The 51,953-nt window shown below is 39.4% G+C and overlaps 1 protein-coding gene across 1 annotated transcript; it reads right to left on the bottom strand.

Annotated features, from left to right (window-relative positions):
- Positions 1-6,380: 6,380 nt before the first annotated feature.
- On the bottom strand, positions 6,381-35,548 carry PSMA5 (proteasome 20S subunit alpha 5). The gene is made up of 9 exons (XM_037826459.1): positions 35,398-35,548; positions 25,082-25,148; positions 19,238-19,364; positions 17,259-17,326; positions 16,203-16,310; positions 16,005-16,063; positions 15,328-15,430; positions 14,321-14,407; positions 6,381-6,621 (listed from the first exon to the last, which is right to left on the bottom strand). The coding sequence occupies exons 1-9, from the start codon at positions 35,424-35,426 to the stop codon at positions 6,544-6,546; spliced, it is 726 nt and encodes a 241-aa protein (XP_037682387.1). The 5' UTR covers positions 35,427-35,548; the 3' UTR covers positions 6,381-6,543.
- Between the last annotated feature and the right edge of the window lie 16,405 nt (positions 35,549-51,953).

The following is a 51,953-nucleotide window of genomic DNA, read 5'->3' as shown; positions in this document are numbered from 1 at the left end:
CTCCATTTGAGATCTCTCAGTCACTGAAACTATTTTCTTTCATTTCTCTTCTCCTTTTTTGGTGAAAAAAGCTTTCTCAATCCCATGATACCAGGTCCAAGCTTATCCCTGGGAGTCATGTTCCATGTTGCCAGGGAGATTTACAGCCCTGGGAGTCATGTCCCACATAGAGGGAGGGCAGTAAGTCCACCTGCCGAGTTGGCTTAGAGAGAGAGGTCACATCTGAGCAACAGAAGTTCTCTGGGGGTGACTCTTAGGCACCATTAGCCTCTCCTTTGCAGTAATAAGCCTCTCCTTTGCAGTAAAAAGCTTCATAAGGACAAGCCCCAAGATCGAGGACTTGGCCTCCTACAATGGTAGTCCCCAGTGCTTGCAAGAATATCAGGAATTCCCCAGGTGGGGAAGTTTAATGTTTTCACATTTCCCCCCAGGCCCTCAAGGGGGACCTGCAAATACTCCTTACTCTTTGTCCAAATTACTCTGGGATGTATCAGGGTCTAATGCTAACCTGTACAAACCAACCAGCTCCCACCCCCATTCAAGTCTGCATGTATTTATGGTGTTTGAATAAACTGACCATACAAGTTAGATTATATATCATGCTACAGAAAATACAGATTTTCCACCACACAAACATCTCTTCTTTGGTCTCACACAGAAGTTGAAGTTTTAAAACACAGTCATATTATCCTTTACCCTTTAGTCTAGTTTACCTTAGTTCTAATCAACTCCATTTGGTTTGTATCTCTAATTGAAGTCCAATCTCTTTTTTCAGCTTTTTTGACATTTGCTAGGTGGGGTAATGCTGACATTGATAGCTGCTGAACTCTGGCTCTGAGTCTCACACAGATACCTGCCTGAAGTTCCAGGGACCGACCAGGGTATATACAAACAGCTCAGCATCTCAGAGTTTAGAGATAACCACTACAACTCATGAATAGATGTGACTGCTGTTAAGAGCTTACAATCTAGGAACCTTTACCATAAGCCTTCCCCTGATAACCTATGCTCTCAGATTCAATTCTCAGAGTTTGCACATTGTAGTTACTCCATATTAGTGAGGCGTTACAATGTTTGTCTTTTCGATTCTGGCTTATTTCACTCAATATACTATTCTCAAGGTGCACTCACCTAGGTGTATACCTCACAACTTCATTTCTTTTTGCCGCTGCTTGGTATTCCATTGTATGTATACACCACAGTTCACCATTCCATTTATCAGTCGATGTACCCTTAGGCCACCACCATCCATTGTGAATCGTGAATATGGCTGCCATAAACACCAGTGTGCAATGTCCACTCATGTCCCAAGTTCATGTTCTTCCAAGTATAGACCCAATAACAGGATTGCTGGACCATATAGCAACCCATGGTTAGCTTCCACAGAACCACCACACTGCCCTCCAGCTGGCTGTGCCATTTTACCCTCCTACCAACAGAGAACAGATACATCCCTCTCTCCACATTTTCTCCAGCACTTGTATCCCTCTGTTTATTTTTCTTAACAGTTTTATTTACACATCATACAATCCACCCTAAGTAAACAATCAATGATTCCTAGTATAATGACATAATTATGCATTCACCACCACAATCTATATGAGGACATTGCCATCTCTTCCCCAAAGAAAGAGGAAAAAGAAAAAAAAAAACAAAAGATAGAAGAAAAATAAAAATACAATGAAAAGGTCAGACAACATCACCACCACCAAGAATCCCATGTCATTCCCTTATATCACCCTCTTATAGACATTTAGCTTTGGTATATTGCCTTTGTTACAATTAATGGAAACATCTTACAATGTTACTGTTAACTATAGACTCTAGTTTGCATTGATTGTAATTTTTTCCCCATACCATCCAATATTCAGCACCTTGCAACGCTGACATTCGTTCTCCCTCAATTAAAAAACATTCTTACATTTGTACATTTAATCACCATCATTGACCTCTCTAGGTTTTGCTAAGTTACACATTCTGAGTCTTTATCTTCTATCTTTCCTTCTGGCGTCATACATGCCCCTAGCCTTCGTCTTTCAACTGCACTTACACGCATCTTTGTTCAGAGTACTTACAATATTGTGTTACTATCACACACTATTAACGCTATCCATTCCATTTCTGGATCTATACCATCAATCTAGTTGAACCTTCTGTACTCCTTCAGCATCAAATGCCTGATCTCTACCCAATTTCTATCTCCTGATAACCTGTGTTCTCAACTCTCAAATTTCGCTCATCAATGTTAGTCCATATTAGTGAGACCATAGAGTATCTGTCCTTTTCTGGCTAATTTCACTCAATGTAATGTCTACTGTCTACTACTTTGTTTTTTGGATTTTATATGTCATATTTTATTTTATTTTTATTTTTTCCTCTCTCTTTTTACCTTACTGATAGTCTTGATCTCTACACTATTCTCCAAACCTATCTGCCTGTAGTGCTCCTTTTAGTATTTCTTGTAGAACATGGATCTTGTTCACAAACTCTCTTAGTGTCTGTTTGTCTGAAAATATTTTAAACTCTCCCTTATTTTTGAAGGACAGTTTGGTCAGACATAGAATTCTTGGTTGGCAGTTTTCTCTTTCTGTGTCTTAAATATATCATACCATTGCCTTCTCGCCTCCATGGTTTCTACTGAGAAATCTGCACATTGTCTTATCAAGCCTCCTTTGTATGTGATGGATTGCTTTTCTCTTGCTGCTTTCAGAATTCTCTCTTAGACTTTGACACTTGATAATGTGATTATTAAGTGTCTTGGAGTTGGTCTACATGGATCTAGTCTGTTTGAGGTACACTGTGTATGCTGGTTTGGACATATTATTTCCCCCAGAAAAAGACATATTCTTTAATGCAATCTTGTGGGGGCAGATTAATCTTTTTGATTAGAGTATGGCCTCTTGATTGTTTCCATGGAGATGTGACTCACCCAGCTGTAGGTGATAACTTTGATTAGATTCTTTCCATGGAGGTACGGCCCCATTTATTCAGTGTGGGCCTTGATTAGTTTACTGGAGTCCTTTAAAAAGAGCCACACAGGCCCAGAAGCTTGCTGATGCTGATGCTTAGAAGTGCTTGGAGATGAAGACAGAAGGACATTTAGCTAAGAGATGAAGCCTAGAGTTTGCCCCAGGATATGCTAAGACAGGACCCCCAGGTGCTTAGAGAGAATGTCCTCGAGAAAGAACCAAGAATGTGCTGCCACTGAAATAGACATTTTGGAGATGGCCATTGAAAGCAGACTTTTGCTAATCCAGAGTATGCCTGGGAAAAACTAAGAGAACACCCCCAGACGCTTAGAAAAATTTCCTGGGAGAAAGCCATTTTGAAATCAGAACCCTGGAGCAGATGCCAGCCACGTGCCTTCCCAGCTGACAGAGGTTTTCCAGATACCATTGGTGTTCTTCAGTGAAGGTACCCTATTGATGCCTTTGCTTGGACACTTCTATGGCCTTAGAACTGTAACTCTGTAACCAAATAAACCCCCTTTATAAAAGCCAATTCATATCTGGTATTTTGCATAATGGCAACATTAGCATACCAGAACACTGTGCTTCTTGGATCCATAATTCTGTCTTTCATAATGGATGGGAAATTTTCAGTGATTATTTCCTTCATTATTCTTTGTCCCTTTTCCCTTCTCTTCTCCTTCTGTGACACCCATGACATTTATATTCATGCACTTCATATTGTCATTTAGTTCCCTGAAACCCTGCTCATATTTTTCCATTCTTTTCCCTATCTGTTCTTTTGTGTTTAGGAATCCAGATGTCCTGTCCTCCAGTTCATGAATTCTTTCTTCTGCATCTTCAAATCTGCTATTTTCATCTTTTGTATTGCGCCTTTCATTCCCATAAATTCTGCCAATTGTTTTCTCAAACTTTCAAGTTCTTCATGTTTGCCCAATGTCTTCTTTATATCCTTCATTCTTTTTCCATATCTTCCCTCAACTGATTGATTTGATGTTTGAATTGATCTAGCATATTTATTTGAAGATCTTTAATTAGTTATTTCAATTCTTTTATCTCTGTTGAAGTGTAAGTTTGTTCCTTTGACTGGGCCATATCTTCACTCTTCCTAGTGTGATCTGTAATTTTCTGCTTCTTGTTTACTCCAATAGATTTTCCCAGACCAGGCAGGCCCAAGTCTAAGGAGGAGGCTGTATTCAGTATCAGATTTCCCTGAGGGTGAGACCCAGCAGATTGCCAAGACTTTCCTGCGAGGCCTCTAGACTCTGTGCTTTTCCTATCCTGCCTAGCAGGTGGTGCTTGTCAGTCGGCAACTTCCCAGCAGCGTAAAAAGGTGCGGTCTATTTAATTCTCAGTGGACTCTTTCCCAGCCAGGGACCAAGTATGTCAGAAGCCAAGCTTAAGCTTTTTCTGCCCCCTTCTCCCTCAGGCCCTGGGGTCTGACTTCTCTGAGGGAGAACCACCACTTGAGCTGACCTCCCTATGCTGCCATCTTGCCTAGATTGATTCTTTAAATAATCTCAACTAATCATATGATGGCAGTTCTAATGGGGGAAGTTCATAATCCATTTCCAAGTCTAATGTAAGTTACTTCTGAATTATATAATTCTCTCTTACTGATATAGCTGAGATATGTAGTTGACTGCCAATGAGACCAACATCAATTTTTTTATAGTCCTTAACTTCATAAAAAGGAAAATCTCTTTTCAAATTATACCCTTTATCTAGATAGACATAACACAATGTGTATCAAAACGCAAGATAAGCTTTTCTTAGGGAAGATAAGCCCTTTAGAGAATTGTCTCCTACACTTGAGTTTTTCCTTTAACTATCTTAACCACCTTTGCCTGGGTCACTGCTGACAATTGAAAATGCCCGAGGCTTTCTCTAATGAGCTACTTAGAATGGGAGAAAAAAAAAAAAAAAAAAGGGAAAAAGAAAACCCCTTTTCATAGCTAGTCCCTAGCCCTCCAGTTTACCAGGCAAGAACCACAGTTGATACCTGGTTCTATGTGCCCTTTTTCTTGGGACACAGCCCTTTTCCAGTTCTCTGAGCTCACAGGACTCTAAAAGCTTCTGTTTTTATTTATTTATTTTTCTGTCAACCCTGCCTCCTCTCTGCCAGGATAAAGCTCTGGGTTCCTTTCTTGCTTGCTCTGGGTTTATCTGTGCTCATAGCATGTATTCAGTAGTCCAAATTTGTTAATTAAAACCGCAGTTGGAGCTTGGTTGAGTTACATTCCCTTGCTCCCAGCAGGGACTGCCGCTTTCTCCCACAGCAAAGTTTTGCAACTCAGCCTGCTGTGCCAGTGGGGAAGGGGAGCCAGCTCCACAGTTTGGGGAGTTTTACTTAGTTCTATGCTGTGATCTCAGCCATTCCACCCATTCCATGCTGGTATATGATGTGTCCAGTCATGGATGTCCCCCAGCAGCTATTCCAGACTATTTGCTGGTTGTTCCTGGCTATTTACTAGTTGCTCTAGAGGACTAACTAAATTCCACATCTCTCTATATGCCACCATCTTGCCCCACCTCTTGCAAATATTTTAAACAAAACTTTGTTATTGAGCTTAAAAAAAAATGTTTTTCAGTCCTACAGAAAACAGGCCCTAATCAGAATCAATCAATCAATCAAAAAAAAAAAAAAATACTTATCTTGAAAAGTTTTGGAAAATATATTTTTTTTTCTGGCTTTTCTAATTCCTCTGAAATACTCCCCTAATTTAACATTCTGGCTTTCACCAAAGACAGACCTCCTTATGCTGCCATCTTGCCTAGATTGATTCTTTAAATAATCTCAACTAACCATATGATGGCAGTTCTAATGGGGGAAGTTCATAATCCATTTCTAAGTCTAATGTAAGTTACTTCTGAATTATATAATTCTCTTACTGACATAGCTGAGATTTGTAGTTGACTGCCAATGAGACCAACATCATTGATTTTTTTATAGTCCTTAACCTCAAAAAAAGGAAAATCTCTTTTCAAATTATACCCTTTATCTAGATAGACATAACACAATGTGTATCAAAGTGCAAGATTTGGCACAACAGTGTAGATGGCTTACTATAACCCATCAGTGTTTTGGAGAGGACTATAAAACGAGTTCTTTCAATGCTCAATTAGTAGTATCTTTTCCATATAAGGAAAGCAGCAAAAATACATATTTACTCAAGAGAAGCTACAAGATTGAAATGGGTTTATGGTGGTATTAACATCTATAAACCACTGGGAGGAGCTAGACTAGTCTGTGTTCACTTGCCAATGCCAAGGGGTTCAGTATAGAGTCATTGAAAGAATTTTAGACTAGATATTCTCTTTAGAAGGGAAAATTAATAACACTACCCTTTTTGCTCCCTAACGTGAGTATTTCAAACAAAAGGCTGCATCATAAGACAGCCTTATAACAAATATTTTTAAATTCTTTTTATTTAAGAGTTGCCTTTATGTACAGATATCATTTTAAAAAATGCACATACACTGGAGATTTTCTAAGAAAAAGGAGCTGGAAATAAAACTTAAGGGCAATTGCGAAAACTGAAATTGTCCCAGAAGTTCTGAAGATCATGCTTCTTTAAATGTCCTTGATAACCTCTTCAAGTTCTTCCTTTGTGAACATGTGGAAATTCTGGCCAGGCTGCACTGTGGCTAGCTGGAAAGAAAACAGGGAAGGGTTAATGAGCTGGGCTCAAATACCCTGCTGATGGCCTTAGCATGGCCAGGAGAAGCTGTGTTGGTGATGCAGCTGTTCATTAGGAACTAAGGGATCTGCTGTCCCAGGGATCTCCTTTCCAGGCTTAGGTCCCTAAAATAGCTCTGACTCCAAAATAAAAATTCTTATTGACCAAATTTTCTATTTTGAGATTAACCACCCAGCACACAAGAGTTAACCAAATGCCTAGTGTCATTCTCACTTCTTGAAGTTATTTCAACAAAGTTCACACACACACAATAGCAAAGTACATGGGGTCAGTACTTTTTTCCTATTAAAAATTTCTGTAGAGATATATTTTACCCTCTTGCAAGTTGAGCTTGTGTGTGACCTTGGGTTACTTAGCCACTCTGTTTCACAATTTCCTTATCTGTAAAATGGAGATAATTGTACCTAACACATAGGAGTTGTTGTGAGAATTGAATGCACAAATATTTGTAAAGTACTTAGAACAGTGCTTAGAACATAGTAAAACTAAATGACTGTTAACTGTTATTGTTAGATATTATTTTCTCTAAAACTGTCCTTGTAGCAACTTAATAATAAAAGGATTTGTTTTTTAAAAAAGATTGGCCATGAAAAGATGCCATTAAACAATGACATAGGGAGTCAGTTGTGACTGAATATATCAGTAATAACTAGTAATCCATATTATAATCTATGTAAGCAACAAAAGATTAAGTTCAGAAGATGATTAGTTTTTAATTTAACTAAAAATACCAGGTTTTCCATCATCACTGCTAATCACACAGTCCCCCATTTAGGGGCAATACTAAGGAATAGGTGCTACTTCACACATAACTAAAGAACTTTGGTGTTTAATTATATTTTAAATGTCATTTCCTTATATTGTCATTTTTTTACCTTAAAATTAAGGAAACTGGTATTTCTCGAGTATTCTTTAGTACTGATAAACTGCCTGGCATAATTAGCATAAAGTTATATGTTTATTTTCTCTGCTTCATCATAAATTTTTTTTACAGATATAATTTAGAAAATGACTACCACACAACTTAAAACACCTGAAGATCTTGTCTAGGAACAAAAAAATTTAGAAAATGACTACCGCACAACTTAAAACACCTGAAGATCTGGTCTAGGAGTCAAAAAAACGTTCTCTTCTCAAAGCCTGCAGTCTTCACTACATTCTCCCAAAAGATATATCCAATTACATGAAATGTCAGAAGAGTCCCAAATATATTTGCAAAATATATGTAAAAATTTACTCAAGTCTATGGTCCCAAATATATTTGCAAAATATATGTAAAAATTTACTCACATCTATGGTCCCAAATATATTTGCAAAATATATGTAAAAATTTACTCAAGTCTATGGACCATGAGTTCTATTACAAGGAAATTAAAAAAAATATGTTACTACCACTTCTCCTGAAGTAAAATATCTTTATTTGATGGTCAAAGACATGAGGACAGAGAGAGAGAGATATAAGGTCAATAAAGTAGAGAGTGAGGGCCTCAAATTTTTTTATCAGGTCACTCGGCTCACAGGGACTAAACAAAAAGAAACTGGGCAAACTCTGAATAGAACAGAGTATTTCTATAGAATCAGGTGGCAAATCATTATTAATAGGCTTGAACCAAGTACTGCCTTCAAGAACTTATTCATCATGCAGGGGTATTCGCCTACCCCACCTCCATGGTTGCTAACATGACCACAGACATAGGGGACTGGTGGTTTGATGGGTTGAGCCCTCTACCATAAGTTTTACCCTTGGGAAGACGGTTGCTGCAAAGGAGAGGCTAGGCCTCCCTGTATTTGTGCCTAAGAGTCTCCTCCTGAATGCCTCTTTGTTGCTCAGATGTGGCCCTCTCTCTCTGGCTAAGCCAACTTGAAAGGTGAAATCACTGCCCTCCCCCTTACGTGGGATCAGACACCCAGGGAAGTGAATCTCCCTGGCAACGTGGAATATGACTCCCGGGGAGGAATGTAGACCCGGCATCGTGGGATGGAGAACATCTTCTTGACCAAAAGGGGGATGTGAAAGGAAATGAAATAAGCTTCAGTGGCAGAGAGATTTCAAAACGAGCCGAGAGATCACTCTGGTGGGCACTCTTACGCACACTTTAGACAACCCTTTTTAGGTTCTAAAGAATTGGGGTAGCTGGTGGTGGATACCTGAAACTATTAAACTACAACCCAGAACCCATGAATCTCGAAGACAGTTGTATAAAAATGTAGCTTATGAGGGGTGACAGTGGGATTGGGAATGCCATAAGGACCAAACTCTACTTTGTCTAGTTTATGGATGGATGTGTAGAAAAGTAGGGGAAGCAAACAAACAGACAAAGGTACCCAGTGTTCTTTTTTACTTCAATTGCTCTTTTTCACTCTAATTATTATTCTTGTTATTTTTGTGTGTGTGCTAATGAAGGTGTCAGGGATTGATTTAGGTGATGAATGTACAACTATGTAATGGTACTGTAAACAATCGAAAGTACAATTTGTTTTGTATGACTGCGTGGTATGTGAATATATCTCAATAAAATGATGATTAAAAAAAAAAGAACTTATTCATCACTAGATGAGTAAAAATAACCCTTGAATTTGCATAATGATGAATATATTTACATAATGAAATATGAAAGATACCTTTCTATTTATTATCCCACTTTACTTTCAAAAGAACCTATGAGGCAGGTAGAACAGATATTTTTCTTTCATTTATTCGATCAATAATTAATTACTAAAACCCTGTGCCTAATAAATTAAACACACAACTTAAAAGTAGCGAAATATCATGCCATGAAAGACATTTGGAATTTACCTTGTACACAGTAGGAGTCAAAAAAGGTTTATTAAGTGGAGAACAAACAAGATCAAACACGTAACTTAGAAAACCCACTTAAGTAGCACTATGGGGAAAAATGGACTGAACTGGAGGAAGGCACGGCTGAAGGCAGAAAGACTAGTTAGGAGACCTATGAAAATAGACATAGCAGTAGAAAAATGGTCTAAATAAAAGAAGGTACTGGGAGGGGCATTAATATGCTAGTTATTATAAAAGGGCAAAGACATGATTTACCGAAGGGAAAGAGAAGTCAAAGACTTCTAGGTTTCTGGTGGGGTTGACAGGAACACTGGTGGTCGTCAACCAGGATTAAACATGGGAAGAGAAAACGGTTTTCTGCAAAGATAATGAGTTTAGGTTTAGAATGGTCAAATTTGTGGTGTCTGCTTCAGAAAGTGTCAAATAAGATTAAAAAAGTGACCATGAAAATCTGATAAACAGGAGTTACCTTTAACAAGGAGCAATTTCAGGGAAATAAGAGCAGAAACAAATGGTAGTGACGGAGGAATAACTGAAAGGTAAAGCAGTGGAGATACTGAATACAATTTGTTTTGAAGAGATTTGAAAACAAAGGTTAAAAAAATAGGATGAACGGACTAGCCCTAAGCAATAAAAGTAGCAAACTACTAATACACAAAACAACACAGATGAATCTCAAAAACAATGTGCTGACTGAAAGAAGCAAGACAAAAAAGCGCACTTACTGTATGGCTCCATTTATATGAAATTCTACAATAGGCAAAATGATAGTGACAGAAAGATCAGTAGGGAGGAGGGGGTGACTAAAAAGGGGTATGAGAGAACTTTTTGGGATGATGGAAATGTTCTATATCTTGACTATGGTGATGGATACAGGAGTTATACATTTGTCAAAATTCACTGAACTGTATGTTTAAAATGGGTGCATCTTACTGTACATTAAGCTATATCTCAATAAAGTTGATTTTTTCAAAAAGACCGAATACTAGATAGGTTAACAAAGATGTTGTTGTGGTTTTTTCGAAGAAAGATGCAAGTTGGATATTTTCCTTTGCTAAGGGGAAGGAACTGGTATAGACAGAAAGGCTGGATATCTAAGGGACAACTGATAGGCAAGGACCCAAAGGAGAAGGAGCAGGATGGGACTAGAGCAGTGGCTCCCAAATGCCTTTCTTAAACTGACCATCAGAATCACCTGAGCAGCTTTCAAAAGTACAGATTTGAGAGCCTCATTTCTAAAGACTCTCTGATAGACACCCAGGTTTGGGAATTTTGAGTACTGGTGGCGTAATTAATCTTGGACAAGAAGAAATGCCCCTTTATTACTGTGAAGAAAACTATAATCAGGGAAGTTAACACCAAAGCCAAACATGTGGTTAGTGATAGAACCTGGATGAGACATAACCCAGGTATCCAGGCCCTTAATTTGGAGCTCTTTCAAAGCAACATTGTAGCTGCACTGACACTAAATGAGCTAGAAAATAAGTCTGCAGTTTCGGTTGAACCAAACAGGCCTTTAGAGCTTCACTGTGAAATCAACAGAGCTACCTATGAATTCCTCTGAGATGCAAGGAGAGTCTTAGCAGAAATGCCAAGATCCTATCTCATTCAGTACACCAAAGAAAGCAAAGTCCTAGAAAGGAATGGACAAAATCTGTCCTAGGAGTCAAGATAGGGGTATCATTGCATTTATTGTACCTCCTTGTCTCTGACGTAAGCAGAATCAACAAGGATAAACATAGAAGATGAAGCAATTTCAAATCTTTGCTAAGAAGTTGAAACACTACCATATTTATGAAGTAGGTTTTTCCATCGAAGAACCATGTAAAACTCCCCCTCCACCTACTACTGCTCATGCAGCAAACCAACAGCTCCTCCACCATCCTCTTTCAACCGCCTCTTCTCAGATGTTCCCACTTTTATGCCAACCCTTGTTTTAGAAACCAATTCTGCCCCATTCACAGTAGTCTCTGGAAACTGGCTCATTGGTGAGACATTCCAAAATGTTCCAGTACATTCTAGGGCTGTCTCCTTACCTTATCAGAAATCTAGATTTCCTTGATGCCTTTTGCTCACAACCCTCTCAGAAAAAGTTCATTCTCCGTTGTTCTCTAAAAGCTGGGGCTGGGAGGTGGTGGTATACTTCTGCCCCTACTACATTTCCTTACCAGATATGCAACTTAAATTAATAACCACACCTTCTTCCAAGTATCTACTTCCAGGTGAGGGCATTCTTCTAAACTCATCCTCTTCACATCCACTGAGGCCTTTCAACCTGGATTCCCAGTAGTACTCTCTAGCCAGTGAGGACCCAGTCAACTTCTAGCCTCGTATTTCCATGACCTCCTCTACTTCACCTCAGCAATCCACTTGCATAGCCACAATGGCTTCACCTCTAAAATACTGAATTCTGAAATTTTCCTCTCTGACCACATCAGCCCCATTTCCCAATTTTGCCATATCCTCATGATTTCTAATTCTGCTCTCCCAATTTACTGAGGACTCTAATACTTGATTCCTCCCCTTAGAGGTGCTTAAGAGTGCATTTTTGGAATCACACACCAGGGTTTAAATCTTGGCTCTATCATTTTTAGCTGAGTGAGTGACCTTGGACAAAGTACTTAATCAGTATGCCTGGGTTTCCTCATCCATAAAATCAGGATAATAATGACATATAAATCATGGGAGTACTGTGAGGATTAAATGAAATAATCCATGTAAAACAGCACAAAGCAGCGCACACTGTAAGTTGTCAAAGTGCAACCATTGTTCTATCACTCTTCTTTTTCCCTGCCCAGTCTGGACCCCATGATCGATCATCTCAATAGTCCTTTCCAGTACTCTCCTTTCTTCTGCCCTTAACCTGTCAATCCTGAGAGGGATTAACCATCCATTTTTTCAATCCATACTGACTATAGCTAACAACAGCTGAAAATATCCTAGTAAGTGCTGACCAGTTTAATTACTGACTTATGACTTCATCCTCATTTAGATTTTTTCTAAATTTTTAATTGAATTATAATATACCTACATGCTTTATACCTCCAAGGGTAACTAACCACTATCCTGACTTTTTACAACATTAATTTTATTTTGTGATTCCAGCCTCAGCTGGTATTTTAATGTGACCCAGCAGTCCTTTTATTCATCCCTGCCTTTCCTTTTCTGATTCACCATGACTTTTCCAAACATTTCTCATTCTCCTTAATATCATTGCTGCATTCACTTATCCTCAGGAGATGACCTAACAATCACCAGGGAAATATAGGACATCTCTCCCACTTCACCTCCAAACCCATCTCAACTTTACTCATCCGTGCTTCCTTCTCCTGTCTATTCTTAGCATCCCATGTGAGGACATTCAAAATCTGGTCCATGCCTCCCCAATCTCATCTACTGCCATTCTCCATTCTATGTACAATCCATACCCCAGCAATCAGACTAAACCCTCAAAATTCCCTTATATGCACAAGATTATTGTACATCTCTAAGCCTTTGCACATGCTGCTCCCCCTTCCTGGAATCCTTTCTCCTCCTTTCTCCAGACATCTCCCCCTTCCAGGAAGCTTTCCTAATGTTCCAGTCAGTTACTGCCAGTGTTCCTATGGCAATCTGTTCTTACTATTATAGAAGTGTCACTCCAAGCTAGGAATGTAGACCCGGCATCGTGGGATGGAGAACATCTTCTTGACCAAAAGGGAGAAATGAAAGGAAATTAAATAAGCTTCAGTGGCAGAGAGATTCCAAAATGAGCTGAGAGGTCACTCTGGTGGGCACTCTAACGCACAATATAGACAACCCTTTTTAGGTTCTAATGCACTGGGGTAACTGGTGGTAGATACCTGAAACTATCAAACTACAACCCAGAACCCATGAATCTTGAAGACGATTGTATAAAAATGTAGCTTATGAGGGGTGACAATGGGATTGGGAAAGCCATAAGGACCACACTCCCCTTTGTCTAGTTTATGGATGGATGAGTAGAAAAATGGGGGAAAGAAACAAACAAAGACAAAGGCACCCAGTGTCCTTTTTTCTTTAATTGCTCTTTTTCACTTTAATTATTATTCTTGTTATTTTTGTGTGTGTGGTAATGAAGGTGTCAGGGACTGATTTTGGTGATGAATGTACAACTAAGTAATGGTACTGTGAACAATCGAATGTACGATTTGTTTTGTATGACTGTTTGGTATGTGAATATATCTCAATAAAATGAACATAAAAAAGAAAAAAAAAAAAAAGAAATATCACTCCAAGCTGTTATTATCTATATGTCTCTTTCACTACACAGTATACTACTTGAATACGAACTGGATTTTCCATGTTTATATGCATGGCATCTGGCACTGAACCTGGCACATAATGGATACTAAATATAATGCTGAATGAATTCTAGTTTTTGATTCCAACGCCTTCATTTGTTTCATGCCTTCCTTCTTCTAGAGCTTTTCTATCACTTCACAACCCTCGCTTTTATTTCTTTCAACATTTTTATATCCACTGGTTTCTTCTCAGTTTACAAAAGTGTTTTCAAATCTTTCCCTAGCATTAAAATAAAAAAATCCTTTTCTCTAATTCTGCCTTCTGCTGACGCTAATAGAACTTCTTGAGAAAGAGCAGTGTACTCTTGTTTTCTCCATTTCATTAACTCTTCTTCACTCCTTAATTCATCAAATTCTAGCTTTGGCCACCACCATTTTACTAAAGTTCCATATTCAAAGGAGATTGATAACTTCTTAAAAACCAAGCATACAAAAACATAGTTATCTTGATCTATTCAATCTTCAACATTGGAAGCTATGATAACTGAATAAAAGCAAAAAAAAAAAAATAAAAAAAAGGAAAACTACCTCTATGTTAGTTGCGTTCAGTTTCTCCTCCATTACTTGTTTGAGAATGATGAGTGAAGATTTGATGGCTTCTTTCAGGGTCATAGACTTGAAACAAAGAGGGTGAGAAGATTAGCTACTAATTATGTATAACTCCTCCTTCCTTCAAAGATTTCCTTTATCTCCCTGAAAAAATGATTTAGCAATATTAATAAAGCATCTTAATTAGTACAGTGTATTACAAGTATCTCAAATTCAAGCAAATGGTAAATAAGTAGAATACATTTATTTAGAGAAAAAAATGCCTTATTTATATTTAGAGCCATAAAAAAAGTCATCAACTTTCATATGATAAATGATCTTTGAGGAAGGGGGAAGGGCTACACTTCTCTAATTATCTTCCTTTAAGATAATGTAATATTGGTGATACCCAATGAATAATAATTATCTTGTTTGTACCTAATTTCCTCCACATGTGAAATCAATACTATTAAGGGATGATGTGATCAGGCATCCCAGTGTGAGCCACCTGAATGGTAAGTATGGCAGCCTTCAACCACACCTATGAGTTATCCAAAACCAAATCTTCCCATCCCACAAAGAAAGGTACCAAATGCCCATTTGCTTCAAGAGCCAGACTAAGAAGTATAAACTGCTAAGTAAAGCTGTGAGGGTAAAAGATAAATAGAATTGCGGTACATTCGTATCATGGAATACTACTCAACAATAAAAAGGTACGGACTATTGATACATGCAACAACATGAACAGATCTCAAAAACATTCCACACACACAAAAAAAAACACACAAAAATACAAACTGTATGATTCCAAGTACAAGAACAGACAAAGCTAACCTATATTTAAGCACTTTCTGGGGGTATGGAAGAGTTCAGTATCTTGGTTTAGGTGGTGGTTACGAGGGTCAAAATTCACAGAATTGAACTCTTAAGGTATGTACATTTTATTGTTTGTAAATCATACCTTTACAATAGGAGAATTTATAAGAGTTGTGAGAATGCTTACTTACCTTGTGGTAAACTTCTTGCAAGGAACTCTGGGCACCCTCTGAAGCAGAGCCAATTGCTCGAGCATCACACTGTACAAAGGTCCCAGATGGGTCCATATGGAATCTACAAAAGCCCCCAAAAGAAGAGGTTAAAATATGTAAGGGTGGTGCCATTTTATGTAACAAGCTTCTCACTGAAAAAACATGTAATTTCTTAGCCCTGCAGCCAGGAAACGCCGCTGAAAAATTGGGGCACAGATCCAAAAAGATTTTCAATGTCTGGAGAAACTAGATTTTTTTTTTAAATGTTTAAGAAAACTAATAACTTCCCCAGGAGGTTAGTAGAGAAGTATAGTATATAAAATAGGCACTAGTGTATGACTTTTTAAAATAATATTTGAGGATGAGGATCAAATCAACATTCTTAAAAACAGCTTTAAACACATCCTGGCTATGGTAACAAAGTTACTTCTAATTCTCTCCAGAATTAGGACTGGTTACAATAGGGGAATTCATAGAATTCTCAAATTTGTCTTTGTATGAACAGCACAGAATCACTCAACTTTAAAGTTAGAAGCCCTTCTTTTTCACTACTATACAACAATCTTCTCAGTTGACTTAAATTACCAGACCCTACCCCAAATTAAAATAATTTTCCAGAAAAGGAAGCAGGAAAAAAAATGTTAAATGGTTCTTACAGCTGGGGTCCTTTCTCATCAACTCCTCCAAATAACAGCGCTACTCCAAAGGGACGAGACTAGAACCAAAGAGCAAAGGGCATTAAGAAATGGCTATGGAGTAAAGGGGATGGGGGGACTAGGAAAGATATAATCAGAGGATAAATGTTCTAAATACCATAAAATGGTAAGAAAACTTGACACAAGCATTATACTTACCATGGCACCTGGATCTGCATCTTCTTCTCCAAACTGTAGAGCCAGATTGGACACAGCCTGGGTCACACTCTCCACTGTCATTGTTTCATTGTACGTGAACCAATGGTTCTAGAAGAGCAAAGAATGGTCTACACTTCTAATAAGAAGGACATTAAAGCAGCACACCATCTCACAGCATGCATCTCTTTGAACTATGGTTGGAAACTGAAGGCTCAAGTATGTTTTCCTTCATTAAAAGGACCAGGATAGAAAGATCAGCCTAAATTTGCATGCTTGGAACTGGATGAGAGGATGAGAAATAGTTCTGGAAATAAACTTATATCAAAAGGATTCTAAACAATGACTGACTAGAGGATTACTCCTTGAGAAACAGGGTTAACTCTTCAAAGCACCAAGTTCAGTATTCTTACAAAGTGAATGCTGATAGCCAAGTGCCACTTTCCTGCAAAGATTCCATCTTACATTCTGTTGGTATTTAAGTTAAACTACTTATTCTGACAGAATACTGTACTGACAGCATACCTGCAAATAACTGCAAACAATTTTTACCAATCAGGTATTTTTTTTCCTTACTAGTTACTCTTCAGGCAGCAGGTGCTCAGTTTGGGGAAAAAAAAAAAAAAAAAGCATTCCTGACCAGTCAGCTTGGATAAATCATTACTCACACAGGAGAGATGTTACTTGCAAACCTGGCAACAAAGGCAATTGGAGAGAGAAAGTCCTTTAGCTATAACCACCTCCTGCTTTGGTGCTCCCACAGAAAGTCCTTCAGTGTACTGAATGCAGTACAAATTCATGCTTTATATTAAAACGAGGCAAATCAAACAGAAGCAAGCGAATGTCAGCACTAATGACCAGGGCTTTTAAGGCTACAATAGTTGGATGGCTAGACTCTAAGCCTCAGTAAATTAGAACTGAGAATTCTACCCAAAATCACTCCCAAGAGCTGCATCTGATACTGACACAGATACCTGCAATATAGCCCAGGCAGTTGTATCAACACTAAGCAAGGAACTCAAGCACCATGGTAAAAAGAAGAGATGATGCTCATTTTACCTGTGTCTCCACTCTGGCTTTATCAATTAAAGTCTTAGCATCAGCAATTAGCCCACTCATGGCACAACCTGTAATGTAAAAGCAACAGTGACTCAGCGGCCAAATCTTTGCAGAACTTTCGTCTACTTGCGAAATACTGAAATTCTGGAGGGAAACCATGGTGGCCAGTCAGCAATCTCATGGCAACACTCTCAATAGATTAGATGGGAACGATCTGTACTGAATCTGAGTATAATTATGTTACAAAGAAATGAAAAACCAACCACAATGACACAGTAGAAGTCCAGCTGTTACAACAGGAGACAGAGAAGGGCAGAAGATCAAATACAAAGAAATGAATTTCCACATTATTACACCCGTAAGCATCCCTTTAGCACTCTTTCTAGACCTTGATGCACTTTCAAACTAAGCAAACACTAATGTCCCAACCTGAGAAATAAAGAATAATAACTATCTCACTATGGGCTACAGTGGAAGACCCTAGAATAAAATCAAGCCTTTTTACCTACCTGTCCCAAATACAAACTAGCTAGTTACATTACAGAGAGATTCTGCCTGGTGGTCCAAGGTGACAAAATGATGGCCACAACTGTTACTTTATATGCTAATAACTCAAATCTAAATCTTCAGCCTAGGTCTTTATCCCAAATTTCAGACTCATGAAGCAAATGACACCCTTAATATGTCTATTTAGACAGAACACAGACTCCTCAACTCATCTTATTTTTCTCTTCTGGACTCTATCTTCTTCCTTGGCCCTGATGACCAATTGGATCCCAAATTCTATCAGTCTCTATCTAATTAACCTAACCTGTCTGTCATTAGTTCTCTCTATTCCCCGGCCATTGCCTTGCTTAAAGCCCTCATCACCTCTTTGTCTGGACTATTAAAAAAGTTTCTTAACTGGACTCCCTGCTTCCAGTCTCTGCTCCCATTGGTTTACCTATGACACTCTTTATCAGAGTAGTCTTTCTAAAATTCAAATCTGACCACATTACCTCATTGCTTAAAACCCTTCCCATCAATGCAAAAGAACTTCCATTGTCTGACCCCAGACCCATCTCTTGCCACTCTCCACCTCCCAGTCACACTGAACTGTTTGTGTCATGGTATTTTACATCACCGAGGTTTGCTCATTCTATTCCCTCTAAATAGAATGTTTTCCCCTGCTATATCCAGATATCTGTTCACCTGGTAAACAGTTTCTTACCTTTCAGAATTAGTCTCAGCTAAAACACTTTCTTTAACTCTTTTTCTGAAAGCCCCACCACCACTGACCTCAGGCAAAACTAATTATTTTCTGTAAAACTAATTATTTCCTGATTATATCTTATTCCTCTCCATATCCCAAGTGTCTAGCATAACATCTGATGTATAATAGGTTCTCAATTTGTTGAAGTGACACTGATCTACCAACAAAAGACAGGTGAACTTGAGATAAAGTAGACATAACATTCTTAAGACTTAAGTCTCAGTTTCTACATCTGTGGAAGAGATAATGTCAAGTTCCTAGATTCACCATGGCATTTGGTTCTGATACCTTCAAACAACTATTTAACCAATGTTTCATTAATCAGATGACTAGATAGGTTAAGAAAATTTGCATGGCCAACTAAAATGCCACACTATAAATAAGTAGAACTACTCATCCTATAGTGCTACAGTGATGCCAGAAGTTAAGACAAGGGAATTATAACTCTGAAGATGACTTTCAGAATCCTGTTTTCTCAGTGGACACCTCTAGTTTCCCACATATGATTCTCTGCTCCTACAGCAGGTGGCACCCCACCAAGGCTAACATTATGCATCAATGAAGATCAACCATTATAGGGAGCCAGCCTATGATCCAACCTTTACATATTCCAACAGCTCTCATATATGTAAAGTCTAAATTTGAGGGAGAAGGGAACTTCTGGGACTTCAAGGAAGACTAATTAACCCAGGCCTGATGCTACAGAATAACTTTCCCCACTCCTTACCTATGTGAGCATCAATCTCTACGATTTTCTCAATGCTGCTGGGCTCCATAAGTGGGGAGGTAATTCTCTTCTCCACAGCTAGGCACACACCCTCAGATGTCTGGATCCCAATGGCTGTAGAACCAAGCTAAAGAGAAGCATACTATGATTACCAAATATAGATCAAATAATAGTCTAATATACTCACCAGGAATCTCTGAATATCTTCACAAGATAGAAGCTTTAATCAGCCACATCTAGTATGCAGAGAGAACAAGGAGCACCCTAAGAAGTAATATACTATTCCTGTCAGTGGCAAGACCACTGATTTACAAAATTTTGTGCACCTATGGGGGAAACTCAAGAAGGTCTTGAAAGCATCTGGAAAAAAGTCAACTCTAATGTTAATATTTGGGGCGGAGCGGGGGCGGGACTCTAAAGCTCTAAACATAGCAGGCAATAAAGTAATCAAACTCTTCATTTTTTTCAGGAGCTGGTTTCTTTTCACGTCCGTTATCTTGGTCTGTCTCAAAAGGTGATATTTCCCAAACATATGTGACCTCTAGAGAAGTAAATGATTTTTAAAAAAGAAAGAAAGAAAGAAAGAAAAGAAACACCATAATCAACACCAACATAAAAACATGAATTTTAATCACTCTACATCACTAACAGTCCACAATATAGCTTAAACTCATCTCTCTACCATCCTAATCGCCACCTCTCTATTCCTGTTTTCTTATCTGCAAAACGATAATGATTTTACCTAAATCAAGATTAAATGTATAAAAATGCTTAAACTGGTGCCAAGCACATAATAAATGAGCAACAAATGTCATTCTTATTACATGCCTAGATTACTTCAATAGCTTCCTGCTTAGCCTCCCCATATTTCTCTGTCATAATGTATCTTTTATACTTATGGCCTGAATGACCTAATAAAACGTTTTCATTATATTTCTTCTTCTCTGAAGAACTAACACTCTCTCTATGACATAGAATCCAAATAATCTCCCAGAGGCCCCAAAACGTGATCTTACTTTTCTTTTCCAACCTTATCCCCTACATTTGCATCCTGCTCAGGCTCTCTCATGCCTAGAATACAGTCTCCCCTCTGCCTATCCAACTCCCACCCAACATTCCTGAAGTCTTCCAAGACTATATGTGATTTCTTCCCTGAATTCCCATTATATATTTAATTAGCTCCCCAGAGCAATGACTGCCAAGCATAAGCCCAGGCTCCCAGAGGCCTCAGTTATTCCAAAAGATTCTAAAGCAATCCATGAATTTTTATATATAACATGCTTAACATGTCTACAAACTGATCATGTCTTACACATACAGGTATTAGTTGTCAAATGTGTAGATAAAGTTGTGATTTTATTTAGAAGTGTCATTAAATGTATATCAGCTTTTTATTGTGTATTTTCTTAATCAATGTATACATGCATAACTACAGAAGAACTGTCAAAAAATGGTGCTCATACTTCTAATTAAAGGAGCAGACTGAATACATACATTGGCTCTGCTCCCTCCTCAAGATAATACAAGATTAAAGGACTTAAAAAAAAAAAAAAAGGAAGACGATACACAACAAAATTTTGAAGCTAGAAAGCAGATGGGTTGTGATAATTTACTTAGGAGTAATTATATGAAAAACTAAATCCTAAACCTGTAATGGGGAAAAGTCAAAAAACAATTTTTATTTATATCATGGGACCCCAAAAAAGGCCAAGGAAATTGTGGTAACAAGTACCTCTGGAAATGTAAATGAAGGAGGGGCTAAAAACTGGAAGACTAGTCCAATGTCTACTTAAGAAACATTTAAGAAGTGAACCCTAATGTAAACAACAGACTACAGTTAAAAGCACCATTATCAAAATGTTTTTTCATCAGTCTTAACAAACTTACCACACTGATGCAAGGTGTTCATAAAAGGGGGGATACATGGGAATTCTGTAATTTATGCATGATTTTGCTGTAAACCCACAACTTCTGTCATTAAAAAAAGAAAAATTAAATTAAAACAAGCAAATGAAATAGATTCCCAAATCTCCTCTCCTAAGCTACAAAGCAAGAAGACTGCCCCCAACCAATCCTGCAGAAGACTATGTTTATTCTCTGGAGAAGGTAAAATAGAGGGTCTTTGGACTGGAGGACACTGACACAGTTGCAGGGCAGGGGTATTATATTGAAAGCAGGGACATTAAATAAAAACGGACAAACTTAATGTTAGGAACCCCAACCTTTTTTACCCACTCAGCTCTCAGAAGTTAGCAGCCAAAAGTATTGTCCGGGAATGAAATGAAAATCAAGGCAGTTGTCCATAGAGCAACAGTTTTCAAACTTTTTGACCTAAATCCACACTAAGAAATAATTTTATATCATAACCAAAGCACACAAATGAGTACAGATACATACAAATAACAGAAACAAAGCTTCATGGAAAAAAAAAAAAGCACTCACCAATACCATCAGCAATGCATTCTGATATATACTGCTCTGTTCCACTTCTTAAAAAAAGAAATGCTCTTCATGAGCCACTAAATTGATTTCAATACCCCTAATGGGTCAAGATCTGTAGCTTTTAAAGCATATAGTTCTAAAGAATCTGAACAATTCAGGAGAAAAAAATTTTTTAAAAATTAAAATTTTAAAGAACTTTAAAATTTTAAAAAATTAACAATTTTTTTTACTCCTTAAAGAAAAACAAAGATATTTCATCCATAAAACAAGAACAGGATAATAAGAAAAAGGAAAAAACAAGAGCGTTAAAAATTGTTTCTTATGAAACTATAGGAGAATGTGTTCTACCAAATAAATCAAGGGAACAAATCAAGAAAGATGATATAGCACCTAGCACAAGGGAATAAATCAAGAAAAGACGATGATACAGCATCTAGAACAAGGAATAAATCAAGAAAGAAGACAATATAGCACCTAGCACAAGAGAGAGTTAAAAGAATGATGTTGACAGAAGATCCTAAGTCTACAGCTGTGTAGCAGGCTGAGAAAACAACCAGTCCAGATTGGAGTATGTCAGAAGGCTCCAAGATTTCTTTAGGGAGCTTTAATAGGATATTGAATGTGCTTGAATGTTTTGAGAGGATATCTGCATAACCTGGAGAGACTTTGGAGATGTATTATTGATATGTACATACTAAATTAAGCAAATTAAAAAAAAAAAGAGAATTATTAATTCCAAGGAAAACAATATCATGCAGAAATAGAAAAATAATCATAACAAAATGGCTTAGCTGTGAACAGTGGTACATAATCACGATAATATAAGTTTTGAACAATTATCTAACAAAATAAAGCATATATGATATATTTGAGAGCGTTGCCCCCCACTAACCCCAGGAGAAAATTTGTGTGTGATTATGGGGGCCAAAATCCTCAATCTCCATAACGAAAAGTCAATGTTATCGATAAGCCGTAAAGAACAACAAAAATAAGCCAATTATCAGCTAAAAGAGTTTAAAGTGTTGCCTCTGAGGAGCTGAAAATAAGGGGAAGGGAAGATGTCAGGGATTACTGCTTTTGTTACCATGTTTACAGAACTATTTCACTGTTGACTCTAAAACTAGATGCGTGTACACCTTTAAGAAAAACACCCCAGAAACCACCACCACAGAATTTAATTTAGTACTTAGTTGTCCTTTAATTGTTTTATGTATAGTGTACTGATCTTGAATCCCCAACTGGATAGGACAGAACAGAAGTTGTCTTCTTTTAATTTACCTAGCTCAATGGTTCTTAACCAGGGGCACTTTGTCCCCTAGGGGCCAACTGGCAAAGCCTGGAGATATTTTTGATTGTCACAATGGGGGGATGGGTATTACTGGTCTCTAAGGGATAGAGGCCAGGAATGCTGCTAAATATTCTACAATGCACAAAATAGCCTCCCACAATAAAGAATTATTGGCTCAAAATGTCAACAGCCCCTGGGTACCATAATTATTTTGGGGAGAAGTGCTCTTATAGCATGAGAATAAATTCTCATCCTGTTTAACTTGGTATCTAACTTAATTTCCTAAACTTCCATTCCAAAAAAGGTTAATATTTTGAGATAGTCTATTTTACAAAATATTCTTACATTTTCCCCCAGATATTTCAACATTACAACACAATTCTTCCTAAATTTCTCTCTCCTTCCCACCTTGGTGGGGACTGGGGAGAGGGAAGTGGGGAAGAGAAGAAGGGAACATTGAAAGACATTTGACTATATGTAATATTTCTTGAATATAACTTATTAGCATAGTAACCAATGTCCAGATGCTCAATAATACAGTAATTCTGATATCATGACAGGTTCCCACTCCTCCTCCCCCAAAACCTACTCTAGAATCCTCAATCTCCATAAAGAAAAATCAATGGATAAGGTCTAAACAAAAAAAACATAAGCCAATTATGAGCTACGAGTTTGAAGTGTTGCCATCTATAGTGTATCTCCAAGTGATAATTCTTGTCATCCATTTTTAGTTGTTAGCCATCTCCTTTCATAATACTAAAGCCTTACATTTATCATGGTGCTTTCTCATTGTCCACTCATAAGCTGCCAATGCAAAACAACCAGGTGTGAATTTTCACACGGGTTAAGTAACATCCACTAAGAGCAAAATCACTATCTCTACCCTACCCCAAACTAAGTCTACAAAGATCAAATTATCTCTAGGCAAACTAGTCCCAAAGAGCTTAAAAAGCAAGCCCATGGGAAAAATGAGGATTATTCTTGACTTGTACAGGTTGGCAGAACTGTTGTCTTAAACTGAAGTCAATATAAAAGCTACAGCTTAGAATTGTGATAATCATATACGTCATAGTAATATATATTTTCAATATATAACAGATTATCAGAAATAGAAATAGACACTTGCAGCTGACTCATGTTTTCTGTCCCACTATCATAAAGCTTCCATCTTCACTTCTACATCGTCAACTAACCGGAATCTCTTTTGCCTTTTTTTCCATATTCTTATATAACCATTCCCCCCACAACACCATCCTAGAAGAGGTAACTGAGAGGGGAACATAGCTCTCTTCCGTTGTGTGAGGAACTGTCTTATGGAAGAGGTTTAAACATCCTGTGTGGTTCCAAGGACAAATCTGAAGGAAAATTCAGGAAGCTGGATTTCTGATTAAATACAAGGATAAATTTCTAAACCATATGAACTCTTTTCAAATAAAATGAACCATCTTATAAGGAAAAATTCTGTCACTAGAACACACAAACAGAGATTATACAAATAGAAGCTAATGGGGATGTAGAGGAGATTCAAGCACAGAGCAAAGGGCTAGACTAGATCATTGCTTCTCAACCCTGGCTAAAATCAGAAGCACTGTGTGTGGGGGGGATCCTTAAAAATACTGATAACTGGGCTTCACCCCAGACAATCTAAATTGGAATTTCCAGGGTGGGGCCTAGACATCTTTCCTTTTTGTTTTAAGCAACACTAGGTTTCAAGATTTTTGGTACCCATGTTTCCTACTACTCTCAGTTTTTCTGACAGGTTTCTTCTTAAACATCCACCAACTGAAAAGCTATTTAGATTACTCATAATCCAACAAATAAAAACCTTACCTGATAACTAACTTTAGGCACAGACAGCTTACTTTCTAACTGATTTTTTGAATACTGGTTTGAACCACTACATTTTGTTACAAGATTACAGGATACATAAATAATTTTGAAATAATGTTAAAGAATAGGATTGAAATTGTTACAAAAATGGTTACAAATTATTGGCTAAAGGGAGACAGAGAACAGTCTAAAGGAATGACTAAAAGACACTTATGCCAAATGTCCTGCCAGCGAAGTGTTAAGTTGCCACAAAAGTTCAAAAAGTATGCCACTTGCTACTATACCTTGATAGCCTCAATGGCATATTCCACTTGAAATAATCTTCCTTCAGGAGAAAAAGTATTCACGCCCCTATAATTAAAAAATAAATAAATAAATAAAAATTGTCAGGAAAACTAGTCATAGAGGTACTGAACTCAAGTTCCTTGACATCTAGCTCAGATGGCTAACTACAAGATATGCACATTATCATTATTCTCTTCTTTGCCCTTCAACAAACTTTTGCTATGTTTTGGTAAATTAAAAGCTTCTCAAGGGAATGGAACCCATATGTAGAACAGGCTTCTTCCCTAATCCCTGAAAGTCTTCCCAAATTGATCAAATAAGAGCAGGTGACTCCTGCTTCAATCCTAAAGCAACTTAGAAGGTCTACGGTAACTTCATGCCCTAAAACTATCAGGCAATTCCCAAGAAAATGCACATTTCTCTTTACCTTCTTCCCATTACATGCATTGATGTTAAAATCTTACTAAGTTAAACACAGGTACATTTCTCTATTTGTATGAATTAAAACTGTTATCTTAACAATAGATTGAGATCCCATGTAGTTCCTTAAGCCTAACCTAGTTCATTCACTCAATACCTATTTGTATCAATTAACAGGCAAGACTGCTTTTCTCTCCAAATCACTTCCCCACCTTTCCATGTTCCAATTTGCTCAAAATTCCTGTGGAGAAGCAACACCAATCATGGTCTTAGCTATAAAAGCTTCCAGTACACAATGGGCACTTTGGCCTGCCTGAATCAAGGTGGCACAATGAGAAGCTTCAGGACTCTTCTCCCTACACAATCTTCGAATCAAGAAAAGGCAATTTAAAAGTGGTAGGATTTCTTGGTACTCTTGCTGGCCTCTCTCCCATCCCAAGATTCCCACTGCTGGTTGCTCATCCTTGTTCTAGAGGGAACAGAGTAACTCTTGTACATATAGTGGGAGCATATAAGTCTGGCCCAATCTGTCTGTTGGTGGCCTGAGGGACTGAACCAGAATGCTTTCTGCAGGCTTGCTTTCCCAGAACTTGCCCTGCCTGTAGAAAGCAGCTCACAGAGCACTCTAGAGAATGCTGTGGGAAAGCAATCAAGTCATGGCTGATTGGAGCAAGAGACTACATACAGTGCGGTGCCCAGGACCATGGAGAAACTTTCCTAGGAAAGGGGGAAACATTCATGATCACATGCACATGCCCAAGGCAAGACTAATGTGCAGAAAGGATCAGGGATACCTATACACTTTGGTCTTGAGCTATTCTCTAAATTCAATGTAAGGATAAAGTCTGAAGGAGAGCACTTGCACAGATCAATGTGCAAAGATTGGGAAAGGTGTTTCTTTTCTTCCTTTTCTTTTTTTTCTTGTTAACTCTAGGCATTCAAGGAAAGCTCAGTCATAACACTAACTGGATACCAACTTAAAGAACAGATAAATACCTCACAATCTAAATTCCAGTGATAACACATTAAAATATCAAAATGTCCAGGTTTCAACAAAAAATTATAAAACATACAAAGAAACAGGAAGTGATGGTCCAGGCAAAAGAGAAGATAAAAGAAAGAATCAGTGAACTTGAAGATAAGATAATTGAAATCATCCAGTCTGAGAAACAGAGGGAAGAAAGAATAAAAAAAAGTGAACAAACCCTGAGGAACCTGTGGCACACCATCAAGCGTACCAATATACATATTGTGGGAGTCCCAGAAGAAAGTGAGAAAGGGGCAGAGAGACTATTCAAAGAAATAATGGCTCAAAACTCCCCCCAATTTTTAAAAATACAGTTTTATTGAGATATATTCACATACTCTATAATCATCGACAGTGTACTATCAATTATTCACAGTATCATCACATAGTTGTACATTCATCACCACAATCAATTTTTGAACATTTTCCTTATTCCAAAAGAAATACAAATAAAAGTAAGAAAGAACACCTAAAACATTCCATCCCCCCATTCTTCATTTAGTTTTTGTCCCCATTTTTCTATTCATCTGTCCATACACTGGATAAAGGGAGTGTGAGCCACCAGGTTTTCACAATCACAGTCACACCATGTAAGCTACATAGTTATGCAATTGTCTTCAAGAATCAAGGTTACTGAGTTTCAGTTCAACAGTTTCAGGTATTTCCTTCTAGCTATTTCAATATATTAGAAACTAAAGAGGGGATATCTGTATAGCATATAAGAATGCCCTCCACAAGCCAGGCCAAAGGGTAAAGGTTGAAACTCATTGTGTTTTAAAACTTCAAATTTCATATGAGACCAAGGGAATAGATATCTATTTGGTACAGGATCTAAATTTTCTAAACGGTACAACTCTACAGTCGATTTGTTCAAACACCACAACTGCATGGAACTTTGAATAGGAAGTGAGATACGGTAGGTTAGTATAGGCTGGAGTGAAATAGTGACACATCCTAGAGTAATTTCAGCAGATAATAAAAAATATATTTACAGCCTCCCCCTCCCCAGCCCCGAGGATCTGGGGGAAGGTGCGGATGTGTTGGACATCCTCACCTGGACTGGTGTTGATGTTGTCACAAACATTGGGACTGGCGGTTTGATGTGCTGAGCCCTTGAGCATGGGACTTGCCCTTATGAAGCTCATTACCACAAAGGAGAGTCTAAAGTTGTATGTAATGGTGCCTAAGAGTCTCCCCCTGAGTACCTCTTTGTTGCTCAGATGTGGCCCTCTCTCTCTCTAACTGAGCCATCTCGACAGGTGAACTCGCTGCCCTCCCCGCTACGTGGGACCCGACTCCCAGGGGTGTAAATCTCCCTGGCAACGCAGAGTATGACTCCGGGGGATGAATGTGGACCCGGCATCGTGGGACTGAGAGTATCTTCTTGACCAAAAGGAGGATGCAAAATGAGACAAAATAGTTTCAGTGGCTGAGAGATTCCAAATGGAGTTGAGAGGTCACTCTGGTGGACATTCTTATGCACTATATAGATAACACCTCTTAGGTTTTAATGCACTGGAATAGCTAGAAGTAAATACCTGAAACTACCAAACTCCAACCCAGCAGTCTGGACTCCTGAAGACAATTATATAATAATGTAGACTATAAGGGGTGACAGTGTGATTGTGAAGACCTTGTGGATCACACCCCCTTTATCTAGTGTATGGATGAGTGGAGGAATGGGGATAAAAACTTAAGGACAAATGGGGTGGGATGGGGGGATGATTTGGGTGTTCTTTTTTCATTTTTATTTTTTATTCTTGTTCTGGTTTTTTCTGATGTAAGGAAAATGTTCAGAGATAGATTGTGGTGATGAACGCATAACTATGTTATCATACTGTGGACAGTGGATTGTATACCATGGATGATTGCATGGTGTGTGAATGTATTTCAATAAAACTGAATTTAATAACAAAAAAAAAAAAAAAAAAAAAAAAAGAATGCCCTCCAGAGTGACCTCGACTCCATCTGAAATCTCTCAGCCACTGAAATTTCATTTTGCTCCATTTCTCTTCCCCCTTTTGGTCAAGAAGATTCTCTCAGTCCCATGATGCCGGGTCCAGGTTCATCCCCGGGAGCCATGCCCCATGCTGCCAGGGAGATTTCCATCCCTCGGAGTCATGTCCCATGTAGGGGGGAGGGCAGTGAGTTCACCTGCTACATGGGCTTAGAGAAAGAGAGAAAGGCCACATCCGAGCAACAAAGAGGCACTCTGGAAAACTCCCCCAAATTTAATGAAAGACACGAATACACACATGTATATTCCAAGACACTCAACGAACTCCAAACAGGATAAACCCAAATAGACCCATGCCACAACACACTGCACTCAAACTCTTGAATAACAAAGATTAAAAATTCTGAAAGCCACAAGAGAGAAGCAACATAACATGTTCAAGGGAACCTCAGTAAGATTAAGTGCCTATTTCTTAAGGGAAACTATGGAGGCAAGAAGGCAGTGGGATGGCATTTAATGTGCTGAGAGGAAAAAAACTGCCAACCAAGAATTCTGTATCTGACAAAACTGTCTTTCAAAAATGAGGGAGAGATTAAGACATTCCCAGATAAACAAAAGCTGAGGAAGTTCACCATTAGACCGCTCGACGAGAGATGATAAAGAGAGGTCTGCTGGTTGAAAGGACAGGACAATTGACAATAGGTCAAAGCCACACAAAGAAATAAAGATCTCTGGTAAAAGTAATATCATGGGTAAATATAAAATGCTGGTACTATTATATTTTTGGTTTATAACTGCACTTTTTACTTCCTATAGGATCTAAAAGGCAAGTGCATAAATGTAAAGATAAATCAGTGGTTTTGGACTCATAACATATGAATACGTAATCTGTGACAAGAACTATGTTAAAGCGGGAGGAATGGGGGTATAGGAACATAGTTCATGTGTACTATTGATGTTAAGTTGGTATCACAGCAAACTAGATTATTATAGATTTGAATGTCAAATTTAAGCTCCATGGTAACCAGAATGAATATATTGGAGAATGTGCAAACTAACAGAAACAAGAAAGGTTGCAAAGGGCAGGGGAAATGGGGATTTACTGCATAATGGATATAGGGTTTCTGTTTGGGGAGATGGGGAAGTTTTAGTAATGGAAGGTGGTAAGGGTACTGCAACAATAAATGTGATTAATCCTATTGAATGGTATGTTTGGGAGGGTTTGAGATAGAAAAATTTATGTTGTATGTGTGTTCCCATGATTAAAAAAAAAAAGAACAAAAGAACAACTAAAGAAACAATGACAATGAAATATAATATGTATTCCTGGATGGGATCTAATAAGGGAGGAGAAAATGGTTCAAGACGACATTATTGTGGGGTGATGTATGGGAATCCTGTATCTTATGAATAGTTGTTCTATAAACCCTCAACTTCACTGATTAAAAAAAAAAGACATTATTGGAACACAAGAAAAAAAATGGAATATAGACTATAAGCTTTATATCAATGTTAAATTTTTCAAACTTGTTAAATGCACTTAAGATGGTCACAAAAATGAATATCCTTGTTCTTAGGAAATGTACATGGCAGTATTAAGTGTTCACGGAGCATTGCGTATATAGCCTACACTGAAGTCTTCAGAAAATGAACCGATAAGACAGACCGAGGATGGCTAGACAGACAGATAATGATAAGGCACAGGTGGCAAATGGGTATGGTGGCAAATAGGTGGATCTATTCTCTGGATAGGGTTTATATTATTTTTGTAACTGTCCTTTAAGTTTGAAAGGATTTTAAAATAAAAGGTTAAAACAACGTTTTAACAAATGAAATGGTCGTGACCCTTGATTTATCGTCTGTACTTTATAACAGGCAACATGATATAGTACAGTGTTTCCAAATTGTGTTTTATCAAATAAATTCTTTTTTTTTTTTTTAAAGAAATTTTATACATACCCCAATATGTAAAACATAATGAAACCTTGACCACAGACATAGGGGACTGGTGGTTTGATGGGTTGAGCCCTCTACCATAAGTTTTACCCTTGGGAAGACGGTTGCTGCAAAGGAGAGGCTAGGCCTCCCTATATTTGTGCCTAAGAGTCTCCTCCTGAATGCCTCTTTGTTGCTCAGATGTGGCCCTCTCTCTCTGGCTAAGCCAACTTGAAAGGTGAAATCACTGCCCTCCCCTCTACGTGGGATCAGACACCCAGGGGAGTGAATCTCCCTGGCAACGTGGAATATGACTCCCGGGGAGGAATGTAGACCCGGCATCGTGGGATGGAGAACATCTTCTTGACCAAAAGGGGGATGTGAAAGGAAATGAAATAAGCTTCAGTGGCAGAGAGATTCCAAAACGAGCCAAGAGATCACTCTGGTGGGCACTCTTACGCACACTTTAGACAACCTTTTTTAGGTTCTAAAGAATTGGGGTAGCTGGTGGTGGATACCTGAAACTATTAAACTACAACCCAGAACCCATGAATCTCGAAGACAGTTGTATAAAAATGTAGCTTATGAGGGGTGACAATGGGATTGGGAAAGCCATAAGGACCACACTCCCCTTTGTCTAGTTTATGGATGGATGTGTAGAAAAGTAGGGGAAGGAAACAAACAGACAAAGGTACCCAGTGTTCTTTTTTACTTCAATTGCTCTTTTTCACTCTAATTATTATTCTTGTTATTTTTGTGTGTGTGCTAATGAAGGTGTCAGGGATTGATTTAGGTGATGAATGTACAACTATGTAATGGTACTGTAAACAATCGAAAGTACAATTTGTTTTGTATGACTGCGTGGTATGTGAATATATCTCAATAAAATGATGATTAAAAAAAAAAAACAAACAAAAAACATAATGAAACCTGACACTGAGCATTTACTATATGCCTGGCACTGTTATAAACTGATTTATTACACCATTATAAAATGATTTAATTCACTTAATTCTCAAAACAATCCTATGAAGTAGTTTTCTCAGGTTGATGAGGCACAAAGAGAGGTTCATTTGCCCAGTCATTTGGCATATAAAAGGCAGAGCTGGAATGAGATCTCAGGCAATCTGACTAGAGACCAAGCTCTCAACTACTCCACTTACATTATCTCTGGGAATTATGCTGGCTAAATCAGGGGTGGGGGGAGAATCACACCATCCTGGTCTCCTGTTTGCCCAATGTCATTACAATGAAGTTTAGGTCTCTAACGAACATTTTAAAAACCACTGAGAGAAAAGTCTGAAGTTAGAAGAGGTGGGACTGAGTTCTCCTTCTGCCACAAAGTACTCCTTCTGCCACTTACTAGCTAAGTAAATACAAGTATACCACAACTGATTACAGCTTTAATTCTCTGAACCGAAAAGCAAAATAATAATACACGTCCTGCCTCTGTCACAAGACAATTAAGTACTGAATTGTATGGTGTATAAACGAACTCTAAATTCTAAAGCACAATGTGAATGTAGAATTTTCACTCTAATTTAGGAACTTCACTCTAGGGAAGTATTACTGTGTCCTCCCTAACAGTGTTCTGCTCTTGGCTCTCTTCAACTTTATAGTCTCCCTGGGTCATTTTATCTTTGCCAAACACCAACTACTCCCAAATCTCTGTTACCAGTTTGACCTCTCCTGAATTAATCTAAATGCCTGCTGAGCATTTTCAGTTAAAATTTTCCAATCTGAAATAGTATCTCCTTAAAATTCAGCCCCCCTTGCACAATCAGGTCCATCTCCTGCCATTTCACCTTCATTTTCACTCTAAAGCACCTCCAATCTCCTAGTGTCCCAAGGTAGAAAAGTTCTTAATGAGCTGACTCATTCCTCTTCCTTCTCCGCCATATCTAACCATATGCCAAGTCATATCAATTCCTATCAATTCCTCCTCCACAGTAACTCTTCACTCTCTTCCTTCCATTCTCAATGCCCTCATTACCCTTCACCTATTGTAACAGCCTCCAAACTGGTATTGGCTCGCTCTTTACTCTAATCCAGCCAATTATCTTCATAAAACACAATGTGATGATGTAACTTCTTAAAACAAAAATTAAGGGCACACAATTGCCTACAGAATAAAACCCAAATTCTTATATTAAAAACCATCCAATATCAGAATAAAACCCAAATTCTTGTATTAAAAACCATCCAATATCAGTGAGATACGGTAGGTTAGTATAGGTTAGAATGAAATAGTGATACATCCCAAAGTAATATGGGCAGAGAATAAGAATATATCACAGGGCCCCCCTGAGGAGCTGGGGGAGAGCGCAGAAGTGCTGGACTTCCTCACCTGGACTGATGCTGATGTTGTCACAAACATTAGGACTCATGGTTAGATGTGCTGAGCCTTCTATCATGGGGCTTGCTCTTATGAAGCTCGTTACTGCAAAGGAGAGGCTAAACTTGCATATAATTGTGCCTAAGAGTCTCCCCCTGAGTACCTCTTTGTTGCTCAGATGTGGCCCTCTTGCTAACTGAGCTACCTTGGCAGGTGAACTCATGGCCCTCCCCTCTAAGTGGGACCTGACTGCCAGGGGTGTAAATCTCCCTGGCAATGCAGGATATGACTCCCGGGGATGAATCTGGACCCAGCATTGTGGGGTTGACAATATCTTCTTGACCAAAAGGGGGATGCAACATGAAACGAAATCAAGTTTCAGTGGCTGAGAGATTTCAAATGGAGTTGAGAGGTCACTCTGGAGGACATTCTTATGCACTATATAGATGACACCTCTTAGATTTTAATGTATTGGAATAGCTAGATGTAAATACCTGAAACTATCAAACTCCAACCCAGTAGCTTGGACTCCTATAGACGACTGTATAACAATGTAGATTACAAGGAGTGACACAGTGTGATTGTGAAAACTTTGTGGATCACACCCCCTTTATCTAGTCTATGGATGGATGAATAGAAAAATGAGGACAAAAACTAAGTGAAAAATAGGGTGGGATGGGGGGGATGGTTTGGATGTTCTTTTTTACTTTTATTTTTTATTCTTATTCTGATTCTTTCTGATGTAAGGAAAATGTTCAGAGATAGATTGTGGTGGTGAATGCATAACTATATGATGATACTGTGAACAGTGGGTTGTATACCATGGATGACTGTATGGTATGTGAATATATTTCAATAAAACTGATCTTAATTTAAAAAAAAAAACCAAAAACAAAACCATCCAATATCTAGCAGCATCCTATATCTCCCATATCTCCTGTAACTCCCATACATATATCAGATGTATCCACCAGACTGGACTTTTTCCAAACATGTACTTTGCTTTCCCATCGCATCTTTTTTGTTCATCCCATATTCTCTGCCTAAAATACATTTACTCTCACTGTCTCTTTTTATTAAAATCTTATCCTTTTTCAAGATTCAGTTTAAATATCAGCTCCTCTGTGAAGTGTTCCATGATCCACTAATATTGAATTTAACCAGAACTCCTATAGTGTTAATCTGAATTTCTCTAATGATGTTAATAATTTGTTTCATACCATACTACTTTCATAAACAGTTCTTTAAGAGGCACACTCCTATATGAGGGCAAGGATCTTGGTTTCGTTCACTGCTATATGACTAGCACTTAAAACAGTGCATTGTACACAGCAAGCACTCAAATATATTAGCTAAGTAAATTTTTTAAAAAGGGTGTGACAGGCTTTCTTGGGAAAGTACAAAAATAAATAACACAAAGCAGTCAATGAATATATTAAGTAAATGATCATATAACCATAAAAAAGTTTTCTGACAAGGATAAAAATTTCCGTCATGCACACACCCTAACTCAAAATTCTATCACCTGAAGACGATTCTCTTCAAGGTAAATTTTGAGTAACAAAGTAATTGTATAGGACAGTAAGAAAAGATGTCAGTTTTAAAACTTCAAGCACATCTTATGAGTCAGTAAAAGGATGAAAGAGTGGTAGTCCCAGCTGACAAAAATTTGACAGAATCAACGGCATACTTGACAAGAAATGCAGCTTCTCAAACCACCTAGTACAAACAAAACACCTGCCTATCATGGCTTTCTTTGAAACTATGGGAAAACTTAACTGATCAAAACAGAAACTGAAAGCAAAAATGCCCACAGCATAAACATGTACAATTTAAAACTACTTTAACATTCCCAAACTCTTAAAGGTTCTTCTTTTTTTCGGAATAAACACAATACTCTCGGTAACTTGATTTTCAAAAACATCAGATTTAGCCTTTAACACACACTAAAATTAACTTGCTTTAAAATTTTATAAAAAAACAAAAGTCTAGGTCAAGTGGAATCAGCAAGCGAAATCTCTTGAGAACCAGCTTAAATTCCAGTTCCTATAAAATCAGACTACAGACATCAAAACATCTGGGCACAGGTGCGACAGCCTTCGCGTTTTTGCAGGAACTATACATCCCAGCATGCCCTACTACATCTCAGGCAGAAGAAGGACTGCTCTATCCCAACTAAGGAATGAAAAACGAGGGTATTCTCAGAGAAGGAAAGGGGAGCTGAAATTATCAAGCCCTTTAGGAAATCCCCAGTTGCTTTTTTTTTCAAGCAGCACGTTTTAAGTTATTTTAAAAGACAGTCATACTCGGCACGAAAAGATGAACTGAGTGAGGGTGAATAACCCCCGGCCTTCTCTGGGTTAAAGGTCGGAGTCTCGGCCCCTGAGCCTTTTTCACACAAATCGGAGCTTCTCTCTTTCACACCGAGTTAGGACCCAGCAGTGACTCAGCGGTAGGATAAGCGCGGATGATTCGCCCAAGCCCAGCTTTGGAAGCACAGGGGAGCAAGGAGAGCGGCTAGGGAGGGAAAAGGATATCCTGACGCGGGTTCCTGGGGCGCCCCATGACACTGCAGAACCTAGGCCGGGCCCCGTGCCTGCCCACCCATAACCCTGACTCGGCCTCACCCCGCCGCACGGACCTGTCGTACTCAGACCGGGTGAGGAACATGACGAGGGCAGGAGAAGGCAGCAGCGGGTATCGGAGGATTCTGAAGACCAACACGATTCCGCCAGCACTAACTCACGCACACCGCCACAGAACCGAAGGCCCGGCTCCCAAATGCGCGTGCGTCCGCGACCCTTTCAGCCCGCCCTCCTTTGCTTGCCTCCTATTGGTTGATCGTAGTTCCCGCCGAGGTGATAGGGCCAACTTGCTTCCCCTCCAGGCCCTAGTTGGTCCAGAGAGGGCGTAACAAGGGTCGTCCTTCCGTTTTAAATGGCGGGTGGTTGCCGGGGCATCCGAGGCATGTGGTGAGAGCGTCTTTTTACAGGATGTACACCTACCGTAAGATTGGCAACCGAGAGAGCTTGTACGGATTTGGGGGCTGTCAGAACTGTGATGTGATAGGTTCTTCGCTGTCTCGCATAAACCCAGCCAGAGCGTACTCTTTCCTCCGTGTTAACGCACTCACTCAGCTCTAAGCGGAATTCCCCGCTCTTCAGGGACTGGCGAGGTATTGGTCCTCGGTGTAGTGACGATAGCTCCCGGACTCGATTTGGGCGGAGATGGGGTGCGCTGAAGTCGGTCTGAGCCGGCGCTGTGGGCGAGTGCTTTCGCTTCAGTCAACCCGTATCTGGCTCGTTTGTTGAGAAAAGTTGGTAGGTTTTAGTCTGAAAGTCTTCAGGTTAACTAAGCTCTTCCTTCGATCCTTCCCGCCCAGTGCAGTTTTCAGATCTGGTGAACCAGAGCTCTAGATCCGAGATTCAGATTTTTCAGTGCTTTTCGTTCATTCATGAAGAATTGGCTGATTGTGTCTTCTTTTCCGTGCTGCTTGCTTCCCTTCACTAAGAGTGGAAGAGTAACTTCACAGCCTCATGGAATTATTTGTTCAAGAAAGATAGCTAGTTAAGAAGTCATTTAACGAGCAGTATATGACTGAAAGGGAAATGCCAGGGATACATTTCCAGTTATTAATAACCTTTCCAGGTCTGTAAAAGACCTTAGGTAAAAATACTTGGCCCTAGATGAGGTTTGCAAGTCACCAAGACATTTCAAAGGTGGGGAAAATATAGAGATATGCCATTGGGGTATTAATGTTTTTGGGTTTTTTTTGCCATCGTTTACATCATTTATTTCCTGTCTTCCTTCATGAATGCAATAGGAATTTAGTTTTGTGGTCCAAAACGAATCAAATGTTTGTCACTAATAAAACTGAGGAGGAATTCCAAGTAGCAACTCTTGGCGGGAATATTTCTGAGAATAGTATCGTTTAGATTTCTTGTCAGCTAACATGGCCTTTCTTTTGGAAAGTGGTCATAAATCACTATACTTGCTCTTCAGAAGTTCTTTTGAAATTATTGTATAGGTACTTGAGTATAATATTTCCTGAACACCCAGGAATTCAGCCCTTAACTATTATCAGATACAGTGATGAATTATCTCACAGAATGTACTTGAATGTGGAATCTCTCTGGGTAAATGTGTTTGTACTCTATGTCATCATAAATTTGGGGTAGCCGCCAGTAGCTGACTGTGGGTCAGAAGGGAAATCTTGTTCTCCCAAGAGAGTGGGCTACTATAGCATAAAAATCCAGCACGTAGCATAAAAATCCAGCAGGTAGCATAATGCCTTGTCCATAAATACTCAATAAATAATTGTTTCATTAAAAAGTTAAACCAGGTGTCCCTCTGAGAAAAATAATAAAGGAGCCAAAGAAGACAGAAAGGAAAGGAATGTAGTAAAAACATGAGCAAATGCTCTAGACTTATAAACTGAGAAAGGTATCTAAACATTTTGGGGCACTAGGCACATGGATCCGGGAGCAAAATCAACTGTGGCAGAATATTGAGGGAAGACTGAAGGCATTGCCCAAATAAAGGAACCAATAAGAACTAATCCCCAAATTGGATTCTTTATGTACCTATAATTCCCTAACTTGTAAATATTTCTCTCTTTTTTATGAGATACCATTTCATTATTGCAATTCATGTTCTCTGGCATGAAGAAACAATCAACCTGGTGATGCACTCTTAATACAAAGACTACATGTTGCACAACTACAAACAAGTAGCCAAAGAAATCTATCACAATTCAAGTGTAACAGTCTGAAATATGAACATAGAGATGCTATCTTGTGTTTTTCATTCAAGAGAAAATGATTGTCCCGTTTACTCTCTTCCGTATTGGATGTCAGTCAATTTGTCTAAGATACAGCTTGCAAGCTTAGGACCATTCTCCATAGTTGCAATGTATGTAGGCTTGCCCTTGTCCACTACATCAGAAACTGGGCAAATGACACAAGCTGTTCAGGAGATAAACATAGAATTTTCATTAATGCCTCTTTCGGTTTGCTACAGCTGACATTATGCAAAATACCAGAAATGAATTGTCTTTTATAAAGGGGATTTATTAGGTGAGACATTTACAGGTCCTAAGCCATAAAAATGTCCAAACTAAGGCATCAACAAGAGGATACCTTCACTGAAATAGGCCTATGGCGTCCAGAACACCTCTGTCAGCTGGGAAGACAAGTGGCTGGCATCTGCTGGTCCTTTGGTCCCAGGTTGTGTTTCAAAATGGCTTTCTCCAAAACATCTCTGGGCTTCTGTCTTTACTCCTCTCTCAGTTCCTGTGTGTCCTTGCTTCTTTCTCCCTGGGCATTTCTCTCTAAGCATCTGGGGGTCCTCTCTTCGCTTCTCTGGGGCAAAGTCTGGGTTTCATCTCTTAGCTTAGCATCTCCAGACATCGTTCTGCCTGCATCTCCAAGCATCTCCAAGTGTCAATGTCTTTGTCGGCTCTTGAGCTCTCTTATGTACTCCTGTGAATAATCAAGACCCATCCACACCTCCATGGAAATAATCTAATCAAAAGGTCTTACCCACAGTTGGGTGAGTCACATCTCCATGGAAAGATTTAGTCAAAAGTTTCCATCCAACAAGATTGGATTGAAAGATCATGGCTCTTCTGGGGTCCAAAAATTTCAAATCAGCACATTCCACCCCCTGGACCCGAGAAAGATATGCTCTTTCCAAATGCAATTTGGACTGCATTCATTCGATCACAATATAGATCAATAGAAAGTCTTATCAATAAATCAGTTCAGGTGTGGTTTGCCCTAAGGCAAAATTCTCCTCTGGCTATGGACCTGTGAAACTCAGAACAGGTTATCTGCTGCCACTATACCAAGGAGGGACAGTCATAGGATGAACATTTCCACTGCCATAGGAAGAAACTGGAAGGAAAATAGGGTTCATGGGACCAAAACAATTCCTAAAACCTGCAGGGCAAACTTCATTAGATTTCAAAGTCTGAGAGTTATTTTTAGAATGACGTTTTATCCTTGGGGCTTGAGTGTGCGGGAGTCTCACCCTTTCCAAATGCTTAGGCAGTGTCCTTGCTCTCTCCAAATGCTGGGTGAATGTTCCCACATATCCACGCATTGGGGAGACCACCTTCTTCTTGGCCCCACCCTCCTCAAGCATCGGGGCGCCACCCAGACTCTGCATCTCATGGGCAAAGGCTCTGCCCTCTCCAACCAGTTGGGTGGTGGCCAGACTCTTCCCAATTTCCGGGAAATATGCTCCACCCTCTGAGGCCTGGGGTGGCAGCATGCTTCCTGACTATCAAGACAGACTGCTTCCAGGGCAAACTCACCCTTTCCACATGCATGGGTATGTCTGTTCTCCTGTCCTGAGATTTCTTGGCTCCAGATTTTATCTTCCAAGTTTCTGCCTTTGAAGTCATCCTTCTCTCAATTTGTCCCTTCTCCATTCCCTCCAGTCCAGACTGGCAGTGGTTCTGTTTATACAGATCTCACAAAAAATTTGTTGGCTTGGCATGCAGCATACAGGGGTCAAAACCATCAGACAATAGGACTTTCCGCTAATCATTTCTGGATAACTCCATCTCCAATCCTGGCTTGTACTGAAATGGCTGACTGGTTCCAGTTTTCCTTAAATCCTCATGTGGCGTACTATCCTCTGGGGTCTCACTTTCTGGAATCCAAGAATTTTCCAGACCATCAATTTCTGGTTTCTTTGTGCCCAAGAGTTCAGTTCTCAGCTTATGTCTTTCCTCTTACATTTTATCTATAAGCTGTAAGGAGACACCAGGCTGCGTTTTCCATATTTAGCTTGGAGATTTCTTCAGCTAAGTATTCCAGCTTGTCGCTTTCAAATTCTGCCTTCCATCCAACACCAGGACTCAATTTTGCCAAATTCTCCACCACTTTAAAACAAGGATTGCCTTTCCTCCAGTTTGCAATGACATATTCATCACTTCTGTTTAAGGCCTCATCCAAAGTATCCTTAGAGTCCATATTTCTGCCAACAGTCTCTCTGAAGCAATCTAGGCCTTTTCTGTCAAGCTTCTCACATTTCTTCCAGAATCTTCCCCTTATCCATTTAAAAACTATTCCAACATGTTTGGTATTTGCAAATTCAGCAGCACTCCACTCTTCTGGTACCAAAATCTGTTCCAGTTTGCTACAGCTGTTATGCAAAATACTAGAAAAGGATTGGCTTTTATAAAGATGATTTATTAGGTTAGAAATTTACAGTTCCAAGGCCATAGAAGTGTCCAAACCAAGGCATCAACAAGAGGATACCTTCACTAAAGAAAAGCCGATGGATTCCAGAACACCTCTGTCAGCTGGGAAAGCACATGGCTGGTGTCTGCTGGTCCTTTGGTCCCAGGTTGTGTTTCAAAATGGCTTTCTCCAAAATGTCTCTGGGCTTCTATCTTTACTCTTCTCTCTCAGTTCCTGTGTGTCCTTGCTTCTTTCTCCCAGGGCATTTTCCCCTAAGCATCTAGGAGTCCTCTCTTAGCTTCTATTTCATTGTTTTGTCTGTCAGCTTCTCTGAGCTCCTTCTCTCTGTCAGCTTTCTTAAAGGACTCTAGTGGACTAATCAAAACTCACCCTGAATGGGCAGGGTCCACACCTCCGTGGAAATAATTTAATCAGAGGTTCCACTCTAATCAACAGACTAATCAGTCTGATCCCACAAGATTGCATTAAAGAATATGGCTTTTCTGGGGGATATTGTATATCCAAACCTGGCACAATGCCAAAATGACTTGCTTTCTCCAGGGAGAAACTGTCTTTCTCATCTCTTGGTATTTCACCTGAAAAGACTGTGACCACAAAAAAATTTGTCTCTTTTATAGAAGAAAAGAAAAGAAAAGACTAGTTTTAAATGGTAAGAATGGCAATCTGAAATACTGGAATTTCTGCTCATTTTACTTCTCCAAGTCACACATGTATTAATCTCTATGTAACTAGTATGTTTATAATAATCAATAAATGCTTGTTTGTTTACTCAACAAATATTTCTAGAGCATCTACTATATGCCAGGACCTAGGCTGAATAAGGCATAGTGCTGGTTCTCAAATAACTCACTTTTCAATTACTTTACTTTTCAATAGCTAATCTCTCATTTTATTTCTTTAAAAGAGATACCATGAGGCCTTTAGAATTACTTTTTTTTTTTAGGTATTGTCTTTATATCACAGTAGCTGCCCAGCTGTCAGGTCTCTGCTTTTACTGCCACCACCCAAAGCACTTGGTGTTGTCTTTTGTGGTTATAGTCTTGGGAACATCATCCAACCCTTTTCTTCTGTGCTTCTCTTTATCATTAGTCATCAAGACAGTAATATACACTTTCAGGCATCTTTTTTGAAAGTAATACTTTTTGGTTTACATACATTCAGAAATCTAGAGCTCTTAGATATTTTGCTACTTCTTTGCACAATTTTGCAAAGAAAGGAAAATGATCACCCTAATTGAAAGCTGCCGTTAATTTCTTTCGAGATGAAAAACAGAGGTATAAAATACATTACAAGGAAGCATAATATTTTTCCAACTATAGATTAAAAACCTTGCTATTCCACTGGAAGTAAATGAAATAGTTTGGTAAATTTAATAGCCCAATAAATATTGAAAATACTCGTATTTGTTAGCAAACATCATATATTATCACTTTCTGTCAGATATTCCTGGGTGAATGGCAGAAGATACACTTACATGGAGAATTTTATAAGTGACTTCAAATCAATCTTTGTTCTTCCTAAATATTATGTCCCCCCAATCCACCCATTCATATTTATCTCTAGCAGCTATAATTTGTTATATGTGTAAAAAGATATTTTAGTTTTGATTGCTTCACCCCATAAGTGATATTTTACCTCAATCATTTGGCAAGAATATTTTAAATACCAAAAGGTTTTCAGCTTAATGATGTTGGAAGGCTTAACTAGCTTTGATTCTTGCAGACCCCTCAAGAAATATTAATTGATCAGTCTAGTCAGTGACTGAGCACAGCAGGAGTACTAATGCAGGCCCATTCCTGCAAAACTTAGCACTCTTCTAATATGCAACTTTAGTTCAAGGACTACCCATCAACCTGGCTGAAACTTTCTTAGAACTGTGCTGCGGTCTGAGACTCTGCCTGCCCAACCATCCCTTCATTATCTTCTCCTTTATTGGTGTCAAACCTGCGTTGCTGTCTTCAGGATTTCCCACCTTCTGCTCTCTCCCCTTTTATCCTCAGAAATTTCCCCAAATAAATTTCTTCTTGCACGTCAAATCCTGTCTTGGCATCTGCTTTTTAGAGAACCTAAACTAAGACAAGTGGTGCAAGGAACGGTCCAAGAAAACAGATAATAAGATGGGATTTCAGGACCAACTCACTCACTATCCAGTGGGCAAAGAACATGTCATCCTGAGTGGTATGGGGGCATAGGTAGTTCCTTAGCACAAGGTGGCAGCTCAATTCCTAAAGATTTAATTGCTGGTGATGTGGGAAGATACTCCAGTGGAGGGGAAAGCCCTTGCAGATACAATTTCAGACATTTGAAATATATGGGGGTGTATTAGTTAGGGTTCTCTAGGGAGACGGAATCAATGAGAGATGTAACAAACTGTCAACTCCAAGGAAGATATCCGATGAAGTCCTCGGGAAATGAACCGACAACTTCGACGAGCTCCTCAGGAAATGAACCGGCAACTTCGACGAACTCCTCAGGAAATGAACTGGGATTTTTGACGAACGTGCTCGATGAACTCCTCAGGAAACGAACCGGCAACTTCCACAGGAAATGCTTCACTGGGCAGCCAAAGAAGTGAAGGATCTCTAACCGTCCCGCTTATAAGCCTTCAACTGATCACCCGGACCAAATCCAGCCAATTGCATTCTCTCATTGTGGAAGGCACGCCCCCTTGAGTCATCAGTCAGCTGCAGTCAATTGACTGATGATCCAACAAACCAGCCCGTTGGTTTATTAACCAGCCTCAAATATCCTCACAGCAGTCGTCAGGCCAGTGCCCGCTTGACCAGACAGCTGGGTCACCTAGCCAAGTTGACACATGAACCCAACCATCACAGGGGGGAGCAGTGCCTATGAGGACTGTGGAGTTGGCTGGTTATTGCTAAGGTCTATTGACACTCTGAAGAGGGATAATGAGAAACTAAGTGTCCCCCTTGGTTAATGGCTGAGTATGGGAGACAGAGAGCTTCTTTTTAGTAGCTTACAAAGAGGCTTTTATCTGCTGCAGTGGAAAAGCTGACATAGCTGAGCCACAGACTCAGGACGTGATACTTAGAATCACAGAGCTCCAGAGACATTTAAATGCACAGCCAAAACAGATCAGGATCCCGGCTGGGGAAACCTGAGACCCTGAAACAAGGCATGGGCAATCCTGAATGGACATCCTTAAGGATGTTAACTCTGCAGACCTCTGTGAAATTTTAAAGCTTGCAGAGGTGGAGCTAGTTAAGAGTTCCCTGTGTTGGAAAATGCTACAGAGCCTCTCCCCCAACAATGCAACACAGGAGTTGCCTCTATCTCCTCTCCTGGCTGCCAGACCAATAACTAGAGTTAAATCTCAGCATAACCCTGGTGGAACATGCTGGGTCTAATAAAGGAGGAAAGAGATAATACACAAAGGAGCTGTGAGAACTAGCTCACATATAAGGGAGAACCCCTAGAATTGGATTCTGAGATTGCTTGATCAAAGGACCTGAAATATTTAAGATTGGATAATCAAGAATTCATTGACTTGGGGGTGCTTTCTTGGGACACAGAATTTAGCACCTGGCAAGGGCTCCAAAGGATGGTACAAACTCACTGCTGGATGGGGGACTCTTAGAAACCTGAAGAAAGTGATGATCCATGCTGAGCAAAGAAGAAATGTCTGAGTTGCCATGGCTTACAGCAGAGAAATGAATAAAGAGGCTGAGGAAAGGCATGTTGGAATGGACATAATACGTGAAGTCAGAAGACCTATCAGAGGAATGTGTTCCACAGGAGGGCCCCGAAGACACACCATTCACCAAAGAATCAGAAACACTCTGGTAAATGGAGCAAAGGCATCACTAAGAAATTTTCTGCAGTCCTGTGCTTGATAGTAGGAAAGGCAGTCACAGAGCTGAGTTCATTAATAACCATGGGAATGATTCCACGCTCCTACCCTCACCCCCACCCCCATTCTCCAGTATTAGAGGCAAGATGGTAGCACTTAGTCACCAGAAGTCAGAAGCTACAATTACCATAATGACCAGCAATATCTGGCAAGAATGGCAGCTGAGAGGGCTTGAGCCTGCAGGGAGTTATAGAGCTGGTTATAGAGTATGGCATACCTAGGGGCAAAATAGGCAAGAAGCCAGTAAGGGTGCTAGTTAACACCTACAACTAGAAAAAGGCAAAAATAAAGGAGCAGGAGTCTGAGGGTGATCGCCCCCCAGAAAAGTCATTATCCCTTGTTCAGTTCCTGAATCTGAGCCAGTTGTCAGATCTGAAATCCATTGACTCAAGAGGTGGCAGTTCCCTAGAAAGAAAGACCCTGCAACATGTAGGAAGTATATTGGTAATAATTCTCCCAGGCCTTCCTCTATGGCCATTTACATGGGAACAGGGGACTAAGCAGACAATTTGAGGACTACTGGACTTGAGTCTGATTTCACATTGATATTCTGAGGCCCAAAACATCACAGAATCGTGTTTATTACCTTAGGGAGGTTGGATAATAAATAGAGTCCTGTCTACCATCCAGCTCACAGTGGGCCCACTGAGTCTGTAGACCCACCCAGTGATCATTTCTCCAAGTCCCAAGTGTATAATTAGAACTGATGTACTTGACAGAGTAACACCCTCATTAAATCCTTAACCTGTGAGTTAAGAGCCATCATAGTGGGAAAGGCTGAGTGAAAATACCAGAAAATGAGCCTCACCCCCAGTCAACATGGTAAATACAAAACAATGTTACATATCAGGGGTAAGGTGGAGATTAGTGCCACCATTAAAGACCTAAAGGATGTAAGAGTAGGGGGAATGGTCCTATCATATCTTTCATTTAATTAGCCAGTCTGGCCCCTGCAGAAGTAAGATGGATTGTGGAGAAAGACCGCAGACTACTGCAGGCTCAAGCAAGTAATAGCCTCAATCACAGCTGCTGTGCTGGACATGGTTTTACTGTTAGAGCAAATTAATAAGGCATCAGGGACACAGTATATGGCCAGTGATTTGTTGAATGCATTCTTTTCCATTCTATTAGAAAAGAACATTAGAAACAGTCTGCCTTCATGTGGGACAGTTAACAATAATCATTTAGTTTTGCTTCAGAGCTATGTTAACTCTATCCTCTGTCATAATACAGTCCAAAGAGATCTGGACCTCCTGGACATCCCACAGAATATCACACTGATCCATTACATTGATGATATTATGATGATCAGACAGGACAAGCAAGAAATAGCTAGTATGCTGGAGACCTTGGTAAGGCACATGTGCTCAAGAGAGTAAATGAAAATGCTTCAATGATTCAAGGCCCTGCCACTTCAATGAAGTTTTTAAGGATCAGTTGTCAGGGGTGTGTCAATATATCCCTCCAAAGTACAAGACGGATAGTTGCTTCTTGTCCCCCTTTCCACAAAGAAGAAAGCACAGTACCAGCTATGTCTTTTTTATTCTAGTGGAACAATTTCCACACCTAGGAATACCACTGTGGCCCATACACCTGGTGACATTTTAGTTTCCAGGCCCAGAGCAGGAAAAGTGCCCTTCAGAAGCTCCAGCCTGCAATAAAACATCTCTTCCACTCGGGCCATATATTCCAGTAGACTCTGTTGTGTTGTAGGTGTTAGAGGTGGAAAAAGATGCAGTTTGGACCTTATGGCAAGGCTCAGTGGGAAAATTGCAGTGCAGTCCCTGGGATTCCGAGCAAGGCCATACCTTCTGCATTAGAGAATTGTATACCTTTTAAGTATCCTAGTGTGATATGGGGCCTTGGTGGAGACAGAACATGTGGCCATAGGGCACCAAGTAACCAATTGTGCAGAACTGCCTATTACGAGCTGGGATCTGTTGGTTTAGACAGATCCAGCATTATCTATTATAAGATGGAAATGGAACATCAGGGATCAAGCCCAAACAAACAAGACTAGACAACCCTTGTAATTGCATGCCCAGGTAGTCCAGAGCCCACCACAGCTGCACGAGTACTCCTCCCCCAGCTCATACCTAGTGCTGTATTGGATTGTGGTGGGAGAGAAGGGGGCAAGTTGTCCTCTATGAGCAGCTGAAGGAGGAGGGTAAAAGCCAAAGTTTGGTTTCTGGGTGGGTGTTTCAGTTTCCCAGTGACTAAAACAAACACCATACAATGAGCTGATTTAAACAATGGGAATTTATTAGCTCATAGTTTTTGAGGCTAGGAGAAGCCCAACATGGAAGCATCAGCAAGACGATACTTTCTCCCCAAAGACTTGGCATTCTGGGGCTGTCTGTCTGCTATCCTTGGTCCTTGGATCTTCTGTGACATCACAATGTACATGGCAGTGGTGTTTCCTTTCTCTTCAAGGCTCTGTTGACTTCCAGCTTCTGGCTACTCTCTGTGGCTTCTCCTTCCGTGTTCAACTTCCTTTGTTATAAGGACTTCAGCCATATTGCATTAAGACCTACCCTCAATTCAGTTTGGGCGCGCCTTATAATAACATCTTCAAAGGCCCTATTTACAAATGGGTTCATACTCACAGGACCAAGGATTGAGACCTGAATATGCCTTTTATGGGGTACATGATTCAATCCCTAACCATGGGTCAACTTGGTATGTGGGAGCAAGCTCAAACTGGATGGTAGCTGCATTATAGCCACATGTCTTGGGGGACTTTGAAAATCAGTGGTAAGGGGAAAATCTTTCCAAAGGGTCAAGCTGCAAGCATTGTCCCTAGTCATCTACTTTGTGTATAAGGAGAAGTAAACTGAAGTGAGAATATAAACAGATTCCTTGCCAATGGCCAATGGCCAAGCCCTCTGGTAGGGGGCCTGGAAGGAAAAGACTGGAAGATCAAAGACAACTAGGTCTGGATAAGGTCATGTGGATGAATATATAGGAATGGTCATAAAATATGAAGATTTTTGTATCACCTGTTGTATCCACCAGGGAAGAAGTACAAAACAATCCAATTTAAAAAAACAACTCACCAGTGGACATTACCAGCCTTCATCATTGGCCACCTTCGAACCAGCATGATAGGCACATAAATAGAGTAACCACAGTAGCAGGACTCTGACTTTCCAAGGTTGCTCTGGCTATTGTTGCCTCTAAATGTCCAACCTGTCAGGATTAGAGACCAATGCTGAGCCCCTAAACGGTACCAGTGACCAGCTGGCCACTTGATGATAAGTCAACTACATTGGGTCTCTTCCATCCTGAAGAGGCCAGTGGTTCATTCTCACAGTTTCCATTTCCTGTCCACAGGTCTCATCCAGCACCACTATCTGGGGCTTATGTAATGCCTGACCCACAGGCATAGAATCCCATGTAACATAGCTTCCAACCAGAGGACTTGCTCCACAGGTTGACAGAGGAAGAAACCTGTGATAAAAATGCAGTGAAATAAGTGTGAATAAAGGTATGTATAAAGAACTGTGAGAAATGGGGATGAATCTGGGGAAGAGAACTTTTCAGGCATGAAAGCATGTGACACAGGCATAAAAATGATTGGAGAAAGAAAGATATTTCTTTGCAGCCTTCCTTCCTGGATCTTCTTTCCTTCTGCCCTTAAAAATTTTGATTTCTCAGGTTTCTGTCCTTGAGTTCTGTTTTTCACACTCCTCAGGCAATTTCATCCACTCCCACCTTTGTCACTATGATATGTCTGTTAATCATTCCAAAAACTGGTATCTATAGCTTCTACCTCAGTATTGAACTCCAGGCCTAAATATCTAAATATCACAGAACCCACCTCTCAAAGTCGTTGCCACCACACTTGTCCACTCTCTTTTCTGCATCACCAATTTTTCCTCCCTTCTTGAAAAATCCCTCCTTTGTCACCTCATCTCTCCAGCTACAGCTATGACATCACTTCTCTTCTCCGTTTTAGAGAGTGAAACATCTGCCTTTCTTGCTTCCTATTATATCTTAACTTACTCCAATATGGCTTGTATCCCCATTACTCCTCTGAGACTGCTCTTGTCAAGGTCACCAGTAACCTTTATGTTGCCAAATCCAGTTTTCAACTTACTTAACCTCAGCAGTTTATCATTCCCTCTTTCTTGAAAGACTGTCTTTACCCAGCTTCCACCCTCTACTGGTTTTCTTCCCACCTCATTGGCCACTCCTTTTCAGTCTCTTTGATCCTCTTTCTCTTCTCAGCCTTTAAACATTCGAGTATTCTAGTGCTCTGCCCTCGGGCTTTTACTCATTTTTTGTTTACAACTCATTTCTTAGAAAATCTTAACCTATTCTATCTTTTTAAATATCGTCTGTGTAAAATAAAATAAAAACAAGAAAAAATTAAAAATAAAAACTCATCTATATGCTATTGACTCAAAATGCATATTGTTCTGGTTTCCTAATGCTACCAGAATGAAAAACACCAGAAATGGATTGGCTTTTATAAAAGGGAGTTTGTTTGGTTACACAGTTACACTCTTAAGGCCATAAAGTGTCCACGGTAACGCATCGACGATTGGGTACCTTCACTGGAGGATGGCCAATGGTGTCTGGAAAACATCTGTTAACTTGGAAGGCATGTGGCTGGCGTCTGCTTGCTCCCAAGTTGCGTTTTAAAATGCTGTTCTCCAAAATGTCTGCATCAGCTTCCAATGGCAGTCTTCAAACTGTCTCTCATCTGCAGCTCCTCTCTCAGCTCCTGTGTGTTCTTCAAAGTGTCCCTCCAGCTATAGCAAGTTTGCTCCTTCTGTCTGAGCTTATATAGTGCTCTAGTAAACTAATCACGCTGAATGGACAGGGCCATATGTCCATGGAAATTACCCAATCAGAGTTATCACCTACAGTTGGGTGGGTCACATCTCCATGGAAACACTCAATCAAAGAATTACAATCTAATCAACACTAATAAATCTGCCCACACTAGATTGCATCAAAGATAATGGCATTTTGGGGTAGATAATACATTCAAACCAGCACACGTATCTTCAGCCTCAGCCTCTCCCCTGAACTCCAGATTCATATCTCTAGACTCTACTTGGATGTCTAATGGTATTCCACACTAAACATATCCAAGACAGACCTCTTGATTCCCTGCCTCCCAGTCTTCTTCATCTCATTAAATGACTCTACCATACATCCTATAGCTCAGGCAAGAAATGTTGGGATCATCACTGACTCCTCTCTTTTTCTATTGCCCTCATTCAATCCATCAGCACATTCCATCAGCCCTGCCTTCAAAATATATCCTGAGTCTGATCAATTCTCATCACCTCAATCACTACAACTAGTTTAAACCACCATCATCTCTCACCTTGATCATTTCTTCCTAACTGGCTACCCTGCCTGCGCTCTTCCCCTGCTATTGTCTATTCAGAGTAATCTGTTTACAATGTAAGATAGACATGTCACTTCCCTGTTCAAATCCTCCAGTGATTCATATCACACTTAAAATAAAACCCAAAGTTCTTTCCATGATCTACAAGGCATGATCTTGCCTTTTGCTATATTCTGACCTAATCTCCTCTCATGCTCCTCTTCCTTTGTTTTGTGCTTTAGCCACACTAGTTTTGTTGTTTCTCAAATATATGCTGAGCACACTTTCATTTCTGGGTCTTTGCACTTGCTGTTCACTCTGCCTGAAATAATCTTTCTCCAGATATTCACATGGCTTGTTTCCTCACAATATTCAAATGACACCTTCTCAGGGAGATCACCCTATCTAAAATAACTCTTTCACTTGTTGTGCTTTTAGCCTGTTTTATTTTCTTCCATAGCTCATAACACTACAGGAATTATATCATGTATCTGTTTGTTTATTTGATGTATTATCTGCCTCCCCTTCTATAATGTAAGCTCCATAATGGCATGGAATTTTTTTTTTTCTTTTTTTTTTTTTTTAACTTTCCCTTCTTTTTTCAAATCAACTGTATGAAAAAAAAAGTTAAAAAGAAAACAAACATACAATAAAAGAACATTTCAAAGAGACCATAGCAAGGGAGTAAGAAAAAGACAACTAACCTAAGATAACTGCTTAACTTCCAACATGTTCCTACTTTACCCCAAGAAAGTTACATACTATAGCAACATTTCAGTGAACTTGTTCCTACTACATCCATCAGAAATTAACAGACCATAGTCATTTCTGGGCATCCCCAGAACGTTAAATAGCTTATCTGTTCTTCTTGGATTATTGTTCCCCCTTCCTTAATTGCTCTCTACTGCTAGTTCCCCTACATTCTACATTATAAACCATTTGTTTTACATTTTTCAAAGTTCACATTAGTGGTAGCATATAATATTTCTCTTTTTGTGCCTGGCTTATTTCGCTCAGCATTATGTCTTCAAGGTTCATCCATGTTGTCATATGTTTCACGAGATCGTTCCTTCTTACTGCCGCGTAGTATTCCATCGTGTGTATATACCACATTTTATTTATCCACTCATCTGTTGATGGACATTTGGGTTGTTTCCATCTCTTGGCAATTGTGAATAATGCTGCTATGAACATTGGCGTGCAGATATCTGTTCGTGTCACTGCTTTCCGATCTTCCGGGTATATCCCGAGAAGTGCAATCGCTGGATCGAATGGTAGCTCTATCTCTAGTTTTCTAAGGAACTGCCAGACTGACTTCCAGAGTGGCTGAACCATTATACAGTCCCACCAACAATGAATAAGAGTTCCAATTTCTCCACATCCCCTCCAGCATTTGTAGTTTCCTGTTTGTCTAATGGCAGCCATTCTAACCGGTGTTAGATGGTATCTCATTGTGGTCTTAATTTGCATCTCTCTAATAGCTAGTGAAGCTGAACATTTTTTCATGTGTTTCTTGGCCATTTGTATTTCCTCTTCAGAGAACTGTCTTTTCATATCTTTTGCCCATTTTATAATTGGGCTGTCTGTACTATTGTCATTGAGTTGTAGGATTTCTTTGTATATGCAAGATATCAGTCTTTTGTCAGATACATGGTTTCCAAAAATTTTTTCCCATTGAGTTGGCTGCCTCTTTACCTTTTTGAGAAATTCCTTTGAGGTGCAGAAACTTCTAAGCTTGAGGAGTTCCCATTTATCTATTTTCTCTTTTGTTGCTTGTGCTTTGGGTGTAAAGTCTAGGAAGTGGCCTCCTAATACAAGGTCTTGAAGATGTTTTCCTACATTATCTTCTAGGAGTTTTATGGTACTTTCTTTTATATTGAGATCTTTGGTCCATTTTGAGTTAATTTTTGTGTAGGGGGTGAGGTAGGGGTCCTCTTTCATTCTTTTGGATATGGATATCCAACTCTCCCAGCCCCATTTGTTGAAAAGACCATTATGGCTCAGTTCGGTGACTTTGGGGGCCTTATCAAAGATCAGTCGGCCATAGATCTGAGGGTCTATCTCTGAATTCTCAATTCGATTCCATTGATCTATATGTCTATCTTTGTGCCAGTACCATGCTGTTTTGGCAACTGTGGCTTTATAATAAGCTTCAAAGTCAGGGAGTGTAAGTCCTCCCACTTCGTTTTTCTTTTTTAAAGTGTCTTTAGCAATTCGAGGCATCTTCCCTTTCCAAATAAATTTGATAACTAGCTTTTCCAAGTCTGCAAAGTAGGTTGTTGGAATTTTGATTGGGATTGCATTGAATCTGTAGATGAGTTTGGGTAGAATTGACATCTTAATGACATTTAGCCTTCCTATCCATGAACATGGAATATTTTTCCATCTTTTAAGGTCCCCTTCTATTTCTTTTAGTAGAGTTATGTAGTTTTCTTTGTATAGGTCTTTTACATCTTTGGTTAAGTTTATTCCTAGGTACTTGATTTTTTTAGTTGCTATTGAAAATGGTATCTTTTTCTTGAGTGTCTCTTCAGTTTGTTCATTTCTAGCATATAGAAACATTACTGACTTATGTGCATTAATCTTGTATCCCGCTACTTTGCTAAATTTGTTTATTAGCTCTAGTAGGTGTATCGTTGATTTCTCAGGGTTTTCTAGATATAAGATCATATCATCTGCAAACAATGACAGTTTTACTTCTTCTTTTCCAATTTGGATGCCTTTTATTTCTTTGTCTTGCCGGATTGCCCTGGCTAGCACTTCCAGCACAA

This window comes from Choloepus didactylus, chromosome 2 (assembly GCF_015220235.1).
Source record: "Choloepus didactylus isolate mChoDid1 chromosome 2, mChoDid1.pri, whole genome shotgun sequence".
Classification (NCBI taxonomy): domain Eukaryota; kingdom Metazoa; phylum Chordata; class Mammalia; order Pilosa; family Megalonychidae; genus Choloepus; species Choloepus didactylus.
The sequence above is the reverse complement of the archived record's forward strand: the minus strand, read 5'-3'. Positions and strand labels throughout refer to the sequence as shown.

What these genes read in the sequence shown, in the direction of transcription:
- PSMA5 (XM_037826459.1), bottom strand. Translation starts at nt 35,426, where the DNA reads ATGTTCCTCACCCGGTCTGAGTACGACAG. An exon ending in AAGCCAGAGTGGAGACACAG is followed by an intron (nt 16,311 to 17,258) that starts GTAAAATGAGCA and finishes TTGCTCTTCTAG; the next exon opens with AACCATTGGTTCACGTACAA. An exon ending in TGAACGCAACTAACATAGAG is followed by an intron (nt 6,622 to 14,320) that starts GTAGTTTTCCTT and finishes TTTTCTTTCCAG; the next exon opens with CTAGCCACAGTGCAGCCTGG.